The sequence below is a fragment of the Mus caroli genome, unplaced genomic scaffold (assembly GCF_978045245.1).
Source record: "Mus caroli unplaced genomic scaffold, Mus_caroli_1 scaffold_18, whole genome shotgun sequence".
NCBI classification, from domain to species: Eukaryota; Metazoa; Chordata; class Mammalia; order Rodentia; family Muridae; genus Mus; species Mus caroli.
The window spans coordinates 1,506,393-1,578,481 of record NW_028227273.1 but is presented as its reverse complement, the minus strand read 5'-3'; the positions used below and the strand labels follow the sequence as shown (position 1 = coordinate 1,578,481).

The following is a 72,089-nucleotide window of genomic DNA, read 5'->3' as shown; positions in this document are numbered from 1 at the left end:
GTCTTTATTGATCTTTGCTTATTGTGAGAGAAAAATGCCATAAACTTTCTCGGGGTATTCTGGTTGATTCTTGTGGCTTCTTTGGACTCATGCCAATTTGATAGAGCCTCATGGTTTCTTCTGGATAGAACCAGTGCTACTGATTCATGTTTGGTGTTTACAGATTGGACTGGACTGAAGATACTGATTCCTGTTTGATGTTTTGGACTGGCCTGCTGATATCCAGACAACAAAGATTGAAATTACCCCAAAGAACTACTTCTAAACAGGTCCACAACCCCCGTTTTCTATTAACTTTTCATTTCTCCCATCTCTGGTAGGTGGGCTAGAAGGGAGGTTGAAGCATTTAAGAACCCTTATTAAAGTAGTTTTTGAAAAATCTGTCTACAAACCTGTCTCAGCATCGCCACTGCTGGGATTGTAAGCATGTAAAAATACCCCCAGCTTTTTTCCCCATGGGTTTTAGGGATCAAACTCAGGCTCTCATGCTTGTACAGCAAGCACTTTACTGAACTATCTCCACAGCCTCTTTCTCTACATTTTAAATTTTTACTTATTTAGTCAACAAATGTTGCTTCACTGTGCAATGGAGTGGAAAAGTTTATTGATGTATCTTTAGGCAACACTCAGCCAATTTCCTAGTATGTGAGGGTAAGTAAACATGTAAAGAGATGATAATATAATACTTTGACCATTGATACCATAGAATTCCTTAAAAAAATCTTTTATCAAGATTGTGTGTGTACAAGCTTGAGTAGCAAATGTTGTTTGGACAGTTATAAAGCCACACCAAAAAAAGGCTCTCTAGGCTTTGGTGGGGGTTAATTTCATCATTAGTTTAATTGGGTTAGGGAAAAACCTGGGACATTACAGAGGCAGGCCTTTGATATGCACCATCCCTCTGGCTGGAGCCCTGGACTAAAATAAATGGGAAAAGGAAAAAGCCAGATGAGCTTCATAAATTCAATTTCTCTCTGATCCCTTAGGCTGAGAGCAAGCGGGATTCCTATGCCCTTCCCACAATGATGGACTGAATACCTGAATCATGAACCAAAATAAGCCTTTTCTTCTTTAAGTATTTACTTTAGGTACCTTCTTTGTCAGGTATCACCTCACTGTGATAAGAAAAGTGCTAATACAGCCTGTTTTTGCTGTTTTTCTTCTTTTAAAATATTTTTATTAGGTATTTTCCTAAATTAAATTTCCAATGCTATCCCAAAAGTCCCCCATACACTCCCCCCCACTCTCCTACCCACCCAATCCCACTTTTTGGCCCTGGCATTCCCCTGTACTGAGGCATATAAAGTTTGCACGACCAATGGGCCTCTCTTTCCAAGGATGGCCGACTAGGCCATCTTTTGATACATATGCAGCTAGAGTCAAGAGCTCCGGAGTACTGGTTAGTTCATATTGTTGTTCCACCTATAGGATTGCAGATCCCTTTAGCTACTTTGGGTATTTTCTCTAGCTCCTCCATTGGGGGCCCTGTGATCCATCCAGCAGTTGACTGTGAGCATCCACTTCTGTGTTTGCTAGGCCCCAGCATAGTCTCACAAGAGACAGCTCTATCTGGGTCCTTTCAGCAAAATTTTGCTAGTGTATGCATTGGTGTCAGCATTTGGAAGCTGATTATGGGATGGATCCACGGATATGGCAGTCTCTAGATGGTCCATCCGTTCATCACAGCTCCAAACTTTGTCTCTGTAGATCCTTCCATGGGTGTTTTGTTCCCAATTCTAAGAAGGGGCAAGGTGTCCACACTTTGGTCTTCATTCTTCTTGAGTTTCATGCGTTTAGCAAATTGTATCTTATATCTTGGGTATCCTAAGTTTCTGGGCCAATATCCAGTTATCAGTGAGTACATATTGTATGAGTTCCTTTGTGATTGGGTTACCTCACTCAGGATGATGCCCTCCAGGTCTATCCATTTGCCTAGGAATTTCATAAACTCATTCTTTTTAATAGCTGAGTAGTACTCCATTGTGTAAATGTACCTTATTTTCTGTATCCATTCTTCTGTTGTGGGGCATCTTGGTACTTTCCAGCTTCTGCTTATTATAAATAAGGCTGCTATGCACATAGTGGAGCATGTGTCCTTCTTACTGGTTGGAACATCTTCTGGATATATGCCCAGGAGAGGTATTGCTGGATCCTCTGGTCGTACTATGTCCAATTTTCTGAAGAACCGCCAGACTGAATTCCAGAGAGGTTGTACAAGCTTGCAAGCCCAACAACAATGGAGGAGTGTTCCTCTTTCTCCACATCCTAGCCAGCATCTGCTGTCACATGAGTTTTTGATCTTAGTCATTCTGACTGGTCTGAGGTGGAATCTCAGGGTTGTTTTGATGTGCATTTCCCTGATGATTAAGGATGTTGAACATATTTTTCAGGTGCTTCTCAGCCATTCAGTATTCCTCAGGTGAGAATTCTTTGTTCAGCTCTGAGCCCCCATTTCTTAATTGGGTTATTTGATTTTCTGGAGTCCACCTTCTTGAGTTCTCTATATATTGCATATTAGTCCTCTATATGATTTAGGATAGGTAAAGATCCTTTCCCAATCTGTTGTTGGTCTTTTTGTGTTATTGACAGTGTCTTTTGCCTTACAGAAGCTTTGCAATTTTATGAGGTCCCATTTGTTGATTCTCAGTCTTGCAGCACAAGCCATTGCTGTTCTATTCAGGAATTTTTCCCCTGTACAAATATCTTCGAGGCTTTTCCCTACTTTCTCCTCTATAAGTTTCAGTGTCTCTGGTTTTATGTGGAGTTCCTTGATCCATTTAGATTTGACCTTAGTACAATGAGATAGGAAGGGATCAATTCGCATTCTTCTACATGATAACTGCCAGTTGTGACAGCACAATTTGTTGAAAATGCTGTCTTTTTTCCACTGGGTAGTTTTAGCTCCCTTGTCAAAGATCAAGTGCCCATAGGTGTGTGGGTTCATCTCTGGGTCTTCAATTCTATCCATTGGTCTACTTGTCTATCCCTATACCGGTACCATGCAGTTTTTATCACAATTGCTCTGTAGTACAGCTTTAGGTCAGGAATGGTGATTCTACCAGAGGTTCTTTTATCCTTGAGAAGAGTTTTTGCTATCCTAGGTTTTTTGTTATTCCATGTGAATTTGCTGATTGCCCTTTCTAATTCGTTGAAAAATTGAGTTGGAATGTTGATGGGGATTGCATTGAATCTGTAGATTGCTTTTGGCAAGATAGCCATTTTTACTATATTGATCCTGCCAATCCATGAACATGGGAGATTTTTCATCTTCTGAGATATTTTTTAATTTCTTTCTTCAGAGACTTGAAGTGTTTATCATACAGATCTTTCACTTCCTTAGTTAGAGTCACGACAAGGTATTTTATATTATTTGTGACAATTGAGAAAGATGTTGCTTCCCTAATTTCTTTCTCAGCCTGTTTATCCTTTGTGTACAGAAAGGCCATTGACTTGTTTCAGTTAATTTTATATCCATCTACTTCACCGAAGCTGTTTATCAGGTTTAGGAGTTCTCTGGTGGAATTTTTAGGGTCACTTATATATACTATCATATCATCTGGAAAAAGTGATATTTTGACTTCTTCATTTCCAATTTGTATCCCCTTGATCTCCTTTTGTTGTTGAATTGCTCTGGCTAGGATTTCTAGTACATTTTTGAATAGGTAGGGAGAAAGTGGGCAGCCTTGTCTAGTCCCTGATTTTAGTGGAATTGCTTTCAGCTTCTCACTATTTACTTTGATGTTGGCTACTGGTTTGCTGTAGATTGCTTTTATCATTTTTAGGTACGGGCCTTGAATTCCTGATTTTTCCAAGACATTTATCATGAATGGGTATTGGATTTTGTCAAATGCTTTCTCTGCATTTAACGAGATGATCATGTGGTTTTTGTCTTTGAGTTTGTTTATATAATGGATTATGTTGATGGATTTCCGTATATTAAACCATCCCTGCATCCGTGGAGTAAAACCTACGTGGTCAGGATGGATGATTGTTTTAATGTGTTCTTGGATTCAGTTAGCGAGAATTTTATTGAATATTTTTGCATCGATATTCATAATGGAAATTGGTCTGAAGTTCTCTATCTTTGTTGGATCTTTCTGTGGTTTAGGTATCAGAGTAATTGTGGCTTCATAGAATGAGTTGGGTAGAATGCCTTCTACTTCTATTTTGTGGAATAGTTTGTGAAGAACTGGGATTCGATCTTCTTTGAAGGTCTGATAGAACTCTGCACTAAACCCATCTGGTCCTGGGCTTTTTTTTTGGTTGGGAGTCTATTAATGACTGCTTCTATTTTCTTAAGGGGATATGGGACTTTTTAGATCATTGACTTGATCCTGATTTAACTTTGGTACCTGGTATCTGTCTAGAAATTTGTTCATTTCATCCAGGTTTTCCAGTTTTGTTGAGTATAGACTTTTGTAGAAGTATCTGATGGTGTTTTAGATTTCTTCAGGATCTGTTGTTATGTCTCCCTTTTCATTTCTGATTTTGTTAATTAGGATGCTGTTCCTGTGCCCTCTAGTGAGTCTGACTATGAGTTTATCTATCTTGTTGATTTTCTCAAAGAACCAGCTCCTGGTTTGGTTGATTCTTTGAGTAGTTCTTCTTGATTCCACTTGGTTGATTTTGACCCTGAGTTTGATTATTTTCTGCCATCTACTCCTCTTGGGTGAATTTGCTTCTTTTTTTTCTAGAGCTTATAGGTGCGTTGCCACGCTGCTAGTGTGTGCTCTCTCTAGTTTCTCTTTGGAGTCACTCAGAGCTATGAGTTTCCATCTTAGAAATGCTTTCATTGTGTGCTATAGGTTTGGGAATGTTTTGGCTTCATTTTCATTGAATTCTAAAAAGTCTTTCATTTCTTTCTTTATTCCTTCCTTGACCAAGTATCATTGAAAAGAGTGTTGTTCAGTTTCCACGTGAATGTTGGCTTTCCATTATTTATATTGTTATTGAAGTTCAGCCTTAGTCCATGATGGTATGATAGGATGCATGGGGCAATTTAAATATTTTTGTATCTTTTGAGGCCTGTTTTGTGACCAATTATATGGTCAATTTTGGACAAGGTACCATGAGGTGCTGAGAAGAAGGTATGTCCTTTTGTTTTAGGATAAAATGTTCTATAAATACTTGTTAAGTCCATGTTTCATAACTTCTGTTAGTTTCACTGTGTCCCTGTTTAGTTTCTGTTTCCATGATCTGTCCATTGATGAAAGTGGGGTGTTGAAGTCTCCCACTATTATTGTGTGAGGTGCAATGTGTGCTTTGATCTTTACTAAAGTTTCTTTAATGAATGTGGCTGCCCTTGTATTTGAAGTATAGGTATTCAGAACTGAGAGTTCCTCTTGGAGGATTTTATCTTTGATGGGTATGAAGTGTCCCTCCTTGTCTTTTTTTTTGATAACTTTGGGTTGGAAGTCAATTTTATTGGATATTAGAATGGCTACTCCAGCTTGTTTCTTCAGACCATTTGCTTGGAAGGTTTTTTTTTTTTCTAGCCTTTCACTCTGAGGTAGTGTCTGTCATTTCCCCTGAGATGGGATTCCTGTAAGCAGCAAAATCTTGGGTCTTGTTTGTGTAACCAGAATCTTAGTCTATGTCTTTTTATTGGGGAATTGAGTCCATTGATATTAAGAGATATTAAGGAAAAGTAATTGTTGCTTCCTATTATCTTTGTTGTTAGAGTTGGCATTCTGTTCTTGTGGCTGTCTTCTTTTTGGTTTGTTGAAGGATTATTTCCTTGCTTTTTCTAGGAAGTGGTTTCAGTCCTTGTATTGTTTTTTGTTTTTTGTTTTTTGTTTTTTTTTCTGTTATTATCCTTTGAAGGGCTGGATTTGTGGAAAGATAATGTGTGAATTTTCTTTAGTCGTGAAATACTTTGGTTTCTCCATCTATGGTAATTGAGAGTTTGGCTGTGTATAGTACCCTGGGGTGACATTTGTGTTCTATTAGTGTCTGTATAACATCTTTCCAGGATCTTCTGGCTTTCATTGTCTCTGTTGAAAAGTCTGGTGTAGTCTTCAGGTCTGACCAGCAACAGGGTAGCTATGGCGCAGGGTTGGCTGACACCCGCCAGCTGCCCACAACACCCGCCACAGGATCTTGGGACTTCTGGTGGGTGGAACACAGCTTCTGCTCGAATCCAATCTCGCGGGACCTGAGACTGCTTTAGTTAGGGAAGCAGAAAGCCGGCCTGAGTGGGCCCACAGGCCTCTTCCTGTCTGACCAGCACCAGCGTGGCTGGAGCTCAGGGTCGGCTGACACCCACCAGCTACCCACGACACATGCCACAGGATCTTGAGACTTCTGGTGAGTGGAACACAGCTTCTGCTCCAGCCCAATCGCGCGGGACCTGAGACTGCTTTGGTTGCGGAGGCAGAAAACCGGCCTGTGTAGGGCCATGGACCTCTTCCGGTCTGACCAGCACCGAGGTAGCTAGGGTGCAGGGTCAGCTGACACCCGCCAGCTGCCCACGACACCCACCACAGGATCTTAAGACTTCTGGTGAGTGGAACACAGTGTCTGCTCCAATCTTTAAACAGTGACAACAATAACAACTAACCCCAGAGATTACCAGATGGCAAAAGATAAATGTAATAATCTTACTAACAGAAACCAAGACCACTCACCATCATCAGAACCCAGCACTCCCACTTCGCCCAGTCCAGGGCACCCCAACACACCGGAAAAGCTAGACCCGGATCTAAAAGCATATCTCATGATGATGGTAGAGGACATCAAGAAGGACTTTAATAACACACTTAAAGAAATACAGGAGAACACTGCTAAACAGGTAGAAGACATTAAAGAGGAAGCACAAAAATCCCTTAAAGAATTGCAGGAGAACACTGCTAAACAGGTAGAAGACATTAAAGAGGAAGCACAAAAATCCCTTAAAGAATTGCAGGAAAACCAGACCAAACAGGTGATGGAATTGAATAAAACCATCCAGGACCTAAAAAGGGAAGTAGAGACAATGAAGAAAACCCAAATTGAGGCAACGCTGGAGATAGAAACCCTAGGAAAGAAATCTGGAACCATAGATGCGAGCATCAGCAATAGAATACAAACATGGAAGAGAGAATCTCAGGTGCAGAAGACTCCATAGAGAACATCGGCACGACAATCAAAGAAAATACAAAATCCAAAAAGATCCTAATTCAAAACATCCAGGAAATCCAGGACAAAATGAGAAGACCAAACCTACGGATAAGAGGAGTAGATGAGAATGAAGATTTTCAACTCAAAGGACCAGCAAATATCTTCAACAAAATTATAGAAGAAAACTTCCCAAACCTAAAGAAAGAGATGCCCATGAACATACAAGAAGCTTACAGAACTCCAAATAGACTGGACCAGAAAAGAAATTCCTTCCGACACATAATAATCAGAACAACAAATGCACTAAATAAAGATAGAATACTAAAAGCAGTAAGGGAAAAAGGTCAAGTAACATATAAAGGCAAGCCTATCAGAATTACACTAGATTTTTCACCAGAGACTATGAAAGCCAGAAGGGCCTGGACAGATGTTATACAGAAACTAAGAGAACACAATTTCCAGCCCAGGCTACTATACCCAGCCAAAGTCTCAATTACCATAGATGGAGAAACCAAAGTATTCCACGACAAAACCAAATTCACACATTATCTTTCCACGAATCCAGCCCTTCAAAGGATAGTAACAGAAAAAAACCAATACAAGGATGGAAACCACCTCCTAGAAAAAGCAAGAAGGTAATCCCTCAACAAACCTAAAAGAAGACAGCCACAAGAACAGAACACCAACTCTAACAACAAAAATAAAAGGAAACAAACAATTACTTCTCCCTAATATCTCTTAATATCAATGGACTCAATTCCCCAATAAAAAGACGTAGACTAACAGACTGGCAACAGAAACAGGACCCAACATTTTGCTGCTTACAGGAAACTCATCTCAGAGAAAAAGATAAACACTACCTCAGAATGAAAGGATGGAAAACAAATTTCCAAGCAAATGGTAGGAAGAAACAAGCTGGAGTAGCCATTATAATATCTGATAATATTGACTTCCAACCCAAAGTCATCAAAAAAGACAAGGAAGGGCACTTCATTCTCATCAAAGTTAAAATCCTCCAAGAGGAACTATCAATTCTGAATATCTATGCTCCAAATACAAGGGCAGCCACATTCATTAAAGATACTTTAGTAAAGCTCAAAGCACACATTGCACCTCACACAATAATAGTGGGAGACTTCAACACACCACTTTCACCAGCTGGTTTTTGAGAAAATCAACAAGATAGATAAACCCTTAGCCAGACTCACTAGAGGGCATAGGGAAAGTATTCTAATTAACAAAATCAGAAATGAAAAGGGAGACATAACAACAGACCCTGAAGAAATCCAAAACACCATCAGATCCTTCTACAAAAGGCTATACTCAACAAAACTCTGATACCTAAACCACATAAAGACCCAACAAAAATAGAGAACTTCAGACCAATTTCCCTTATGAATATTGATGCAAAAATCCTCAATAAAGTTCTCGCTAACTGAATCCAAGAACACATCAAAACAATCATCCATCCTGACCAAGTTGGTTTCATCCCAGGGATGCAAGGATGGTTCAATATATGAAAATCCATCAATGTAATCCATTATATAAACAAACTCAAAGACAAAAACCACATGATCCTCTCGTTAGATGCTGAAAAAAGCATTTGACAAAATCCAACACCCATTCATGATAAAAGTCTTGGAAAGATCAGGAACTCAAGGCCCATACCTAACCATGATAAAAGCAATAAACAGCAAACCAGTAGCCAACATCAAAGTAAATGGTGAGAAGCTGGAAGCAATCCCACTAAAATCAGGGACTAAACAAGGCTGCCCACTCTCTCCCTACCTATTCAACATTATACTTGAAGTCCTAGCCAGAGCAATTAGACAACAAAAGGAGATCAAGGGGATACTAATTGGAAAAGAAGAAGTCAAAATATCGCTTTTTGCAGATGATATGATAGTATACATAAGTGACCCTAAAAATTCCACCAGAGAACTCCTAAACCTAATAAATAGCTTCGGTGAAGTAGCTGGGAATGGTGATTCCCCCAGAAGCTCTTTTATTTTTGAGAATAGTTTTTGTTATCCTTGGCTTTTTGCTATTCCAGATGAATTTGCAAATTGCTCTTTCTAACTCTATGAAGAATTGAGTTGGAATTTTGATGGGCATTGCAAGGAATCTGTAAATTGCTTTGGCAAGGTAGTCATTTTTACTATATTAATCCTGCCAATCCATGAGCATAGGAGATCCTTCCCTCTTCTGTGATCTTCTTTGATTTCTTTCTTCATAGACTTGAAGTTCTTGTCATATAGATATTTCACTTGCTTAGTTAGAGTTACACCAAGATATTTTATATTATTTGTGACTATTGTGAAGGGTGTTGTTTTCCTAATTTCTTTCTCTGTTTATCCTTTGAGTAGAGAAAGGCCACTGATTTGTTTGAGTTAATTTTATATCCAGCTACTTCAAAGAAGTTGTTTATCAGCTTTAGGATTTCTCTGGTGGAACTTTTTGGATCACTTAAATATACAACCATTTTATTTGCAAATAGTGATATTTTGACTTCTTCCTTTCCAATTTGTATCTCTCTGACCTCCTTGTGTCAGCTAATTGATCTGGCTAGTACTTTTAATACTATATTGAACAGGTAAGGAGAGAATGTGTAGTCCTGTCTAGTTCCTGATTTTAGTATGATTGCTTCAAGTTTCTCTCCATTTAGTTTGATGTTGGCTACTTGTGTGCTGTATATTGTTTTTACTATGATTAGGTATGAGCCTTGAATTCCTGATCTTTCCAAGACTTTTATCATGAATGGGAGTTGGATTTTATCAAATGCTTTCTCAGCATCTAATGAAATTATTATGTGGTCTTTTCTTTAAGTTTGTTTACATAGTGGATTACATTGATGGATTTATGTATATTGAAACATTCCTGCATCCCTGGGATGACACTTACTTGATCATGATAAGTGATAGTTTTGATGTGTTCTTAGATTCGATTGGCCAGAATTTTACAAGAATTTTTGCATCAATATTCATAAGAGAGATTGGTTTCAAGTTCTCTTTCTTTGTTGTGTCTTTATGTGGTTTAGGTATCAGAGTGATTATGGCTTCATAGAATCAATTGGGTAGAGTACCTTCTGTTTCTATTTTCTAGAATACTTTGAAGAATATTGTTATTATGTCTTCTCTGAAGGTCTGATACAACTTTGCACTAAATCCATCAGGTCCTGGGCTTTTTTTTTGGTTTGGAGACTACTAATGACTTCTATTTCTTCAGGGGTTATGGGGCTGTATAGATGGTTTATCTCATCCTGATTTAACTTTGGTACCTGGTATCTGTCTACAAAATTGTTCATTTCATTTGGATTTTCCAGTTTTGCTTAGTATATGCTTTTATAGTAGGATCTGATGAATTTTTTGGACTTCATCAGTTTCTGTTGTTATCTCTCACTTTCCATTTCTGATTTTGTTATTTGGATACTCTCCACTAACCTCTGGTTAGTTTGGGTAAGTGTTTATCTATCTTTATGATTTTCTCAAAGAATCAGCTCCTGGTTTGGTTGATTTTTTGTATAGTTCTTTTTGTTTCTATTGTGTTGATTTCAGCCCTGAGTTTGATTATTTCCTACCATCTACTCCTCATGGATCTATTTGCTTCTTTTTGTTCTAGAACTTCCAGTTGTGCTGTCAAGCTGCTAGTATATGCTCTCTCTAGTTTCTTTTTGGAGGCACTCAGAGGTATAAGTTAACCTCTTAGCACTGCTTTCATTGTGTCCTATAAGTTTGAGTATATTGTGTTTTCATTTTCATTAAATTCTAAAAAGTCTTTAATTTCTTTATTTCTTCCTTGACCAATTTATCATTGAGTAGAGTTTTCTTCAACTTCCTCATGTATGTGGTCTTTCTATTATTTTTGTTGTTATTGAAGACCAGCCTTAGTCCATGATGATCTAATAAAATGTATGTGATTATTTCAATCTTCTTATAACAGCTGGGGCCTGCTTTGTGACCTATTATATGGTCAATTTTGGAAAAGGTAGCATAAGGTGCTGAGAAGAAGGTATATCCTTTTGTTTTAGGAAAATGTTCTACAGATATCTGTCAAATCCATTTGTTTCATAACTTCTGTTAGATTTTCTGTGTCTCTATTTAATTTCTGTTTCCAGGATCTGTCCATTGATGAGAGTGGGGTGTTGAAGTTTCCCACTATTATTGTGTACAGTGCAATATGTGCATTGAGCTGCAGCAAAATTTCTTTAATGAATGTGGATGTCCTTTCATTTGCAGCATAGATGTTCAGAATTTTGTGTTTATCTATGTAGATTTTCTCTTTGATATGTATGAAGTGTGCTTCCTTATCTTTTTTGATAACATTAGGTTGAAAGTTGATTGTATTCGATATTATAACGGCTACCACAGCTTGTTTCTTGGAACCATTTGCTGAGAAAATTGCTTTCTCGCCTTTTACTCTAAGCTAGTGTCTGTCTTTGTCCCTGAAGTGGGTTTCCTGTATGAAGCAAAATGTTGGGTCCTGTTTATGTCTACAATCTTTAGTCTGTGTCCTTTTATCGGGGAATTGAGTCCATTGATATTAAGAGGTATTAAGGAAAAGTGATTGTTGCTTCTTGTTATTTTTGTTGTTAGATTTGAAACTGGGACAGTTTGCTTCATTTCATGGAAGCCCATTCAGTGTTTGCTCATTGATTAAAATGTTATTGATTCTGTCAAACTCCTCAAGAGGATCCCATTTGGCACAAAATCTGGCTCTTTCTGCACAGCATGGCTTATAAATTCAATATCAGTCAATCTTGTTTTGTGAATAGTGTAGCATCAAAGATGATTAGCTTTGTAGCCTATGAATAGGTATCTCACTATTGTTTGATTTTTGCAATTCATTAAGTCCTAGTAAATTTGTAATATTTGTTAAATACTTATTTCTTAACCTGGAGATAAGTGATTTCAAAAATTCCTAGGAGCTTTTCCATAAATCCTAACGTTTGAAAGCTCTTCATCATGAATATTTATGAACACTCAGAGATACTTTTTTTAAATGTGCCCCCTCCCTCCCTGCAAAGACAGCAAAAGAAATCCAGGCTGAATGAACAGAAGCAGGAGTAACTTTAAAATTATTTGTTTGGGACTGCCAAGAGTTTCTTAGTAGTGCTTTGAGCCAAGCTGATGGGTTGTATATAAATAGAAGGAAAGAAAAGAAAGAAAAAAAAAAAAACCTCAATGAAAGTTATTCAGTTGTTTTAATGAGTTTTAAATCCACCGGATTAAGAGAAAATTCATCTAACTTAATGGAGTGACACTAATTGGTGAGGAGAAGGAAATCAATAGGCTGTGTTGTGTAGTTATCAAAAGTTCATAATTTCTTCTAATTTACTTCTGACAGTTTAACCTTCCTCCTTTGTGCTCTGTGAGCAGATTCTAAAAATAGTACTGTAGTTATTGAGATACACCAGAGCATATTAGGAAACACTGTGTGTATTTAGCTTGTTTTTATGTTTTAAATTGAAGGTTAAGTTTTTGTATTTTTTGAATTGCTTCCTTGTACAGAATAATAGTCATCATGTGGTAAATCATCATGCATATTGATAAAGTTTATGAGAGGATGGGGTGGTTTGGTTTGCAGAAGTAAGAGAGGGGATAAAGAAAGATTGTGGGAAGGACAAGACTGGCTTGGAACTAACAGAAGGGAAATTCAATTGGCCTTTGGTATCTGGGTGCTCTGTACCTACTGACTCAATTAATGACAGAAAACATTAACATATGTATTTATAGTAAACATTTTTCAGAATTCATGTCATTATTTCCCTTAAAACACAGCAGAAAACATATGTACTTAATTTTCTTTTGCCTTTTACATGTTTTATTTTATTTATTTATTCATATGTATACTTATTTATAGTGTGTGTGTGTATTTGTGTGTGTGTGTGTGTGTGTGTGTTTGTGTATGCACTAGTGAAGGCTAGATAGAGGACAAACTGTTGGGTCAGTTCCCTCTTTCCACCATCTGGAACTCAGGTCATCAGTCTTGGTAACAAGTGCCTTTACCATCAAACATCTTCCTAGTCCTACCACTAATACTGCATTCAGTAATGTATGAGTCTAGAGACAAAAGTACACAAAAGGATGTGCAAATACTACTCCATTTCCCATAAGGAACTTTAGCATCCATAACTTTTGGTATCTCTAGTAGTTGCTAGAATTTGTCCCTGGTGAGATACTCAAGGACAGCTATAACAAGTTTTATTAGGCTGGAGAAAAGATTGTTCCAGGTGAGTCCTATGGTCCAGAATCCCAGCAAGTGTGGACATATGTAGATGATTATGATAGTAGATAGTAGAATATATGGAATTAAGATCCCAAAGAGAAGGGCTTCCTGGAATACAGGAGATGGTCTCTCTTCAGCTCAGGAACTGCAGCCTGATAAGTGTCTCTTCACTATAGCAGAACATAGAAACAATAAGAATCTTGTAGATCATAAAAGATTATGTAAATATTGATAGTAAGTATCTCAGGAATAATTTATGAAGACAAATGACCTCGACATGACTCTATAGAGAAGGCCATCCCTCAACCCAACTGCAGAATGGAGACTAAGATAGAAATTATGTTTATTAAAACTTGGATTATTGTGCACACCTGAGTCAGTGGACAGAGATGAATGTTCACTCTAACCACATTACCTGGGGCCAAACATCTTAGATCATTATGTGCTCATGAGGAGACATAGTTTTATTTGATTGCATTTGTTCATTTACTATAATTTGATAATGTTTCCTATGAGCACACATTTAAATAATTATTCAACTGAAATTATGTTCTTAGAGTTAGCCTGGCAAAGAGGATTTGGAATCAGAACACTCTAGTCATGTCTGATACTTCAGCACGTGATTTAGATTTAAATCTCATTATGACTTAGCACAAGTCAGAACAGACTTGTTATTTAAATGTGGGTATGGTTATATGCAGTAAATATTTCTTAAAATTATGAACATAGTATAAAGTGCTAATGATTTCTGTTACAGACATCTGGTCCCAGGTTTTAGAAGGGGTCTTTAGAGTTTCCCTTGAATTTTTGCTTAGGAGTATATGAGATTTTAGTGGTTGTTCTAATTTTTGAGGTAGCTTGCCGGGTTGGGGAGCATGTTGGCTCTGGCCTTAGGGCCAAACACTTGAATTTGGAAGGCTATAGTTCATGTCCTGTGAACATGTGCCTCCTTAATAGTTTATCACTCTGTTAGTTGGGCATGAGGTCTCAAGGACACCCTGGTTTTATCTGGGCTCCCATACTGGTGTCTGAGGTACTGTCTTTGTATAGCTGCACTTTGATTAGAATATGAGAATCTATTCCACAGACACAGATCACACAGCTGGGCAATACAAACTAATCCCTCATTTGTTTCCTATTAACAACCCATGACACTTCCAGAGTCATGATTGGAGCTAATAATGTTTGTAAATGAGCATGACTGGAATCTATTTAGATTTGGACTACCTGGAATCCTATCTTCAGCAAAGTCCCTTCTCTTCTTCTGCTGAACTACCTCTATAGGGGGCTGATGGGATAGCTGTTCCTATTAAGTAGCTTGTGGTGATGCTGAGGGGCTTGAATTCATTCATACCATATCTCATGAGTATGTTTCTTGATTGAATGGATTGGAGTTTTTTCATTTAGACTATGTACAATGACAACAAGGGTTTTATCTATTTTCTAGGCAAGATGCTTGGCAGGAGGGTTGTGGCACAAACCTTAATCTGCACATAAGGTCATCTTTCTGATATGACTTTGTGAAAATCAGTGTATCTTACCATTCTGAGCTCCATGGAAGACACTTTTATGCAAGGTATGAATCTTTCTGGTAGTTTACCTTTTCTGGGGAAAGCAATGGGAGTTCTGTTAATCACCAGCACAAATGGAAAGACTTCTCAACATCTTAATTCTCTATTAGCACGTGTTATAAGATTAAGAATTTGGAATGAACTGGGGAACTGTCCTTTAAAGCAGCCATTAGCTTCTGTTTGACCTTGAAGTTTTTTACAAAAAGCCAGGGCTGAGGAGATGGCTCAGTTTGCAATGTATTGATACTCAGGCATAAGGACCTGGCTTCAATGCCTGACACACAAAAGCTGAGTACAGTGGTTTATACCTATAATCCCAACACTGAGCAAATGGTGGATCCCTAGCTTGTTGGCTAATTAGTCTAACTGATTTGGTGAGCTACAGATTCAGTGAGAGGTCTTGCTTCAGAAACTAAGTGAAGAGTGACTGAGGGAGACACTAGATTTTGGGGTTTTTTTTCACATGCATATACACCTGTATATATCTGCACACACATGAACAGAACAAAACAACTCAAACAAATCACTCTTGCTTCAGAATTTTAGTTGAGAATTATGATAGTGAGCCTTTATAGGGACATTTCTCTTCTCCTTGTTTTTGTTCTCTCTTTTTAAAAAATATATTAAACTTCATCCTCTACTGGGAGGCAGAGCTGAGCCTCGGACCTCTGTGCACCTTCCCCGCCAGATGAGAGCTTGCCTACAGCTCCGAGAGTCAGGTGATATCTTATGTACTGGGTCTCTTGGAGGACAGTCCACACAGGAGTGTGCGTGGGTTGCAGAAGCTGCAGAGCTTCTTGGACAGGGTCTCTTTGGGCCTTTATTCTCAGCCAGGAGGCAGAGCTGACCCTCAGACCTCTGTGCATCTTCCCTGCCAGAGGAAAGCTTGCTAACAGTGAGTGCCCAGAACCCCAGGACTCAGGTGTGATCACCATTTTCTATCCCAGATCTCTCTGATACAGGTTCTCACAGGTTACAAAAGCAGCAGAGCCTCTTTGACATAGTCCCTTTGGGCATTCATCCTCAGCCAGGAGGCAGAGCTCATACTCAGATCTCTATGCACCTTCCCTACCCGAGGAGAGATTGCCTGCAGCAAGTGCTCTGACCCCTGGGACTCAGGAGAGAGCTGGCCTCCCTGGAATGCTAACAGAGGCTAACAGACTCACAGGAGGAACAACCTCTAGCCAGAGACAGCTAGAACATCTAACACCAGAGATTACCAGATGGCAAAAGGCAAAGGTAAAAATCTTACTAACAGAAACCAAGACCACTTGGCATTATTACAACTCACTACTCCCACCGTAGTGAGTCCTGGATACCCTAACACACCAGAAAAGTATGATTCAAATTTAAAATCATATCACATGATGCTGGTAGAGGACCTTAAGATAGACATTAATAACTCACTTACAGAAAAACAGAAGAACACTGCTAAACAGGCAGAAGTCCCTAAAGAGGAAACACAAAAATCCCTTAAAGAATTACAGGAAAACACTCCTAAACAGGTAGAAGTCCTTAAAGAGGATACACAAAAACCCATTAAAGAATTACAGGAAAATACAACCAAACAGGTGAAGAAATTGAACAAAACAATCCAAGATCTAAAAATGGAAGTAGAAAGAATAAAGAAAACCCAAAGTGAAACAACGGTGGAAATAGAAAACCTAGGAAAGAAATCAGGAGCCATAGATGCAAGCACTACCAACAGAATACAAGAGATAGAAGAGAGAAGGTGCAGAAGATCCCATAGAAAACATGGATGCAGCAATCAAAAAAATGCAAAATGCAAAAAGATCCTAACTCAAAACATCCAGGAAATCCAAAACACAATGTGAAGACCAAACCTAAGGATAATAGGTATAGCTGAGACTGAAGATTTTCAAATTAAAGGGCCAGTAAATATCTTCAACGAAGTTATAGAAGAAAACTTCCATAACCTAAAGAAAAAGATGTCCATTAAAATACAAGAAGCCTACAGAACTCCAAATAGACTGGACCAGAAAGTAAATTCCTCCCAACAAATAATAATCAGAACAACAAACGCACTAAAGATAGAATACTAAAAGCAGTAAGGGAAAAAGGTCAAGTAACATATAAAGGCAGACCAATTTCAATTACACCAGACTTCTCACCAGAGACTATGAAAGCCAGAAGATCCTAGACAGATGTTATATAGACCCTAAGAGAACACAAATGTCAGCACAGGTTACTATACCCCAAAAAACTATGAATTCTTATACATGGAGGAACCAAAGTATTCCATGACAAAACCAAATTCACACAATATCTTTCCATGAATCCAGCCCTTCAAAGGAAAATAAAGGGAAAACTCCAACACAAGGAAGGAAACTACACTTGGAATAAGCAATAAAGCAATCTTTCAACAAGCCTAAAAGAAGAGTGCCACAAGAACAAAATCCTAACTCTAAGAACAAAAATAACAGGAAGCAACAATTATTTTTACTTAATATCTCTTAATATCAATGAACTCAATTCTCCATAAAAAGACATAGACTAATAGACATAAACAGGACCAAACATTTTGCTGTTACAGGAAATCCACCTCAGGGACAAAGACACTACCTCAGAGTAAAAGTCTGGAAAACAATTTTCCAAGCAAATGATCCGAAGAAACAACCTGGAGTAGCCATTCTAATATTGACTAAAATCAACTTCCAACCCAAAGTTATCCAAAAAGATAAGGAGGGGCACTTTATACATATCAAAGGTAAAATCTACCAAGATGAACTCTCAATTCTGAACATCTATGCTCCAAATGCAAGGGCATCCACATTCATTAAAGTAAAATTTTAGTAAAGCTCAAAACACACATTGCACTGTGTACTGGCTATTTTTGTGTCAACTTGACACAGCTGGAGTTATCACAGAGAAAGGAGCTTCAGTTGAGGAAATGCCTCCAAGAGATCCAACTGTAAGGCATTTTCTCAATCAGTGATCAAGGGGGAAAGGCCCCTTGTGGGTGGAACCATTCCTGGGCTGGTAGTCTTGGTTCGATAAGAGAGCAGGCTGAGCAAGCCAGAAGTGGCAAGCCAGTAAAGAACATCGCTCCATGGCTTCTGCATCAGCTCCTGCTTTCTGACCTGTTTGAGTTCCAGTCCTGACTTCCTTTGGTGATGAACAGCAGCATGGAAGTGTAAGCCGAATAAACCCTTTCCTCCCCAACTTGCTTCTTGGTCATGATGTTTGTGCAGGAATAGAAACCCTGACTAAGACACACTGTATACAATAATAGTAGGAGACTTCAGCACCCCACTCTTATCAATGGACAGATTCTGGAACCTAAACTAAAAAGAGACACAGTGAAACTTACAGAAGTTATGAACCAAATGGATTTAACAGATATCTACCAAACATTTTATCCTAAAACAAAAGCATATACCTTCTTCTCAGCACCTCATGGTACCTTCTCCAAAACTGACCACATAATTTGGTCAAAAATCAGGCCTCTGAAATACAAAAATTTTGAAATAATCCAATGCACCCTATCAGATCACCACGGACTAAGGCTGATCTTCAATAACAACATAAATAACAGAAAGCCAACATTCACATGGAAGCTGAACAACACTCTACTCAATGATAACTTAGTTAAGGAAGAAATAAAGAAAGAAATGAAAGACTTTAGAGTTTCATGAAAATGAAGCCACAACACACCCAAACTTATGGGAAACAAAGCAGTGCTAAGAGGAAAACTCATAGCTCCAAGTGCCACCAAAAAGAATCTAAAGAGACCATACACTACCAGCTTGACAGCACAACTGAAAGTTCTAGAACAATAAGAAGCAAATAGACCCAAGAGGAGTAGAAGGCAGGAAATAATCAAACTCAGGGCTAAAATCAACACAGTAGAAACAAAAAGAACTATACAAAGAATCAACAAAAGCAGGAGCTGGTTTTGTTTGTTTGTTTGTTTGTTTGAGAAAATCAACTAGATAGACAAACCCATAGCCAGACTAACTAGAGGGCACAGGGACAGTATCATAATTAACAAAATCAGGAATGTAAAGGGAGACATAACAACAGAACCTGAGAAAATCCAAAACATCATCAGATCCTACTACAAAAGCCTATACTCAACAAAACTGGAAAGTCTGGATGAAATGGACAATTTTCTAGATAGATGCCAGGTACCAAAGTTAAATCAGGTTCAGATTAACGATCCAAACAGTCTTATCTCCCCTAAAGAAATAGAAGCAGTCATTAATAGTCTCCCAACCAAAAAAAAAAAAAAAAAAAAAAAAAAAAAAAAAAAAAAAAAACCCAGGTACAGATGGCTTTAGTGCACAGTTCTATCAGACCTCCAAAGAAGACCTAATTCCAACTCTCCTCCAACTGTTACACAAAATTGAAACAGAAGGTACTCTACCCATTCTATGAACTCCACATAAAACCAGAGACACTGAAAATTATAAAGGAGAAAATAGGGAAGAGTCTCGAAGATATGAACACAGGGGAAAATTCATGAATATAACAGCAATAGTTTGTGATATAAGATCAAGAATGGACACATGGGACCTCATAAAATTGCAAAGTTCCTGTACGGCAAAGGACAATGTCAATAACACAAATGGCCACCAACAGATTGGGAAAAGATCTTTACCAATCCTAAATCAGATAGGGGACTCATATCTAATATATACAAAGAACTCAAGAAGATAAGACTCCAGAAAAACCAATAACCCTATTAAAAATGGGGTACAGAGCTAAACAAAGAATTCTCAATTGAAGAATATTAAATGGCTGAGATGCACTTGAAAAAGTGTTCAACATCCTTAATCATCAGGGAAATGCAAATCAAAACAACCCTGAGATTCCACCTCACATCAGTCGGAATGGCTAAGATCAAAAACTCATGTGACATAAGTTGCTTATGAGGATGTGAAAAAAGAGGAACACTACACCATTGTTGGTGGGATTTTAAACTGGTACAATCAATCTGGAAATCAGTTTGATGACTCCTCAGAAAATTGGACATGGTACTACAGGATGATACAGCAATACTTCTCCTGGGCATATACCCAGAACATGTATACGGATTGGTAAAAATCCTTTCCCAATCTGTTGGTGTCCTTTTTGTCTTTTGCCTTTTTCTTTTATCTTTTCTTTAATTAGGTATTTTCTTCATTAACATTTCCCATTCTATCTCAAAAGTCCCCCATACCCTATCCCCCACACACACCCCTACCCACCCACTCCCACTTCTTGGCCCTGGCATTCCCCTGTACTGAGGCATATAAAGTTTGCAAGACCAATGGGACTCTCTCTTCACTGATGGCGAACTAGGCCATCTTCTAATACATATGCAGCTAGAGACACGAGCTCCGGGGGGTGGGGGGTACTAGTTAATTCATATTGTTGTTCCACCTATAGGGTTGCAGACCCCTTTAGCTCCTTGGGTACTTTCTCTAGCTCCTCCATTGGTGGCCCTGTGATCTATCCAATAGCTAACTGTGAGCATCCACTTCTGTGTTTGTTATGCCCCAGCATAGCTTCACAAGAGACAGCTATATCAGGGTCTTTTCAGCAAAATCTTGCTAATGTGTGTAATGGTGTCAGTGTTTGGAGGCTGGTTATGGGATGGATCCCCAGGTATGGCCATCTGTAGATGGTCCATCCTTTCGTCTCAGCTCCAAACTTTGTCTCTGTAACTCCTTCCATAGGTGTTTTGTTCCCAATTCTAAGAACAGGCAAAGTGTCCACACTTTGGTCTTCATTCTTCTTGAGTTTCATGTGTTTTGCAAATCTTATCTTATATCTTGGGTATTCTAAGTTTCTGGGCTAATATCCACTTATCAGTGAGTACATATCATGTTAGTTCTTTTGTGATTGGGTTACCTCACTCAGGATGATGCCCTCCAGGTCCATCCATTTGCCTAGGAATTTCATAAATTCATTCTTTTTAATAGCTGAGTAGTACTCCATTGTGTAAATGTACTACATTTTCTGTATCCATTCCTCTGTTGAGAGGCATCTGGGTTCTTTCCAGCTTCTGGCTATTATAAATAAGGCTGCTATGAACATAGTGGAGCATGTGTCCTTCTTACTGGTTATAACATTTTCTGGATATATGCCCAGGAGAGGTATTGCGGGATCCTCCAGTAGGACTATGTCCAATTTTCTGAGGAACAGCCAAGATGATTTCTAGAGTGGTTGTACAAGCTTGCAAGCCCACCAACAATGGAGGAGTGTTCCTCTTCCTTCACATCCTCGACAGCATCTGCTGTCACCTGAATTTTTGATCTTAGCCATTCTGACTGGTGTGAGATGGAATCTCAGGGTTGTTTTGATTTGCATTTCTCTGATGATTAAGAATGTTGAACATTTTTCAGGTGTTTCTCAGCCATTCGGTATTCCTCAGGTGAGAATTCTTTGTTTAGCCCTGTGCCCCATTTTTTAATGGGGTTATTTGGTTTTCTGGAGTCCATCTTCTTGAGTTTTATATAACTATTGGATATTAGACCCCTATCTGATTTAGGATTGGTAAAGATCCTTTCCCAATCTGTCGGTGTCCATTTTGTCTTATTGACAGTGTCTTTTGCCTTACATAAACTTTGCAATTTTATGAGGTCCCATTTGTCAATTCTCAATCTTACAGCACAAGCCATTGCTGTTCTATACAGGAATTTTTCCCCTGTGCCCATATCTTCAAGACTGTTTCCCACTTTCTCCTCTATAAGTTTCAGTGTCTCTGGTTTCATGTGGAGTTCCTTGATCCACTTAGATTTGACCTTAATACAAGGAGATAGGAATTGATCAATTCTCATTCTTCTACATGATAACTGTCAGTTGTGCTAGCACCATTTATTGAAAATGCTGTCTTTTTTCCACTGGATGGTTTTAGTTCCCTTGTCAAAGATCAAGTGACCACAGGTGTGTGGGTTCATTTCTGGATCTTCAATTCTATTCAATTAGTCTACTTGTCTGTTGCTATGCCAGTACCATGAACTTTTTATTACAATTACTCTGTAGTACAGCTTTAGGTCAGGCATGGTGATTCCACCAGAGGTTCTTTTATCCTTGAGAAGAGCTTTTACAATCCTAGGTTTTTTGTTATTCCAGTGAATTTGCAGATTGCCCTTTCTAATTCGTTGAAAAATTGAGTTGGAGTTTTGATGGGGATTGCACTGAATCTGTAGATTGCATTTGGCAAGATAGCCATTTTTATTATATTGATCCTGCCAATCCATGAGCATGGGAGATCTTTCCATCTTCTGAGACCTTTTTAATTTCTTTCTTCAGAGACCTGAAGTTCTTAATATACAGATCTTTCACTTCCTTAGTTAGAGTAACACCATGGTATTTTATATTATTTGTGACTATTGAGAATGGTGTTGTTTCCCTAATTTCTCTCTCAGCCTGTTTATCCTTTGTATAGAGAAAGGCCATTGACTTGTTTGAGTTAATTTTATAGCCAGCTACTCCACTGAAGCTGTTTATCAGGTTTAGGAGTTCTCTGGTGGAATTTTTATGGTCACTTATATATACTATAATATCATCTGCAAAAAGTGATATTTTGTCTTCTTCCTTTCCAATTTGTATTCCCTTGATCTCCTTTTGATGTGGAATTGTTGTGGCTAGGTCTTCAAGTACCATGTTGAATAGGTAGGGAGAAAGTGGGCAGCCTTGTCTAGTTCCTGATTTTAGTGGCATCGCTTCCACCTTCTCACCATTTAATTTGATGTTGGCTACTGGTTTGTTGTAGATTGCTTTTATCATTTTTATGTATGGCCCTTGAATTCCTGATCTTTCCAAGATTTTTATCATGAATGGGTGTTGGATTTTGTCAAATGCTTTCTCTGCATTTAACGAGATGATCATGTGGTTTTTGTCTTTGAGTTTGTTTATGTAATGGATTACGTTGATGGATTTTCGTATATTAAATCATCCCTGCATCCCTGGAATGAAACCTCCTGGGTCAGGATGGATGATCGTTTTGATGTGTTCTTGGATTCGGTTAGCGAGAATTTTATTGAGTGTTTTTGCATCTATATTCATAAGGGAAATTGGTCTGAAGTTCTCTATCTTTGTTGGGTCTTTTTGTGGTTTAGGTATCAGAGTAATTGTGGCTTCAGAGAATGAACTGCGTAGAGTACCTTCTGCTTCTATTCTGTGGAATAGTTGGAGAAGAACTGGAATTAGATCTCTTTTAACGGTCTGATAGAACTCTGCACTAAATCATCTGGTCTTGGGCTTTTTTTTGGTTGGGAGACTATTAATGACTTCTTCTATTTCTTTAGGTGATATAGGACTGTTTAGATCATTAACCTGATCCTGATTTAACTTTAGTACCTGGTATCTGTCTAGAAATTTGTCCATTTCATCCAGGTTTTCCAGTTTTGTTGAGTATAGCCTTTTGTAGAAGGATCTGATGGTGTTTTATATTTCCTCAGGATCTGTTGTTATGTCTCCCTTTTCATTTCTGATTTTGTTAATTAGGATGCTGTCCCTGTGCCCTCTAGTGAGTCTGGATAAGTGTTTATCAATCTTCTTGATTTTCTCAAAGAACCAGCTCCTAGTTTGGTTGATTCTTTGAATAGTTCTTCTTGTTTCCGCTTGGTTGATTTTGCCCCTGATTTTGATTATTTCCTGACATATACTCCTCTTGGGTGAATTTGCTTCCCTATGTTCTAGAGCTTTTAGGTGTGTTGTCAAGTTGCTAGTGTGTGCTCTCTCTAGTTTCTTTTTGGAGTCACTCAGAGCTATGAGTTTCCCTCTTAGAAATGCTTTCATTATGTCTAATAAGTTTGGGTATGTTGTGGCTTCATTTTCATTAAACTCTAAAAAGTCTTTAATTTCTTTCTTTATTCCTTCCTTGACCAAAGTATCATTGAGAAGAGTGTTGTTCAGTTTCTATGTGAATGTTGGCTTTCCATTATTTATGTTGTTATTGAAGACCAGCCTTAGTCCATGGTGATGGATGCATGGGACAATTTCAATATTTTTGTATCTGTTGAGGCATGTTTTGTGACCAATTATATGGTCAATTTTTGAGAAGGTACCATGAGGTGCTGAGAAGAAGGTATATCCTTTTTTTTTTTTTTAAGGATAAAACGTTCTGTAGATATTTGTTAAATCCATTTGTTTCATAACTTCTGTAAGTTTCACTCTGTCCCTGTTTAGTTTCTGTTTCCATGATCTATCCATTGATGTAAGTGGGGTGTTGAAGTCTCCAAATATTATTGTGTGAGGTGCAATGTGTGCTTTGAGCTTTACTAAAGTCTCTTTAATGAATGTGGATGCCCTTGCATTTGGAGCATAGATATTCAGAATTGAGAGTTCCTCTTGGAAGATTTTACCTTTGATGAGTATGAAGTGCCCCTCCTTGTCTTTTTTGATAACTTTGGGCTGGAACTTGATTTTACTCGATATTAGAATGACTACTTCAGCTTGTTTCTTCAGACCATTTGCTCGGATTTTTTTTCCAGCCTTTCACTCTGAGGTAGTTTTTGTCTTTTTCCCTGAGATGGTTTCCTGTAAGCAGCAAAATGTTGGGTCCTGTTTGTGTAGCCAGTCTGTTAGTCTATGTCTTTTTACTGTGGAATTGAGCCCATTGATATTTAGAGATATTAAGGAAAAATAACTGTTGTTTCCTGTTATTTCTGTTGTTAGAGTTAGGATTCTGTTCTTGTAGCTGCCTTCTTTTAGGTTTGTTGAAGTATTACTTTCTTGCTTTTTCTAGGGTGTAGTTTTGCTCCTTTTGTTGGAGTTTTCCTTTTACTTGTCCTTTGTAGGGCCAGATTTGGGAAAAGATATTGGGTAAATTTGGTTTTGTCATGGAATACCTTGGTTTCTCCATCCATGGTAATTGAGAGTTTATAGCAGCCTGGGCTGGCATTTGTGTTCTCTTAGGATCTTCTGTGTAAGTCATTTGTTCAGGATCTTCTGACTTTCATATTCTCTGACATGAAGTCTGTTGTAATTCTGATATGTGTTATATGTTACTTGGCCTTTTTCCTTTACTGTTTTGAATATTCTTTCTTTTTTGTGTGTGTTTGGTGTTTTGATTATTATTTGATGGGAGAAATTTCTATTGTGGTCCAAAGTATTTGGAATACTGTAGGCCTCTTGTATATTTGCACATCTCTTTCTTTATCATCTTTTTCTTCTATGATTTTGTTGAAGGTATTTATTTAAGTTGGAAATCTTCACTTTCTTCTATACCTATTATCCTTAGGTTTGGATGTCTCATTGTCTCCTGGATTTCCTGAATATTTTTGGTCTAAAATCTTTTTGTATTCTGCACTTTCTTTGATTGTTGTGTCAATGTTTTCTATGGTATCTTCTGCACCTGAGATTCTCTCTTCCATCTTTTGTATTCTGTTGGTGATGCCTGCATCTATGACTCCTGCCTTCTTTTTTAGGTTTTCTACCTCCAGAGTTCTCTCCCTTTGTGATTTCTATATTGGTTCTACTTCCATTTTTAGATCCTGGATGATTTTCTTCAATTCCTTTTCCTGTTTGGTTGTGTTTTTCTGCTGTTCTTTAAGAGAATTTTGTGTTTCCTCTTTAAGGGCTTTCACCTATTCAGCTGTGTTCTCCTGTATTTTTTTTTAAGGGAGTTATTTCTGTCCTTCTTAAAATCCTCTATCAGCATCATGAGATATGACTTTAAATCTGAATCTTTCTTTTCTGGTGTTTTGGGGTATTCAGTCCTTGCTGTGGTGGAAGTACTGGTTTCTGTTGATGCCAAGTAGTCTTGGTTTCTGTTGATAAGATTCTTGTGTTTGCCTTTGCTAGCTGGTAATCTCTTGTGTTAGATATTCTTGCTGTCTCTGGCTAGAGCTTGTTTCTCCTGTGGGTCCATAAGCCTGTGTCAGCACTCCTCAGAGACCAGCTCTTGCTGGACAAGACCAGTGCACAGAGGGTGCAGAACAGCCCCACCTCCTGGTCAGAGATGGAGGCAGGAAGGACCTTGTCCCAACTGCTCTGCCACTTCTGCTGCCTGTGAGTTTCTGGCTTGTCCTGCCTTAGCCAGTCACTGGAGAGAAAATGGTGATCTCCCATGAGTCCCAGGGTCAGAGCTCTTCCTGGAGACAAGCTCTCCCTTGACATGACCAGTGCACAGAGGGCTGCAGAACATCTCCACTGTCTGGGCTCAGATGGAGGCAGGAAGGACCCTGTCCCAGCTGCTCTGTCTCTTCTGCTGCCTGTGTGCTTGCTCATGGCTGGTCCCACCTTGTCTAAGGTGGGACAGTCACTGGAGAGAAAATAGAGATCTTACCTGAGTCTTGGATTCAGAGCACTTCATTTCAAGGGTTTTGCTCCATTTAAAGTTGAATTTTGTAAAGGGACTATGGAACTATTTTGATTCTTCTACATCCAGTTTGACTATCACCATTTGTTGAAGATTTGTTTCTCAGTATGCATTTCTGTTTTTTTTTTTTTATCAAAAAGAAATGTCTGTACATGTGTGGATTTATATCTGAGTCTTCAATTTACTCCATTGATCAGGGTGTCTATTTTTATGCCAATACCATGTGATATTTCTTAATATTTCTTTATACTACAACTAGAAATTTGAGGATGGTGAAACTTCCAGCAGTTCTTTTACTATTGAAAATTGTTTTAGCTATCCTATTTGTGTGTGTATATGTGTGTGTACATGCATGCATGTGTGTGGTGTGTGTGTATGTCTATTTCCATGTGAAACTAAAAATTGTCCTTTCAAGTTCTGTGAAGAATTGTATCAGAGTTTTGATGAGGATCATACTGAATCAGTCAATTGCTTTTGGTAAGATGGCCATTTCTGCTATGTTATTCCTACCAGTCCGTGAACATGGAAGATCTTGCCATTTTCTGACATCTACTTCAATTTCTTTATTTATTGTATTGAAGCTTTTATGATACAACTGTTTTGCTTCGTTAAAACTACCCCAAAATATTTTATATTATTTGATACAATTGTGAAAGGCTTTGCTTACATGATTTCTTTCTCAATCTGTTCCTTTTCATTTGTTTATATGAGGAACACTGATTTTTGAGAATTAGCTGTGTATCCTCCTACTTTGCTGAAAGTGTTTATCACCTGTAGGAGTTTCCAGGTGGAATTTCTAGGGACACTTATGTATATTATATTGTATCATATCATATGCAAATGATTTATTTCTGTCTTATTTGTATCCCCTTGTTCTCCTTCAGTTTTTGTTCTATTGCTCTGGCTAAGGCTTTAAACACTGTACTGAATAAGTATGGAGAGAGTGTAAAACCTTGCCTTATTCATGATTTTAGTGGAATTGGCTTGAGTTTCTCTCCATGTAGATTTATGCTGGTTATGGACTTGCTGCCTTTATTATGTTGTGATATGTTCTTTGTATCCCTAGTCTCTCCAGGACTTTATCACGAAGGGCTACTGGGTTTTTGTCAGATGATGACATAATCACATAGTTTTGTATTTCAGTTTGTTTATACGGTGGATTATACTTATTGACTAATTTATATTGAACCATCTTTATTTCTCTGGAATAAAATGATGACTGGTAGAAAGAAGTTTGGAGAGGAAAATCTGTTTGAACCACTGGAGATGGGGGCATGGAGGGAGGTCATGTCACAGCTGGTAGTCTTCTTTAGAACTGGGAATGAGACTGTGAGAATGGATCTGGAGGAGAGAAAGAAGAGGTGAAGATCTGTAGTTAGCCTAATTGCTTCCCTGGCCATAATTAAAGAATTATTTCTCCATCCTTTATAGAAACATATAGGCCCTGAGACTCTACAAAGCATCTCTGTTCCAATCAGTAATTTAGTAACCTCACCTTCTTGGGTTCCACAGTATTAGGAAAGTCAGAGGTAGAAAGTGGTATAGGATCTTTGCTTGCTTTTTTTACCCAGAAGGTGCAGGTGGTAGCACCTACTTAAATCAGCAGTTCTCAACCTGTGGGTCACAGTCACTTTGGAGGTTCTATATCAGATAACGTGGATATCAGATATTTACATTTTGATGCATAGCAGTAAGAAAATTACTGTTACGTAGTAGCAACAAAATAATTTTATGACTGTGGGGTCACCACAATACGAGGAACCATATTAAAGTGTTGCAGTATTAGAAAGGTTGAGAACCACAGATTTAGATAGAGTTCATTGGTAGAATCAGCTACCTGGCCTTACCTAATTTCAAAGAGGATGGAATGAGGAATCTCTTCTTCAGAGTGAAAGTGTGAGGCCTGATCAGAAATAATGTCCATACAGTGCACTCTGAATGGGACTAGGACTAAACGTTTTGCCATGAGGGAGCACCATGTCTTGCATATTTCTATAGTTTTCTTTCAATCTCAGAACATGTTTAGAATCATTGGATGCCTACTCTACATCTCTTCCTGAGTGTTTGCCATTAGGCAATTTTTGAGAATTTGGTTAGTTCTAGGGGGTAGGGGGAGAGCAGTTGGTTCTATTTTTTATTTGTCTCCTGCCCAGTAAGGTCATTTCTTAGCTCTAAGACTTCTTAAAATACTCATATTGCCAAGACCATGTGGATATGGAAGTAGAATTTTGAAAAGTCACCACAGATCCCTCTGGCTTATTTAGGAGCCATCTGGAAGAGGCCTTAGGGCCAAGGAAGACATGCTGTTTCACCAGTCTCTGGGAGCCATCCCTGGGGAACAAATACATACATATTTAGGCTATAAATCACTTTGCTCACTGATGCTAAATTAACTTTTAAACCTTCTAAACTCCTTAGCCAGCTGATGTCAGGATCATGGCTTGTAGTATGCAGAGCCTTGAATTTGGTATTGATTACATATAAATTGCATTTTTGTGGGATTTAAGGCATACATCAGTACAAATGTAGCACTGGTTAGTAAAAGGCAGACTGTAACTCAGAATTAACTGGTGTATGGGTAAAGAACAACTTTCTAGATCCCATTTCAGACTCTTTTATCTTGATTTAATAACTTGCATTATGAGGGTGCCAAATTCAGTTGTTTAGAAGGAAACATAATAAAACAAAAAGTACTCTTTGAAGTCCAAATACATTAGCAGATAAAATCAAGGCAGCTTTGTGGAATCAGCAGCCTTTTGTTCCTAAAATGATCCATAAGGGCTGCCAAAGAAGTCTAAGGACTTCTGAGATATGGGTTGAAATCTTTTAGGGGAGTGAGACTAAAGGGTTTCCTTTTGAAAGCCTTTGATTTGTGGTTCTAAGCAAATAAGTGGCAGGGTTGTGGGGTGTGTCTATTTTCTTTTTGTTGGTTCTTTGTTTCTACCTGACAGCTGCCTTTGTCTCTCAGTTGTTTTCTCTGCCCGTGTCTCTATTTTACACTCTATGTCTCTGTCCTTTGTCCTTTTTTCTCTTTCCTAGAACTGGTGGAAGCCCAGGATCATATTTCTTCACCTAGTTCTCAGGTGAATCAGTAAAGATTTGAGCAGAATATCATAATCCCATTTGAAGATGCAAAAGCTGCTTTGCTTGAAGATTTCCTTAAAGTTTTAATGGGATTTTCAGATTCATTTTGTGAATTTTGAGGTTGGATTTATAAACTTACAGGATATAATATTTCCTAACATCTACCACCCAAGCCCTGGCAGGCAGATGAGGGGCTTATTTAATAAAGTGGTGTGGTATGTGGTATAGATTGTGCATGTAGTCTTCTGTTATATTTTTATTGCATTTAACCATGCAAACACCCACTTGACTAATGATTATTTTGCTTTGGGGATGTAGGGTGTTTATTATGTTAGAATGACATGAGATCAGACATGACAGACTCCTTAGGATCAAGAAGACTTAATTAGTTTCAAAATTATCCTGGTTTATACCAAGGCTGGTTTCTACAACATCTGAATTTAGCACATTTGACTGTTTTATTTTTTGAAAATCATTATTTTTAGCTTCAATAGTAATGACAACTATTTTGTGTCTCCTCTAGTTCTTCATAGTCTTACTCCTAAATAATGCAGCCTATTGTTTCTAAGAACAAAGATGTTTGGAAAATATAACTACATAATGTCCTAATACAAAACAGCAATAAAATTTAGCCAATTTAACTAAAACTAAGATAAAACAAAGATCAAATATTCAGCTTAGATTCATATGTGACTTTTTTCATAGTGACACCAATAAAAAATTTGAAAATTATTAATTTTAAATGTATTAGTTGAATAAAATAATGGGCCTTGTAACTTTCGATGTGAATTTTTAAGCTTTGAAGTAGTCTGAATATAGTATTATGTGGTATATTCATTCATTCATTCAATATTGATATATTATTAAATAAGTGTTTATAGATATAGAAAAGTAACTTCCAGAGGTACAAATAAAACATTGTTTATCTTAAAGATCATACAATTCAGGGTGCCTTTGGAGGTAGGCAGAAAAAAATGATAGCGAAAACCATATGGTAATATAAACGAGTGGTCACTGTTATAAGAAATGGGTTTTCATAATGTTCAAAATAGGTGGAGCTGTCCTGTTGTCCATGGGTCTATAGCTCTGGAGAGTAATTAAGGCACCAGCTATAGTTTCAGACATGTCTTAGAGTGAATCTTGAAGGGAATACTTTTAAAAGAAAAGAATAGGTGACATTTTTTTTTGCATATATGAGTGAGTTGTCATGTGTGTGCAGGTGTCCTCGGAGGCTAGAATTGGGCACTGGATTTTCTGGAACTGGAGTTATAAACTGTTGTAAGCTGCTATGTGGGTGCTTGGACCCAAACTCAAGACTTGTGCAAGAGCATCAGGTTTTTACTTGTTGAGTTAAATCTCCATCCCAGAGAGACCATTTTTGTCCTTTTGAAATAAGTGAATATAAGAAATCAAGAATAGAAAATTAGAAACAAACCCAAAACAAACCAGAAAACAAAACAAAACAAAACAGAAAGCCACAACATACCCTCTCAAACAAGGACTACTTTTCTCATATAGAGCTGGAGATCACTGAGTTAAATAATATAAGCCAGGCTCAGAAGAACAAATATTGCCTGTCTCATATGTCTGCCCCTGCCTCCCCCTGTAAGGGAAGGGCTGCTGAGTAACACCCCTTTCTTTCAGGATGGCCTTGTTTGCTTTCTCTAGCAGTCATACATGCTCCATGTAAAACTTAATATCTCAAATTGCAGAGTAAAGAGAAAATTGAAAGAAAGCTTGTAAAAACAAAATGAGAGCAGCAGAAGTGATGAAAATTGATGGACAGAAACCTATTCAGTTCTTTGGTATTTTTATAGTGCCAACTGTATGGCTTCAGAAGGGGAACTGTTTGATTGAAAGGAAATGATATAAGGGAAACAAAATAAAAAAGAGCATGTTAGAAACAAAAAGAAAAACAATTTTTTTTTGCCTATTTCCTCTCACATTGAGCCTGCACTTGTGTGTGTGTGGGGGGGGGGGGGGAGGTTGATATGAGAGCAGAAAGAGGATGGAGAACAAGAGAGTGAAAAGGTGGGAATATAAACAAAATACAAGTTGTATATATGAAAGTGCGAAAAACTTATTAAAAATCAATAAGAAAATGAAGAAAGCTGCTTTTCTCATCAATTTTATTATGGTATTTATTAACTAGAATATTGAGTCATTGTAATTCATAGTCTGCTCTGCATAAAAACTCTATAAATTCATCTGCTGCTTTGAACTAAAGAATGTGAAGAAAACGGTCTGCATAGAAACTTAAATAGAAGACTAAAAATTCACAATGAACTTGTTCCAGTGACTATTATTTGGGATATTTTCTTTACTAAAATAATAGGCAACGTCCTGTGAATTTGCCTTTTACTAGTTAATGGTTTGAACTGCTGGCATGTTTGTATTTTGAAACCTAGTCTCATGATTCGATCCACCACATGAAAAACATAAAGACCAGTTCAACCTAGGAGATAATCAATTTTTCATGCTCATTATCATTTAGATGAGTCTCTTGTAAGGGAAGGGCTGCAGCATGACCCATTTTAATGCTGAGTAACACCCCTTCCTCTCAGGGTGGCCTTATATGCTTCCTGTAGCTGGTGTAAATGCTCCTGTAAAACTGTTTGTATCTCTAATTGCAGAGTAGGGAGAAAGCCAAAAGGAAACTTTAAAAAACAAAATGAAATACAGAGAAATGATGAAAATTAATGGATGGGAAACTGTTTAGTTTCTTCAGTGTTTCTAACTATATGGCTTCTCCTATCCAGGAGGAAAACGAAGAACATTCAGCACTTAGGTATTTTATTAAAACTTTTATATCTCAACACTATTTAGATACATTTTAATTCTTCCTTTAATTTCTGAAAACAGAAAGGCATTGATATTTCAGGAAAGTGCAATGAAAACAGACTCAGCTACAGTGGTTGCAGCAGTTATGGCCCAAGGCTGAACACCCAAAGGACTCAGGACAAGACTTTATCTGGGTAACTCAGAGATTCTCCGATTGGAGGGTAGATAGTCCTATTACAAATTGGGGGGGTTGTGTGTGAATTGATTAGTTAACAAGGTTATAGGACTATTCTGAGTAATTTCCCCTTTATTCTGACAGTTGGGAAAGGTGCTAATGGATGCGTTGCTTAAGGAATAGATTCGAAAAGCACAGTGAGTGGTTGTGCTCTACTCTGATTAAAAATAGCTTTGACTTTTGGCTCTTGCTATGAGGCCCACAAGCTTAGATTCATATTGTCTCTCTTACTGTGAACTCATATTGTACTTCTCCCTGGGGATTACCCAGCAGAATGTGTGCATGTAGTAGTAGCATATGCCCTGATGTCATAAGGATATGCCCATCCAATGGATGATGAAGCAGAAGAAATGACTTTTTATATCTGTGAGGTCTGAACTTGGGGACTTAGAAATACCATAGCTTTCCCCAATATCAGATCAGATTATTTTTAGCATAGAAAGTATTCTTTTCACCATAGAAGCCTCTGACAGTGATAAGATGATTTCCAAGTTTGTACACAGCAGAGGAAGAGCTCGGTTAATGTGCCCAGCTTCTATCTCAGTGCCGCTCATTAGAAAGACAATGCTAACCAGCTGTCCCCTGGAGTTCAGAAAAAGAAAGATCCAATTAACTGGCCATCTTCCACCTGGTTCCAGATTTAGCCAGCTCCTTAGGAGCCTGTAAGAGCAGCCAGCATGCATGAATTTTCATTATTAAATGTGAGCTAGGGGGTGAGGGGAGGTGGGCTGGGCCAACATTTTCTGAAATATCTTGGAGAGTGTTAAGTACTGCCCTCTGAACTTGATTATCAAGAAAGGCAGCGATTTCACCAGATACTGACTTAAAACTGTTCCTTATTGTGAATATCATGGGCATGTGAAGTCAGAAATACAATACGTTTCTATGAATGCAGGCACAGAATGACCGTGAAATGTGGTATATTTAGCTGAGCTTTTTTTTCCTCTTTGGTAAGAGTGAGATTTAGAATGTGAAGCTTCTCTCAACTCTCTTGTAACTAACCATTCACCTGTATTTGGAACATTTAAATTTCACAGGAACTCATTACCCAATCTTTCCTTTGTGAATCTGTCAAAAATACCATGATTAACTCAAAATAAAAGGCAATGCCTAGAGCCCTACAGTCGTCAGTCTTCCATCTTTTAAAAGTCAAGCACATAATTGTTTCTTGACCATTTAGGCTCAGGAATAGAGCATCTTGTGATGTGACTCCTGAAAATGCTTCAGGCCCTACGCGTTCCTGGAGCAACACCCCATTCTCAATAGAGCCATCAATAAAGCAATCATTCCTCAGCAGCAAAGACTGAAAAATCTGCTGTATTACACTTTCCAATCTCTTCAAAATCACATTTAAAAAATCCATTTTGTTGCAAGATGACCAATCTCATCTGATTTATGTGCTGTGGCCTCAGAGGAAATAGGGAAAGCTTGGAGTTGAAACCAGGGACCAGGGAACAAATGTGCCAGCAGGAAACAGACACTTCCTGCATTTCGAGTTTGCAGCTTCCAGGGCCTGCTTTAAAACACGTCAGTTTGCAATTTGTTAAGTTGTGTAGCATTGAACCATTTATTTGTCAGTGAGTATGGTATGTATTTCATCCTGGGCATCTGTGCGGGACTTATATATACCTATTCTTTTGGTCTGCTCAAGAAACCCCAGAATTCTCATTTCTTATCATTCCTAATTGTGAAAGATTATTTTTAAAAATTGATTTTAAGTGTCAGGTGCTAGTAAAGATATCCCTTCCCTGGTAGGTTTTTAGCTGCCATCACTCTCTCTGAGTAATGCTGCAATACATTCAGTAAAGAAAAAAAATTCTCTGGTGAAAAGTTTATTATATCTCTGTGTCTTGGAAAAAAGGCATCTCATGTAATAAACCCAATGACATTTCTTTAAATCACTTGAGAGTCATACATCTTAATTTACATATATTTTCTACACTAGTTATATCCTATCCATGATCAGAAACCAAATATCTTATTTAAATTGAATTTCTAGGGCTTTAAAAATGAAAAACTTAATAAGGAAACAATGCTTTCTATATTATAATCATAGTATTGATGCTTAAAAATTGTTTTAGGAGAAGTTATTTGTCATTGTGAATTGACTGGCTAACACTCAATTTGCTTACATTTGGTTAATAACTTAATTTTTTTTCTTTTGTAATTCTCAAGTCCTTCCTACTTCCATCCTTAACACTTTATTCTCCTGATTGTGAATATTATGACTGTCACATAACTTAATGACTTCAGTATTGACCCTTTCCTTAGTCCTCTTCTGTGGCTCTGATATCTTCCCTTTTTGTACACATAAAATTAAAATTATTGTTAGGAATAATTGCAAATAACTATAAGCTTAGCACTTGGAAGATGGAGACAAGAGGGTCAAGAGTTCAAGGTTGAGCTTGAGGTCAGCCTGGACTACTACATGATAGGCTGTCTTAACCCTGCCTCCCCTTCAGTTTCTGGTTCCTTCCTTCATGTCTCAACTAATATCTTAAATGATGATGTGCTGAATCCTGAAGAATACTTCTAGCTAGAGAGAAGAACACTGAATTAGGAACCATATAGTCTTCTATATGTTAGAACTATGGTCTGTAGACAGGAGTGAGAAGCACTAGTTACTCATAAGAGGGAGAAGTGGCAAGTGCTTAAAGTGATCAAAAGTGCACAGTTAGATAAGATCCTGAACAAATAATTTAAAAAAGAATGATTATAAGAATGCTCAATGAATTCAAAGAAGGCACAAATAAAATCTTGAATGAATTCAAAGAGACTACAAATAAAGGGTTGAGTGATGTAAGGATGTTCAATTCAGATATGAAAGAATTATAAAAAGAGAGAAATACTAACATTGTGGTCTGGAAATATGGCTCAGTAATAGAGGGCTTGCCTAGTAAATGTAAGACCTCAGTTTCAATAATTGACACTAAATACACACACAAACACACACACACACACACATGCACACTTGAAATTCTAGAAATGAAAACACTTAACAAGTCAAAGAAAAAACTTTATTACTAGAATGGATCAAAGAGAAGACCTAGTAGTATCAGGGCTCAAACACAAGTCAGACAAATTTGAACACTAAATTAACACATATTAATATAAGATATTAAGAGATACTTGCCCACCTCCATAGGTACCATGATACACGAGAAAAACTCAATCCAGAAGTTTACAGACATTTAACAATCACAGGGCTTCCCTGCAATTATGAATCTACACACTGCTCTCTACTTCACAGTTCTGCTTTCCTCTCCTCAGTCCTATTCCAAACCCAGACACCCAGATGTGCTAACCCTTGTGCTAACCTCCCCCCATTTCCCCTATCACATGGTGGGATCCCAGCAATTCCAGGAGCAGTGAGCTCTGCCCTGCCGTATTGGGGCTCCATCTTCCTTCTGGTCCACATCTCTACCTGCAATTGTGGATTTGAACCCCACATTCCAGACCACAGGTTTGTCTGTCTTTTGGGAGGCCTGCAGCTATGTGGGACATAGTCCCAGAGGCTTACTGCTCCTAGGGACTACCAGGCCAGCCAACATCAGAGGCAGCCAGATTGGTAGGATTAACATAAGGAAAATGGCCATCTTGCCAAAAGCAACATACAGATTAAATGCAATCCTCATCAAAATTCCAATACAATTTTTTACAGAAAGAGCAAATCTCAACTTCATATGGAAAAACAAAGAACTCAGAATAGCTAAAACAATTTTGTACAATAAAAGAACTTCTGGAGGAATCACCATTCCTGAGCTCAAGCTATACTACAGAGCAATAGTGATAAAAATTGCATAGTACTGGTACAGAAACAGATAGGTTGATCAATGGAATCAAACTGAAGACCCATAGATAAACCCATACAGCTATTGATATTTGAGTTTTGACAAGGAAGCCAAAATAATACAATGGAAAAAAATAAAACATCTTTAACAAATGGTAGAAGAATGCAAATACATCTATATTTATCACATTGCACAAAACTCAAGTCCAAGTGGATCAAGGACCTCAATATAGAATCGAATATAGAAGGGAAAGTGGGAAATAGCCTTAAATACATTGATATAGAAGACAATAAATGTCTGTGTCTCCAGAGAGCCAAACAGATAGATAGTATAACAAGATGGCTGCTCTAGGCAGTGGGCTTAACACATAAAAGCTATCTGCTTCCTATAGGCAGATATTAGTGAACATTTGAATTAATTGCTTTAAATATGGTATAAAATCACATTACTTGCCTTGCAGGGTACTCATATCCTGTCTAGCATGGTCTCCATGGGAATACTGGGTTTCATATCCTCTTAGCAACATAGGCAAGGACTAAGTATAGGCACATACAGTATTTTAGTTTACTTCATTTGTTTTAATTTGAACTAGGATAGGGAACATTAGTCACTGACTCCAGAATAGAAAGTTCAGTGATAATCATTGCCCGCCTCATACAGGTATTAATTATCTATGTCTGTAGCTCCAGGTAGAAAGTTAATCAGACAGATATTATAAAAGTACTAATAGAATATGTCTGTGGCTCTGGGCAGATTGCCAGATTACCAGACAGTATCCATTGTATAACCAGCCACAGGAAGCTCATATTCTGTGAATATGGGTTCCATGGGAATCTTGAGTGTCTTTTCCTGCTTGGCAATAAAGGAAAGGCCTACTATAGGTACATACAGTATCTTAGTTTACTTCATTTGTTTTAGATTGTTTTGATTTTCAAAATGGGTGTGATTTTGTATTTTGTGGGTTTTTTTTTTTATTCCTCTGGGAGAGAGGTCTAAATAAAGGGTTTTCTGATTACTGGCTCAAGGATATACTGATTTGGAAAAAAAGGTTTTGTCTTTGTGTTGTTGGAAAAGCAATTAAGGTATTTACACCTTCCAGAGTTATATGGCTCAGATTTGATAGAAGGAGACCCCCCCTAGAGAACTGAATTCCAGAGAATCAAACAAAAAGGTTATCTTGATGACACTAAAAAATTATTTGAGATATGTATATTACAGAATATACAGCCTTGGTGAGTCTCCACTTGAACTCTGGATGTCTTGAACTTTTAGCCGGATCCAGTCAAGATACAAACATCAGAGACTAAGTCAACCACTGGTGTGGCCTTCTTAAGACCAACCAACTCTATTCCCTCCCCCCCCCCTTAAAAATATCTCAATACCCACCTTCAGCTTGAAGAAGTTATGAAGAGTCGTTGTCCCAGTTTCCTGGGCTTTGGTTGGGCAGAGTGTTATTATAGATTGTCTTTCTAGGGAATGTAGAAATGGTCATAATTGGAATAGGGAGGAATAGCTAGAATTGATTGTATACCCATAATTTCACTTTGTAGAAATCTTTTTAAATGTTATTAAGTTGAAGTTATAATTTCTTATTTTGGTTCATAATTTATTTTGATACAAAAATTAAGGTTTTCATTGGTATAAATTTATTCTATTGATACAAAAAATTTAAAAGTACAGGGCTTAGGCACAGTCCTTCTGCAACTGTTATTATAAACTGATCTGAGATGCTTAAGCCTGTGAGTTAAGGGCCAAATAGCAGATTCATGGCTCTGAGTTTATTGTTAGGGTGTTTTCAGAGATTTTAATTAGAAATAGATGAGAGTAGTTAACAGAGAACAGTTCAGATTACTTTATATAGATACTTGGTTTTCAGAAATCCACAGATGTGACAGTTAATGTTATTTATTCACTTGCTGTTGAGACAAATCTGCTCCTAACAGATTCCCATTCATGGATTCAAAGAGGAAACTGAGCATCTTACCACCAGGTAGGCTGTACATTTGCGGCTATGTCACCACTGGGCAAAAAAAGTGCCAATCTTTCCTGCAAACCTGTACTGTTCTAGAAAGGATACAATTAATAGGTTAGAACAGCTTAGTTCTGCCAAGACAGAATAGGCTAGTCCTTAATATTCTTTTATCTCTAGGGTCTGTCAGATGATCCTGGGTCAGAACTGAAGATATGTTCCATCTTCCTGACTTACTGGAAGGCATCTGTCTCTACAATTTGACTCAGTTCTGAAAGCTGTGTTAGTTTCCTATATATTTTCATTTAATGTTGCTCATTCTCAGATTTCTTACAGGGTTGAAAAACTAATTTTTTTAAATTTTTAATATTTTTTATTATGTATTTTCCTCAATTACATTTCCAATGTTATCCCAAAAGTCCCCCATAACCCCCCCACTTCCCTACCCACCCATTCCCATTCTATTGGCCCTGGCATTCCCCTGTATTGGGGCATATAAAGTTTGCAAGTCCAATGGGCCTCTCTTTCCAGTGATGGCCGACTAGGCCATCTTTCGATACATATGCAGCTAGAGACAAGAGCTCCGGGGAACTGGTTAGTTCATCATGTTGTTCCCCTTATAGGGTTGCAGATCCCTTTAACTCCTTGGGTACTTTCTTTCTCTAGCTTCTCCATTGGGAGCCCTGTGATTGGATGACCAATAGCTGACTGTGCTCATCCACTTCTGTGTTTGCTAGGCCCCGGCATAGTCTCACAAGAGACCGCTATATCTGGGTCCTTTCAGCAAAATCTTGCTAGTATATGCAATGGTGTCAGCGTTTGGAAGCTGATTATGGGATGGATCCCTGGATATGGCAGTCTCTAGATGGTCCACCCTTTCATCACAGCTCCAAACTTTGTCTCTGTAACTCCTTCCATGGGTGTTTTGTTCCCAATTCTAAGAAGGGGCATAGTGTCCACACTTTGGTCTTCATTCTTCTTGAGTTTCATGCGTTTAGCAAATTGTATCTTATATCTTGGGTATCCTAAGTTTTGGGCTAATATCCACTTATCAGTGAATACATATTGTGTGAGTTCCTTTGTGATTGTGTTACCTCATTCAAGATGATGCCCTCCAGGTCCATCCATTTGGCTAGGAATTTCATAAATACATTCTTTTTAATAGCTGAGTAGTACTCCATTGTGTAAATGTACCATAATTTCTGTATCCATTCCTCTGTTGAGAGGCATCTGGGTTCTTTCCAGCTTCTGGCTATTATAAATAAGGCTGCTATGAACATAGTGGAGCATGTGTCCTTCTTACCGGTTGGGACATCTTCTGGATATATGCCCAGGAGACGTTTTGCTGGATCCTCCGGTAGTACTATGTCCAATTTTCTGAGGAACCGCCAGACTGATTTCCAGAGTGGTTGTACAAGCTTGCAATCCCACCAACAATGGAGGAGTGTTCCTCTTTCTCCACATCCTTGCCAGCATCTGCTGTCACCTGAATTTTTGATCTTAGCCATTCTGACTGGTGTGAGGTGGAATTTCAGGGTTGTTTTGATTTGCATTTCCCTGATGATTAAGGATGTTGAACATTTTTTCAGGTGCTTCTCTGCCATTCGGTATTCCTCAGGTCAGAATTCTTTGTTCAGTTCTGAGCCCCATTTTTTAATGGGGTTATTTGATTTTCTGGAGTCCACCTTCTTGAGTTCTTTATATATATTAGATATTAGTCCCTTATCTGATTTAGGATTGGTAAAGATCCTTTCCCACTCTGTTGGTGGTTTTTTTGTCTTATTGATGGTGTCTTTTGCCTTGCAGAAGCTTTGCAGTTTCATGAGGTCCCACTTGTCAATTCTTGATCTTACAGCACAAGCCATTGCTGTTCTATTCAAGAATTTTTCCCCTGTGCCCATATCTTCAAGGCTTTTACCCACTTTGTCTTCTATAAGTTTCAGTGTCTCTGGTTTTATGTGAAGTTCCTTGATCCACTTAGACTTGACCTTAGTACAAGGAGATAGGAATGGATCGATTCCCATTCTTCTACATGATAACAACCAGTTGTGCCAGCACCATTTGTTGAAAATGCTATCTTTCTTCCACTGACTGGTTTTAGCTCCCTTGTGAAAGATCAAGTGACCATAGGTGTGTGGGTTCATTTCTGGGTCTTCAATTCTATTCCATTGGTCTACTTGTCTGTCACTATACCAGTACCATGCAGTTTTTATCACAATTGCTCTGTAGTAGAGCTTTAGGTCCAGCATGGTGATTCCACCAGAGATTCTTTTATCCTTGAGAAGAGTTTTTGCTATCCTAGGTTTTTTGTTATTCCAGATGAATTTGCAGATTACACTTTCTAATTCGTTGAAGAATTGAGTTGGAATTTTGATGGGGATTGCATTGAATCTGTAGATTGCTTTTGGCAAGATAGCCATTTTTACAATGTGGATCCTGCCAATCCATGAGCATGGGAGATCTTTCCATCTTCTGAGATCTTCTATAATTTCTTTCTTCAGAGACTTTAAGTTTTTATTATACAGATCTTTCACTTCCTTAGTTAGAGTCACGCCAAGATATTTTATATTATTTGTGACTATTGAGAAGGGTGTTGTTTCCCTAATTTCTTTCTCAGACTGTTTATTCTTTGTGTAGAGAAAGGCCATTGATTTGTTTGAGTTAATTTTATATCCAGCTACTTCACCGAAGCTGTTTATCAGGTTTAGGAGTTCTCTGGTGGAATTTTTAGGGTCACTTATATATACTATCATATCATCTGCAAAAAGTGATATTTTGACTTCATCTTTTCCAATTTGTATCCCTTTGATCTCCTTTTGTTGTCGAATTGCTCTGGCTAGGACTTCAAGTACAATGTTGAATATGTATGGAGAAAGTGGACAGCCTTGTCTAGTCCCTGATTTTAGAGGGATTACTTCAAGCTTCTCACCATTTACTTTTATGTTGGCTACTGGTTTGCTGTAGATTGCTTTTATCATGTTTAGATATGGGCCTTGAATTCCTGATCTTTCCAAGACTTTTATCATGAGTGGGTGTTGGATCTTGTCAAATGCTTTTTCTGCATCTAACGAGATGACCATGTGGTTTTTGTCTTTGAGTTTGTTTATATACTGGATTACGTTGATGGATTTCCGTATATTGAACCATACCTGCATCGCTGGGATGAAACCTACTTGGTCAGGATGGATGATTGTTTTGATGTGTTCTTGGATTCGGTTAGCAAGAACTTTATTGAGGATTTTTGCACCAATATTCATAAGGGATATTGGTCTGAAGTTTTCTATCTTTGTTGGGTCTTTTTGTGGTTTAGGTATCAGAGTAATTGTGGCTTCATAGAATGAGTTGGGTAGAGTACCATCTGTTTCTATTTTGTGGAATAGTTTGTGAAGAACTGGGATTAGATGAAAATCTACTTAAAGTCTCATTCGTTTTGAGAGAATAGATTTGAGAGGATAGTTTTCAGATGGCATACAATCTAAAACCAAGTGTAGAATGATAAGACTTTTAATTTAGAATAGATAACACTGTTCTATCTTAATGACAAAATTGATGGACTGGGTATTAGGTTTATCTATATCTTATAGATTATAAAATGATAATAGCTGTGCTCTATTTATATTTTTTTCTATACAACCAAAACTCTAAATCAATAGTCTTTGTTTTTTATTAGAGCAGAAAGGGGGAAGTGTTGTGCATGGCCCTGGTTCTGTTTGTATGCTAATTCTGCTCTCCTGGGAAAGGCTATGGACAAGGAGTGAGTCATATTCAGATAACTTCTTGAAAACCAATACCCTAATGAATAAAGGAGCCAGTCACTGGGTGAGTAGGTGGGACTTCCAGTCTGGAGGGAGGAAGATCGGAAGCAGAGAGCAGTGAGGTCCTTTTTGGAATGGGGACAGCAAAGGGATAAGATGTAGCTGCTAGACTTTCCCAGTATCAATGTGGGTCCACTGGAGGAATCAGGCTTACAAGATTAGGTTTTCATTGTTGTACCCAGAGATTGAGTTGCCATTGTTTCTGAACTAAGTTTGTATTGCATTTTCCTTCACGCAGTGGCTCATCTGGGTTCAAGAGAGAAAGGTAGGTGGTAAAGCATGGGTTTGCCAGAGGTGTACCACAAAGGCCGTGGGAGATTTGAAACATGGGGCTGGTGTGGTAGTAACTCGCCAGTGGGAACCTAGTGTGCTGGGTGGAGATATTGTGGACTTCTGAGTCAGTCTCCACAAGATAAAAACAGGTTGGCCACTGCCTGTCAGTACACGGCCAGCAAGGCTCCCAGGGCAGAGGCACAACCGCAGGAACGAGACAGTTCCATTTTTAATACTTCCCGCAACAATGTGAGGAAGAAACCAAAGGACATATACCTTTTGTCTGACTCAGCAATTAGTGCTTTTCAATTCCAGTGCTCTTCCTACCACTCTTGCCATTATTTGGGTTCTTCTGTTTTGCAGGAACATTTGTTAGGGGCTGCCTTTGGCAGAAAAATGACCCCCCTGTCTGTACTTATTATCTGATCTTAGACTGGTGCTCTTCCACCATAGAAAATGGAGCAGAATGGAGTTGACATTTTCTGTCTTATATTCTTGCTCAGATTATTGCCATATGTGACTAATGGCTTGCTTGTAACTTTTATTTGAACTTGCCATCTTAATCAGCTGCCCTGACATCTGACAACTCAGCCCTTTCCAGCTCAGGTTGGTGCCTAGCAACTACACCAATCATCTTGGAATTTTAAAGAAATATTTCAGGCAGACAATCTTAGCTAATGCCCTGCCAGCTGAAAAGAAGAGGCTGAATATAGCATCACTTGGTAGAGATTGACCACATTCATCTTGCTCCTGTGGTGCAAATATCAAATTTACCTCCAGAGGATGTTTCCCTTTCAAATAAAAACATCTTCAAAGCCAGTTTGAATACAGGCAAAGAATTAAGAATTTTCATTAACTTTTCTCTTCCTCTGAGGACTGAGGAAAAAAAAATTAAACTATGCCTACTGATTTAGAGTTTTGATTATATGGGAAAAAATTCAGTTTTTTAAACCAAAAGGTAGATGAAAGAAATTTGGGGTCAAAGAGTACTGTGCTTGTTACATTTCTGTTGCTGTGATTAAATACCTTCACAAAAAGGTGACTAAAGAAAAACGGTTTATTTTCAGTTCCAGAGGGAAAGAGTCCAAGACAAAAGCTGGAGCAGGAAGTTGACTTATCACATTTTTATCCAACGGAAGTGTGGGTAGGAGAGAGAGAGAGAGGGAAACAGAAAGAGAGAGAGAAACAGAAAGAGAGAGAGAGAGAGAGAGAGGAGAATTAACAATGTATTACCAGTGGCATGCTTCCTCCAATGTAGATCTATCTCCTAAATGATCAATAACCTCCCAAACAGCAACATCAACAAGGGACTAAATGTTCAAATATAAGATCTTGTGAGGGAACGTCCTCATTCAAATTAAGCAAGGCACCAATATCAAGGAGAGTCATACTGATTTATAACTAATGGCATTGATATCTTTTTCTAGTATTATGGTACTTATACAGGGCTTAATGATCTTTGCTTTTTAAGATACATATGTTTACTATAGTTGCGTTTGAAATGTCCACCAAATGCTAATCCTAATTAATGCTAATGTATTTCTTGCTTGGTCCTAAGCCCATGGAACTGTTGGGAGGTTGGCACTGTGGGTGCATAAATGGAAAGCCAGCCCCTTCCTTTTTCTCCGCTGTACCTGGTCATGAAGTGAACATCCTTATTGTGCTATGTGCTTTTGTCATGAGTTATTTGTCATTGTAGACCATAGAGCACTGGGACCATAGGGTAATACATTGAAACTTCTCAAACTTTGAGCTTAGAGGGTAGAGATGGTGGTTGATAGCTTTGGCTGCTCTTCCAGAGGATCTGGGTTGACTTCCCACCACCTGCCTGGTATACCCATTTGTAACTCTAGCCTCAGAAGTCTTCTGACCTCTGGAGGCAACGGACATGTATGTGCACAGACATGTATACAGGCAAAACAGTCACATACATAAAATAAAAGGAATAGTGAGTGAAAATTAACTATTACTTTTAAACATGTTTAAAATAACATTACTTTTACTTAGTGACAAAAAAAATCTAAGCAAGTTGAAAAATTAAACATTTGTCTGACATAAATATCAAACAATTCAGATTAATAGATACTTGAGCATAACTTTATAATTCTTTGGCTTGTATTTTCAGTTGCATATTTTTTGGGTATCTTACAGGAGAGTGATTTTTGTAGTATTTTCTGGTTGAATATAAAAAGCCAGCTCAGAGTCTCCTTTTTTGCAGAACTGAAGCTTCTTTGCAAACCTTTTGTTTTTGTAAGTTGTTATCTCAGGTTTTCCTTATAGTAATGGAAAACTGACTAATATAAGTTCTTAGTAACATATTCTCTCTCTCTCTTTTTTTTTCTTTTGCTGCCTTTATTTTGTTTCTCTCTTGTTTTGCTGTCAGTACAGAAACTCAGAATGCTAACTCAGTGGCTATATTATTTAGAATTTTATATTATTTAGAATTTTACATCATAGGATTTTCATATATATGTGTGTGTGTGTGTGTGTGTGTGTGTGTGTATAAAGAGAGAAAGAGAGAGAGAGACAGAGAGAGAGAGAGAGAGCAAGTACATGGGATTCCTTTCTGCCACTCACTCCGAAAGTTTAACCTCAGTCTTTGGATCCTTTTCTTGTTGAACTAAAGTGTTCTGATCCTTCCTATTTATGCAACCTCACTGGGAAGGAGCTAGGGAAGCATTAAGGTAACAGATTGGGGAAAATAACAACACTGACTCCTCGGTGCAAAGGCTAAATGTATGAAGAGCAGCAGAGTAGAACGAAGACCGTAGGTGGGATTTGTAATGTGGCCAACACTGTATCATTTCTTTCTCCTCCCCGTTCTGCATTTAGACTCTCACCTTTAACTTTGGAGTTATCTTTATAGAATTTTTCTATCAAATTTTTTTTTTAAAAATTCCTTGTCAGTTCAGACATGGGCAATCAACCAAGGAAATGAGATGGGAATTTAGAGCATATAGGACTTGTGGCTGTTACTGGCTATATATGTGCTTAGTGTATTCCTTGGTCCATAGAATACCACAGGCAGTTACTTAAAAGTGCACTGATAGAATTCAACATACGTGCATGGCTGCTTTTCTTTGATAAGTTATCAAAAGTTTTCTTTAAAATTGAAATATAGCATACTGTGATAAATGACAGCCATTTTTTAAAGAAAGAGTCACATATTGTATATTTGGTTCTACCTTCCAAGTCCTGGAATTACAGATGTGTACCACTATGTTTGCTTCCAGACATAGATTTTTAAGAGAATGTGCAAGTCAATCCAGCTAAAACAAACAACAGAATCTAGTTGAAACCAACAACAGAATCCAGCCGAAACAAAGGGATGGGTCCTTCAGTTTTCCCATATATATTCAGTGCGGTACATTAAAATATGAGCCTTGATTAGAGAACTTTATCTTGGCTCATTATTTTTCTTGCCATCCTTCCCATCCATCCCCAGCTTTGCTTTCAGGAACCTAGTAATCCCTGGCCGCTGGTGGCTACAGGTGGCACCCGAACGAGTGGCCTGAACATGGAAAGACCAACTGAGGGTCACTGTCTTGGTGGGGCTCCACAGAAATCAGTAGAAGATGATATCCTATACGGTAAACAACATACAGCATTAATGTTAGCACTATAAATTTCATCTTTTGAAGGCTATTGATTGCAAGGATGCAAAAAGGATACAGGCTAGACTGAGTCAGCGTCAGCCCAATGCTGCTATCAGCTAGGGTTTGACAGTGGAAAATGGGACTGGAAAATTCTAAACAGGCTTTTGTCCGAAGACAAGAACTACATCAGGCAAGAGGAGTAGGGCTTAAAATAAAATAAAAATAGTTAAAAAACAACAACAACAAAACCAAAAAGAGATGCTAGGTACATGAGAGAGAGATCAAGAGAGAAGGAAAATGGATTTCAGAGTGCTCCCAGGGACAGAAGAAAATCAGGAGACATCCTGCTTCCTCTCTGGCCCCTTCAGAAGACATTCTTAGTTCTGGTTAAATCAAGTCCTCCACCCTCTCTATTATCTGTGTTTGGTGCACCAATCTGTCCTTGTGTTAATTTGTGTATGTTTTTGTTTCGTTGTCTGAATAACTATTGTTCTGTTTTATGTTGAAAAGGAAAAATGGTTAAAATTTTATCTGCTGGCTATCCACCTCTTGATTCAGTCTCAGTTTGCACAAGGGAGGCTGATTTAAGTTGTCCCACACCCTTAGCCAGGAGTCAAGCACAGCAGGTGAGACCCTGCTGAAAAGCTGCTTTTAAGAGGGGCCAGCTGAGCTGCTATAGAACCTACTTTGCAACTCAATACAGCTGAAACAAACAACAGTACCCAGCTGAAACAAAGGGATGGGTCCTTGGGTTTTCCCACATATATTCAGTGCTGTACATTAAAATTTGAGCATTGATCAGAGAACTTTGTCTTGGCTTGTTATTTCTCTCACCACCCTTCCCATCCATCCCTAGCTTTCCTTTCAGGAACCCAGTAACCCGTGGCCACTGGTGGCTACAAGAGAATATTTCAATTTTTATGTTATATCTATCTACCTATTTATCATCTATCTATCATCTATCCTTCCATCTATATATCTATCATTTATTTATCCATCTATCATTTTTCAGTTGTATATCTTGAATATCATATATACACATATCTGTGTATTTATTTCTGTCTATCTACCTATCTATCTATCATTAGGTATCTACATTATCATCTCTGTGTATTGTAGAACTAAGTGTTCTAAACAAAACAGCACCCATCTTCATCAAGCTTAATTACAAGCTTCAGGCTTGTGGAGTTTTTACATTCTCTCACAGAAGCAGTGGGCAGGAGGGTCGATGGACCTGAGATTCCACTCACTCCTTCCAGCAATTTGCCTGCAACATCTATTTTTTTATATAATTGTACTTGGTCTCTGGAAGAGCTAATTAGTTTGGGGAAAGTTAATTTGTAGGGAATTCCACTCATTTATGTGAGTATTGGGCAATTGTTATTTATACTGGGTTAAGACTTTCTAGTGAGGCTGTTTTGGGGTTACCCAAACTTCTGACAATACTCCCCAACTCATGCTCTGTAAGTAAGTCCAAAGTTCTCCATCTAGTTTTTATGGATTCTAAAATAAGTTGTATGCATTCATGCCCTTCATATTAGTATTCTTTAATGTTTCTTATAGTATAGTTTTGATTTCTGAAAAGTGACTGACTGTATTAGAAAAATCTGTGGTGTTTTCCTGAACCACAAAATGAAAAAAATCCAAACCAAACCAAACCAAACCAAACCAAATCAAACCAAAAGCAACAATAAAAACAAAACCTCAAAGAAACATTATTGATTGAGTTAGGATTCCTGGTTCTAACATTTCAGTTTGGACTTCAATATTTTGTCCATTGAAATAGAAGATGAGGAGGAAATGGGCTTGTTTTGTAGCTTGTTTTTCTCTCTGTCTGTTGAAGTTGTTGTAGAACCCACAAGGAGACAGTAGGAGAGCTTCAAAATTCCTACCTTAAGAGGATGAGATTTAACCATATGGGGACAGGGAAATGAGGTCTGAGTTGTAAAGTCTGATTTCTAGCCAGGAAGCTGTTGCTTTCATTTTGCCCTCAAGCATTCTCTGACTACTTGCTTTTTGTTTGTAGCAAACTGCTGAACATTTGGATTGTCTAGTCCAGGGATGGGCTTATAGACTAAGAATGGAATTGTTTTTCATAAATTTGTAAACTGTGTAGACAAGCTTGGGAAATCCAGTCTCAAGAGAGGAGGAAGTACAGTGTATTTCTGAGTTGAAAAAAGGGAGTGAAGAGGACACTGAGTTCAGCTAGTCTCAATTTATCGTAATACCCTTTGGGAAACTCTTAAAAGACTTCCTGGAGACTTCCTGCCTAGCTTGGGTGGGCTGGAACACTAGCATTTGGTAAAATTCTCCATGGGATTGTAACCTGTGGCCTATCCAAGAAGAGTCTATTTACAGTATTGGAATCTACCAGTTTTGAGACAGTTAGAGACAGTTTTGATTTAAGATGTAATGCTGGATGCACAATTCTCTGCTCAACTGTGTATAAGTAAGCACAAAGGGGGAAAACCATGAGTCTCATATTACTTTCCAAAGAGGAAACTCTTTCTATTAATGAGTTGCTTTTTTGATTGATGTCACCAAACAACTGATTTGAAATTTTTGAGGGGGTGGGTTTCAAGATATTGTGTGTGTGTGTGTGTGTGTGTGTGTGTGTGTATGCATGCGTGTGTAGTCCTGGTTGTCCAGGAACTTGCTCTAGAACAGGCTGATCTTGAACTCATTGAGATCTGCCTGCCCATGACTCCCCAGGCATGCACCACCAGTGTTCAGCCTGAAATTTCTTTATTTTGTGAATTGCCATGATTTTATATAAACTCCTTGTGGACAGGTTTTACAGAACCCTGTAACAGAGGAAAAACCTGTGTTCTTGTGCTTAGGCAAACTGCTGTTTGTGATAATGCTATATGAGATAGAAATGCTGTATAGAAAAGAGTTGATAGGTATCCACTGCCTCTTTTGAGAGCTTTTAGCTTAGGAAAACTGCCATCATCTATATTGGTCACTTGAGGGTCCTTTGAAATAAACTCTATCTAGCAAGGTGACAGATATTTTTTACATTTGCATGTAAATTCCAAGATTGATTGCAAGTCTGTATTATAAACCATGTTAACTCGAGTTGTACTTATATATCAAAGATATGAGATTTTACAGCTCATAGAAGGAAGTTATCTAGTGATCTTGCTGTTCTATACCTTACCACATAGGAATGTGGGGGAGCAAGGAATAACACCATATGAGGATTGGCAACAAAGTTGGCATGACAATAGAAAGTTTCACTACCATATAGGAATTATCCTGTGTTTTCCTTGAAATCCAAATGAAGATGAGACCAGTAAGTACCAGAAAGAGTGAAACTAACTTTGACTTTTTGCAATAATTATTGCTAATATTTATTTATGTTTTATATGTGTCCTTATTTAGGCTATTTTCCTAAATTCTCACTGTAAGTCCATGAGAATGTGCACTTTATTTTATAGATGGGGGAAGAGTGAGGCTTTGAGCAAAATCTGCTAATATACCACAATGTTAGAGCTGAGACTACCATGTGACATTTTATTCCACTTAAGATTCTCACTACTGCATTGCAGTCAAAACTTCTGCCATAAGCTATTAACTGCCTGAATATAAACAGTTATATTATTCTTTACCTGGTCTTGGACAAGCAGGTGGAGCTCACGGTACTAGAATGCTGAGAACTATCTCAATTGAAAGGTCATAGCTGCACAGGAATCAGATGCTGGCAGGTAAAGTTGAAAGCACCATCATGTCGAGAAGATTATAGAATAAGATGTGGCTTCAATTTCCAGCTCCAGTGCCTCCTAGTGGCACATCTTAGTGACTTCGACTTAGTGACTTTAGAGGTTCCTCCTTCATCTCCTATGGACTAGACATAAAAATACCCACCTTTTATCATTATTGTAGATATTAAAGATGACAGTTACAAAGTGCTTGCCATTTCATACATCACCATTATCATCACCCACCTATCTATATTAATTTGGCATAGTCCTTGTAAGGTGTCCAGGGTGAGAATTAGAGGTCTGGTTGTAATAATTTTGGACATTAGTGATGGAAAAATAAATTGACTTTTAATTTAGTTTTGGCTAAACTGAGCCATATGTGAAATTGAACCTATGTACATAGATAAATATGAATGTTTGTACTATGTTGGGAAAAATCAACAGAACAATCAGGCTCTTTTTTAAAAAAAAAATCTTTGTTTTACCAAGGGAAGAATATACTACTTGCCATTATCTGTAGCTAGAAGTCTTATCATTTGTCTGAGAGTTCATGCTTCAAAATTGTTATGTGAGTTAGGAACCTTAATTATAAGAACCCATTATTTTTATCATGACAGGAAAAACAACAGCAACAAAAATCTCTTGTGTTTCTTAGTTTAGATTCTAGATACTTGACAACTTGCTTAAAAAATTGACAAATGTTATGTGTTTCACTTATTTAAGAGGATACCAAGTACAGAATAGAATTGTGATCCCCAAAACCTGGGAAGAGTGTGTGTGTGTGTTGGGGGTGGGGTAAGATCATTGTGACAGGTTGCAGGGGAGCAGTTGAATAAGAGGGATTCTTTTAAATATTCTATTGCACAGAAAAACCATGGTTGACAATTGTGTATTTAAAAACTAGCCAGTTGAAAGCATTTTTATTGTTCCCAACACCAAGACTTGATATTTATCAGGTTTGAGGTGACAGGACAGTTACTCTGATAAGGTTAGTAAGCATTGAATACATGTATAAAAATGTCACAGTATATTCCATAAATAGGTTAAATTTCTATGTACCCATTAAGATAAAAATATGTTAACGAGCAATAAGGCAAAATCTTCTGCACATAGACAGGAGCTAGCCTCTTAGTAGTTGAAAATGAAGAGTTGCCCAATTATCCCAGGGATAATTAGGATAATTAGTATATTTTATATCAGTGTATTTTAGAATTTTAATGTGATTTTAAATAATTAGGTTAGTGAAAGTTATATTTTTTCATACTTTATGCATACAAAATTCTGAACTTGCTGCTCATCCTTTGACCTAAGGTGATATATTTCTTTAAAAGAAAAAAAAATCTGTTGAGTATTTACAATTCTGGAGAAATAAAAATCATTCAAGAAGCTTTTAAGTAAAATAAAGTATTTTACTGGGTTTTCCAAATGAGATCAAAAGCTCAACTTGCCTGTTTTAGAAGATATTAGTTAATGCTTACTTAACAAAAACAAAGCTTTCTTGTGAAATAGAGAGAAATAGAAGTGGGTATTAGGGTAGAGAGCCAGAATCAGAAAGTTGAATAACAATGGAAGACAGACATAAGGAAGAGGGTGTTTTCAAGAAAAAGAGACCAGGCATAGAAGAAGGAAAAGATACAAGTAGCTGGTGGGAACATGATGAGGTGGATATGTGTGTGTCTGTGAGTATGCTTGTATGTGATGCTTGATAACTGTTGGATTCCACCATAAAGAACATTTCAGACATTGCTACTGTGCTCACAGCTGAGAAAACCAATGCTAAAGTCTCCAGACCTGTAATTTAGGGCCTTGCCACCCATGTTTACAATGATAAATTCATAAACCACTATAAAGATAAACAGGAAATCATATCAAAAAATTGCTTTGTGTCAGGTGTTTGGTCAAAGCAATAAGAAAGGTAATGAATATGTCTCATCACCTTTTCTCTCCTGTGTTATCTTGGTCTCACTGCCTCCACTATCCAAAAGACACAGCTAGGCTTTCTATTCTGTTTAGCTCCTTGGGCTTGGTAGTGGGTTTGGGAGTGTAGTGGTTTGAGTGAAAACGGTCTCTTATAGGCTCACATATTTGCATACTTAGTGTCCAGTTGTAGAGGTGTTTGGAAATAATGAGGAGGTAAGTCCTTTTTGGTGAGGATGTGTCAGTGGGAATGTACTTTGAGGTTTCAAAAGCCCAACTGGGCCATTCCCTCTCTCCCCCTCCCTCTCCCTCTCCCCCCTCCCCCTCTCCCCCCTCCCCCTCTCCCCATTTCCCTTCCCCCTCTCTCCCTCCCCCTCCCCCTCTCCCTCCCTGCTGTGGATAGCTTGCTGAAATTGTAAGCAAGCCTCCAATTAAATGCTTTCTTTTATAAGAGTTACCTTGGTCATAGTGACTCTTCACTGTTGCGGCCTGCCCGCAGTCCACAACACGAACGGTTCAACTGAGAATGGCAGTTCGATCTGAAAAGAGAGGAATCTAGACGGGGCGGAAGAAAGAATGGAGCTAAGACAACAAACATTCTGATCAAAGCTCAATTTTACTATTTCCAGACACTCAGTTATAAAGGAAGGGGGAGGGAACCCAGCTTCCCGCCAAGTAACTCAGGGTCCAGTAGCAGGACGAACACGTGTGTGCCTCCAGGCAGCAAAAGCAGGTTCCAGCAGTAGGCGTGGCAGGACGAATGAGCAGGTAGCTCCACCCTTGAGCAAGCAGGTTCCAGGCTGGGGGAAGGGAGGCCACACTTCACAGCTTAGAGGCAGGCAGTGTAACCAGAGGAAGGAAAAAACAAAACAAAAAAAACCAAAACAAAGCATAACGATCTTCACTCCTTTGGGCAGTTAGCTTTAGAGCCTGATTAGTTCATTTTATTAGAGAGTTGATTTTTCTACACTTAAATTAAGCATTGATATTTAAATAATACTTTCCAGTGTTTAAACAATAATTAAGATCTTTAAAATTTTCCCTTTGGATATATGTGGAAGAGTAGGTGGAAAGATTATAAGAGCCAGAGGTGATATATAAATCCAGAAAATAGTGTCTTTCAGACACAGCAGGATGGATGGAGATATGAAATCACAGGTACTGAGGCAGCATGCCCAGGGCCTACACAGGTGCAAGTCAGATAGGGTCTGTATTAATCAGGGTTTTCTAAAGCTGTGGTTCTTAACCTGCCTAATGCTGCAATCCTGTCTGGCCTCAAAAGGGCTATGCAGTCCTTTCCAATCTTACAGTTCCTAGTGCTGTGGTGATGCCCAACCATAAAATTATTTTGTTGTTAGTTCATAACTGTAATTTGCTACTGCTATGAATCATAATGTAAATATCTTATCTGTGAACCCTAAAGGGTTTATGACCCACAGGTTGAGAACTACTGCTCTAGAGGCACAAAAATCTATCTATCTATCTATCTATCTATCTATCTATCTATCTATCTATCTATCATCTATCTATCTATCTATCTATCCCTCCCACACACATATAGGGAGAATTATTAGAATAGAAGAATGGATTACAGGTTGAGGTCCAGATATATCAAAAATGACTATCTACCAATGGAAGGTCTAAATCCATTAGTTGTTCAGTCCATGAGTCTCGATGTCTAAGTTTTCAGTATATGCCAGAATCCAAAATAAGTAGACTCTTATTCCAGTGAAGGGAAGGACTTACCAGTGAGAATGAGAGCAATTCTGCAAAGAGCAAAAGATTCTTCCTTCCAAATTCTTTGTTTAGGCTGACACCAGAAGGTGTTGCCAGATTAAAAGTGGAATTCCCACCTCAAAAGATTCAGATTAAAAGTGAGTCTTCTCACTTCAAATGACTTAATTAAGAAAAATCCTTAATAAGTGTATCCAAATGCTTTGGTTTTAGCTAATTCCAGATGTAGTGAAGTTGGTATCTAAGAATGGCTGTCACGAGAGTCCCAGTGCTTGGAGGGAGAAGTGGACAGAGGCCTCCATTCCTAAACTAGAAGCTGTCTGCAATTACCACTTACCAGTAAGTAGTAGATAAAATTAGTTTTCTCCAGAGGAGTTTCTCTGGGTATATTTACCACACTTCTGGATAGTTGGCTAACACAAAACAAACTTAGTGACATTTTTGTAGACTTTTTTTTTGTTTCATTTTGCTTTGTTTTGATGATCTTTTTTGTCTTATTGTTATTTTTATTTTATTTTTTATTTTTTTGGTTTTGCTCTTTGTGTTTTGTTTTTGAAAGAGAAAGAGAACCCAAAATTATAAAGTTTTGTGTGTAGGGAGGATATCTGGGAGGAGTTGGGGGAGAGGAAACATGATCAAAATACACTGCATAAAAATATTTTGCTGGTGCTGTTTCCCTTCGCAGAGCTCAGTATAGTCTTTACCAGCAACCAGGTCCCCAGCTTGCACTGAGTTCAAACCAAAGGTCATGAATTCCAGCTGCCAAGTGACCTGTGTGGCCTGGGTCCACTGCAGTGTGGCCAAAGAGACACCAGACAAGGTAGAGTTAAGTAAAGAGGAAGTGAAATGTTTCATTGCTGAAGCAAAAGAAAGATTACAAGAAGGCGGTGGTAGTGAGGAAGAGGAGGCAGGCAGTCCTTCAGAAGATGGCATGCAGAGTGCCCAGACCCAGGCATGGCATAGGGAGCCCCTGGAGGATGGGGATTGACAAGATGATTATATGCTAGATGATGATGAGCTGGCAGAGTATAACTTAGATAATTTTGTCGAAGGGGACAAGCCAGATACTGAGACCATTGGTGAATCTCTGTTGGGTCTTATGGCCTATGGTAGTAATGATCAGGATCCATATGTCACCCTGGAAGGTATGGAACAATATGAGCATGAAGATTTCTAGATTAAGCCGACTAACAACCTTATTGTTTGTGGCCATGCTGAACAAAAGCAGTGCAATTTAGAGGTACACATTTACAATGAAGAAGAGTTTTTCTATGTCCACCTGACATACTCCTGTGTGCATACCCTCTGAGTGTGGAATAACTGAATATTGATCCTAGCCAGATATGTCTACTAGAAATTACATTGCTGTGGGAAACATGACCCCTGTTGCTGAGGTGTGGGACCTGGATATTGTGGACTCTACAGAGCCAGTCTTCACAATGGGAAGCAAGCTTTCTTTAAAAAGGAAGAAAGGGAAGAATAGTTCCTCAGCAGAAGAACTTACTGATGCTGTCCTTGATCTTTCCTGGAATAAGACAGTCAGAAATGTGCTAGCAAGTGCATCAGCAGATAGCATTGTAATTCTCTGGGATCTGTCTGTGGGGAAGTCAGCAACCAGGCTTACTGAACATACAGACAAGGTTCAGACTCTGCACTTTCATCCATTTGAAGCACAGACACTGATTTCTGGATCCTATGACAAATCGGTGGCTCTGTATGACTGCAGAGATCCTAGCCAGAATAACCGCCTATGGAGGTTCAGTGGGCAGATTGAGAGAGTGACCTGGAATCACTTCTTACCATGTCATTTCTTGGCTGGTACAGATGATAGCTTTGTATATAATCTGGATGCATGTTCAGATAACCCATTTTTTACACTTAATGCACACAATGATGAAATCTCTGGTCTTGATCTGAGCAGTCAGATCAAAGGCTGCCTTGTAACTGCTTCAGCAGACAAATTTGTGAAGATCTGAGGCATCTTAGGAGATAGGACAAGTCTCATTCATTCTAGAGACATGAAAATGAGAGTTCTCTTTTGTTATTCATGCTGTCCTGACTTGCCATTTGTTTATGACTTTGGAGGACAGAAAGAAGGGCTTCAGGTTTGGGACATAAGCACTGTCTCTTCAGTAAGCAAGCACTTGGAAGTCGGGAGAGACTGGTTATTGACAGCAGGAAAGGTTTATCTGTTAGTGGTCCCTGTGGGAGCAGGAGCCCACAGACACCAATGGAGTCCTGACAAAGGTCACAGCCTAAAATTGCTCATGTGTACCTACAACCATAGATGGAAGCAAAATCCAGTTCCTGTTGCCATTCCTCTCTGCAGCTTTGGTGGCAGTCCACAACCTTTTGACTGCCTTCAACCGGATACTGTACAGAGTTCTTGCATTTCTTGAAAATATTTTTTTTAAATAAAAAAAAAGAAAGAAGAACATTTTGCTAAAAAGATAATTTAAAATTCTTTAGTTTTTTTTCTCTTCAGGACTGAGTTTGTTTCTTTATATTAATGTAGCTTTTAGGTGTCTTTCTTCTTTGTCTTATAAGGTCCCACTCTTGCACAGGCTTTTAATAAGTGACAATTCACCCAGAAGGTTTCTTTCCAATTCCTAGACCTAATGCATGACCAAGGAGAAGGATTGGAGTGGGAGCTAGAAAGAGTTATTTGGTGTGTCTAGGAAGAGGTGTTATTGGGACTGGGCTTTACAGTTTGAGATATGTGGTTAGCAAGAATAGAGTGTGAGGATGGGGAACTGTGAGGTTGAGGCATTAGTGTGAGGGCTGGGAATGTGTATTAGTTAGTCATATTCTTTCTTAGATTACATGAATCCCTGAGCTTGATCCTAACATCTGCATACCTGTAATCCCAGTGCTTGGGGGGTAGAGGTAGAAGGATCAGAAATTCCAAGTCATTCTCAGCTACCTGGCCCTTTTGAGGCCAAACAGTCTAAAAAAGACCCTGTTATAAAAATAGAGGCAAAACAAACAAAACAAAAACAAAAGAAGTGAAAATAAACCATAGGCATAATTTTTTTCTCACCTACTTAATAAGGTTTCAACTTCCCCTCTAGACCACCACCTACCAGAGGTAGTGGAAAGGAAAGGTTATTAGGATAAGGTGGAAATGGACCTTTTTAGAAATAGTTGTTTGGGGAAGATTCCAATCTTCCTTGTTCTCAGTCTAATCCACCAGCAAACATCAAACGTGAATCAGCAACAGCCGACAAATCCACTCAGCAGACACTATACAAGAATCAGCAACTGCAGTTGAAGAAGAGAAAGAAATGCAAGACTTGCCAACCTGCAACCTGTGTCTCAGGAAGTGGCAAGAAGCCACAGGAACCTCGTGGGAAATTTTTTTGGTGAGTTTTCTCTACAATGTCACCACAAGTGAACCTCAACAATGCAATGTAAGGCAAACCAATAGATGCATGCTGTCAGCAAAGAATAGCTAGGTGGAGCAACGTGAACCAATGCTCAAGCTCCCACTGTGAGGTCATAGTTATACTCCTTCTAAATATCACTTATCATTCCATGTGTCTTGCTATAGCAAAGCATCTTTTTACCTGTGTGCCCAGCAAAACATCATTTACCATAACTGATTTTCCAAAGAAACCAGAAGTTTCTACTGCAACACACAAGGAAGAGAAAACATGGAGGCATAAAAGTATATATCTTATACAGGAAAATTCTTGCTTAAAAAGACTGAAAATATATTTTGATAATTTGTGTGTAGCCTGAAATTTTATACTAAAATACTTCTTTGTTAAAATAATACATTTAAAGTGTGTCTAGTAGAACAAGGATCCCTTAATCACAACTTTAGTTTTGACTTATATATGAGTGGTAAATGAATTTAAAGACATTAATTGTTTCAGTTTAAAAATAAGTGGGAGTGAGGATATCACCTTGTGAATCAATGCCTCAGAGTATAAATAAGGAATGGTGGGTGATGGCACAAAATAATTTTTACTAAGAATTATGGCTAATGAAAAATATTTTATTTTAGCCATTTCTTAATTCTTCATGTATCAAGTAAAAGGTCGAGGCTAAGAAATTAATTTTAGATCCTAATGATTTCTTCAAAGTATCAACTTAACACAAGGATTCTCTTACAATATAGCATTAGCAAGCCAAAGTCATCCAAATTCTACATTCAGCATTTCTTTGCTGTCTTCTATAGCATCATATATTTCTCTCTTTGCCTCTAATGTTCTCCTGTTAGTGAAATGAAATGTATGAGTAGACACACTTCCCTTATAGATTACAGACATACCAATCAGAATACTTATGGATAACTTGTTACATCCCTTTGCTAAGTTTGAGAAGAGATGACAATATCTTCCTCTGACCTGCTGTTTGATAATAGTATATCCTAAAGAAATACATGGAAAATACAAGCCATCACATTCATTGATTCTGTCTTGTCTTTGCAGATTCCAGTTGAGGAAATGGATATCAAAGGTGTTGACAAATGCTGGTCAATTGGCTTGATGTTCTGAGATTCTCAAGGGAGGTTCTATCACATGATAATAAGGGGTATTTCCTAGCCCCTCAATCTCACAACTGATAATATGTACTGTCTCACACTATATTAAAGTCTCAATTTGTCAAATATTTGGAAGTAGTCTTAGACACCATTGGGTCCCAACATGGGACATATTTAGTGAGAAGGAAAGAAGTTTAGAGTGTAGACTGGGGAATAAATTTAGGATAAGGAACAATGACTAGAAATCAAAAATTTTATTTTTTTATATTTTCATTTTTTGGTGGTATAAGTCACTCTTAGCATGAAGCACAGCTGTCCTCAGAAGGGTTAAATTTGAAAAGTAAAAAAGAGCAAGGAGCCGGGCGTGGTGGTGCACGCCTTTAATCCCAGCACTCGGGAGGCAGAGGCAGGCGGATTTCTGAGTTCGAGGCCAGCCTGGTCTACAAAGTGAGTTCCAGGACAGCCAGGGCTATACAGAGAAACCCTGTCTCGAAAAACCAAAAAAAAAAAAAAAAAAAAAAAAAAAAAAGAGCAAGGAGATCTAAAGGTGGGGGAAGCCTAAGGAAACATATCACAGATAGCAAACGAAAATTTTTAATTTAGAGTATAGCCTTTAAAGTGTCAGGATGAGCTAAGGTCATATTCTAATACGAACTGCTCCAAGGATGGCTCAGGGCAAAGGGAATCACTGGAATGTACAAAGTCTTCAGCAATATTTATCTTTACTATTAATTTACTTACTACTTAAACACATGAATTCTTAGCCCTTTATTTCCAAAGAGATGATTTTGTTTAGTGGGGTTTGCTCAATATATATTTCTCTCCCAATGCTGTCACTGGCTATAAACCCAATCTATTATTTCATCAAAATTGTTAGCATCAGAGCACAGTACTTTTTCAGGAATAATTTTTGACTTAACATTAAATACAAAACAAAATCAATAGTTCAGGTGGTATATACAGGAACTTGTTGGCAAGCAGATTCAATTCTGGAATCCACATAGTGGAACAAGAGAACTGTTCCCACATGGGTATCTCTTTTCTTTCAATAGATGTGTACTTTAAAGAATTTACACTTGAAGAAAATTGAATCTGGGAGTTCTCCCAGGAGATCTGTTGTAACTAGGAACACAGGTGAGACCCCCTCCCCAAATAATCACCCAGCTGAACCCACACAGAGCACAGTAGATGCAGGACCTCTCCCCTTTGTGCTACTCCATCTCCCTTCCTGTCTGCACCTCCAAGGGAGCTGTTGTTGTTGGGGCAGATCCATGTGCCTACTCTTTCTCCACTTCCCATAGCCTGTCCTTCTCCCAGAAGATCTGCCATAACCAGGGACACAGGAGGCCCCCTCTAACCCATGTCACAGAGCTCTATTTGGCTGCAAGGATGCAGGCTCCAGATAGAGACACCCAGGCCAGTTAACACTAGAGATAACCAGATGGCAAGAGGCAAGTGCTAGAATATAAGCAACAGAAGTTAATGAATTTTGGCACCATCAGAACCCAGTTCTCCTACCACAGCAAGCCCTGGATATCCTAACACACCTGAAAAACATGATGCTGACCTAAGATCCTATATCATGAAGATAATAGAGGCTTTTAAGGATGATATGAATAACCATTAAAGAAATACAGGAAAACACAATCAAATAGCTGAAGGAATTGAACAAAGTAGTCCAAGACCTAAAAATGAAAGTAGAAACAATAATGAAATCACAAATGGAGGCAACCCTGGAGATGGAAAACCTAGGAAAGAAGTCCGGAGCCATAGATGAAAGCATCACCAACAGAATACAAGAGATAGAAGAGAGAATCACAGGCATAGAAGATACTATAGAAGATATTGACATGTAGATCAAAGAAAATACAAAGTGTAAAAAGCTCCTAATCTATAACATCCAGGAACTTAAGGGCACAATGAAAAAATGAAACCTAAGAATAATAAGAATAGAATAGAGAAAAGATTCCCAGCTCAAAGAACCAGAAAACATCTTCAACAAAATCATAGAAGAAAACTTCCCTAACCTAACCAAAGAGAAGGCCATAAATATACAAGAAGCCTATATAACACAGAATAGATTGGGCCAGAAAACAAAACCTTCCCATCACATAATAATAATAATAAGGACTGAAGGAGCTGGAGGGGATTGCAACCATTTCGGAAGAATAACAATGGCAAGTAAACTGGACCTCTCAGAGCTCCCAGAATCTAAGCCAAAAACCAAGGAACATACATGGGCCTGTTGGTGGCTGTAGGAACATGTGTAGCAGAGGACTGCCTTGTATGGCCTCAGTGGTATGCACTTAATCCTGTGGAAACTTGATGCGCTAAGGAAGAGGGATGCTGATGGGGATAAATGGGTGGGTGGGGAACACCCTCTTAGAGGCAGGGAATATGAGATATGGAGTATTGGGTATGGGGTGAAGAACTTGGGCTATACACCTTCATTCAATTTGCTGCCCCTCTGTACTTCTCCCCCATCTCCTCCTGAAAGGAAATAAAACTTGAGACCTGTGATTCATGTAATGTATGTCAAATAGCCCAAAGAGTTGTTTGTGAGCTTTGAAACCTGGGGCTGAGAACATAGCAGAACAGACCAGGACATGCCCGGGCAGGCCCATCGCTTCCCTATCTCCCACCCCTCTGACCTCAGGCTGCTGATGTTTAAATGGACCAATCATGTAAAACCACGCCAATTCCTCCCCCAGCCCCACTCCTTTTCTATAAAAACCCCTAGCTTCCAAGCCTCGTGGTCGAATCCACTGTCTCCTGTGTGAGATACGTTTCGACCCGGAGCTCCGCCATTAAAATACCTCGTGTTGTTACATAAAGGTGTTGTGTTCTATTCGTGATTCTTGGGTGCACGCTGAATCGGGAGTTGGGTGGGGGTTTCCCCACTAGGTTCTTTCATTCCCACACCTGATCCTATGCCCCCTTTTCCCTCTCCTCCCTCTTCCTTCCATGTCCCTCCCTCTCTCTACCTCCCATGATTATTTTGTTCCCCCTTCTAAATAGGACTGAAGCATCCACACTTAGGTCTTCTTTCTTCTTGAGGTTGGGATCACCCACCCATGTCAAAAAGATTAACACAGAATTGTTCCTATATAAAGGAAATGCAGGGCAAAGAGTGGAGCAGAAACTGAAGGAAAGGCCATCCAGAGACTGTAGCACCTAGGGATCCATCCCATCTGCAGACACCAAACTCAGACACTCTTGTTGATGCCAAGAAGCACTTGCTGACAGGAGCCTGGTATGGCTGTCCTCTGAGAGGCTCTGCCAGAGCCTGACAAATACAGATGTCGATTCTCACAGCCAACCATCAGACTGAGCACTGGGACCCCAATGGAGGTGTTAGAGGAAGAACTGAAGGAGCTGAAGGGCTTTGCAACCCCATAGGTAGAACAATATCGACCAACCAGACCTCCTGGCCAGAGCTTCCACGAACTAAACCACCAGATGCTTATGTAGCAAAGGACTGCCTTACCTGGCATCAGTGGGAGGAAAGGCCCTTAGTCCTGTGAAGACTTGATGCCCCAACATAGGGAAATGCTAGGGTGATGAGATAGGAGCGGGTGAGGTGGGAGTGGGTGAGTGGGTAGGTGGGTAGGGGAGCTCCCTCATAAAAGAAAGGAATGGGGGGATGGGATAGGGGGTTTGCAGAGGGAAAACTAAGAAGGGGGATAACTTTTGAAATGTAAATAAATAAAATAACCAATAAAAAAGTTTGTTTTGACTGACAGCTTGAAGGTAAGAGGAATCATGGGGAAGTTAGGGTGGCTGGATCTTGAGGTAGGTGGTCACATTGCATCTGCAGTTGAGAATAACAAAGAGATGAATAAGTATGCTCAGCTAGCTTTGTCTTTTATTACAGTCCAAGCCCCAAGCCAGGAGAATGGAACTGCTTCTTCTTTGGATGAGTCTTCCCACCTTAATTAATCCAATCAAGATAATCTCTCCCAGGCATGCCTAGAGATTTCTCTTCTGGATAATTATAGAGCTTGTGAAATTGATAGTATTAAGCCTCACAGCAATGAATTTTCCTTAAGATGAAAGCTCTTTGTGTTGAAAACTATAAGGCATTAGTGATAACTGAAGTGATACTAATAAAAAGAGATGTCCCATATTAACAGATTGGAAGAATTCATTCTGAGATACTCAAAGATCCCTAAGCAATCTAATATTTGAAGCAATTCCTATCATAATTACAGTGGTACTGTCTACAAAATATAAGATGTGTTTTTTTATGCCTTGTTTCTTCAGGACTCTTTATTATGAAGGTTTGCTGGACTTTGTAAAATGTTTTTCCATTATCTGCTAAGTTAATCACATGTTTTCTGTCATTTAGTCTCTTTATAGTGCTGTTATGGTTTAAATGAGAAATGTTCTCATAGGATCATATATTTGAACACTTGGTCTTCTGGCTTTATTTGGAAAGGTTGGGGAAGTTTTAGGAAGTGGGCTTTGAGAGTTTTTTACAGCCTTGCTTCACTTTCTGTTCTCTCTCTACTTCTGGACTGCCAAGACAGTGTGATAAGATAGTTTCATGTTACTGATCCCATGCTTTCCCAGACATGATAGAATATATCTCAAACTCTAATAAAAAACAAGATATTTCTCTTTTAAGTTGGTTTTATCAGGGTATTTTATCACAGTAACAGAAAAGAAACTAAAACATTGTTTGTATTAAACCTACTAACTTGCATATATTAAACCATTCATCCTTGGAGTGAAATTAACTTAGTCATGGTGTATGACCTTTTTAAAGTCTTAATTTGATTCAAAAGTAATTTACTGAGAATTTTAATAACATGTTTATCAAGAAAATAGTTCTTAAGTTTTGTTTTTTGTTTCTTTTTTGTTTGTTTGTTTGTTTTGCTAAGCAGCTATTGATGGCCATTTTCCTTTTTTATGTATGTGTTCTTGCATACGTGTACAGATGTCCATGCACATGTGTATGTATGCACATGAAAACCAGAAGTCAGTGTTACATGTCTTAATTGCTTCTTCATCTTATTTTTGAGACAATTTTTTTAATTTGAACCTGGAGTCACTGGTTCGGTTAGACTGGCTAGTCAGCAAGTCCTAAGCATCCTCCTGTCTCTCTAGCCCTGGGGTTATAGGTACTCAATTGCAATGCTTAGCCTTTTGTATGGGTATTAGGGATCCAAACTCAGGTCCTTATGTTTGCACATAAGTATTTTACTGACTGATCCATTTCATTAGCTCACTAGGGCCCCTTCTATTGCTGAGATTAAGGTCTATAGATGTGTTAAGGAAAGTGCATGCGAGCTTTCCTCCTGGGCCAGATAGTTCTAGATGTGAAACCAAGTCAAAGAGACTACAGCCTGATTTATAGACATTGTTGTTTATGCTGCAGCTAGAAATACTGACCCTTAAGAGTGGGCTTAGCTTTTCAAAGCTCTTGTAGGTCTTGGGCTCTATGGAGCTTTCTAACCCTTACCCAAAGTTCTTTAAATGACATACTAGCTTTAGGTACTTGTTAAACTTTTGTTGCTATTCTGCTATCTTGCTGATGTCCCTCCTAATCCATTAAATTTATGCTCTTTTAATCTAGAGCAATACCAATTTTTTATAAAATGGAAGATATCACCTATAGTTGTTAGTGTTCTACTGCTCCGAGGAGATGCCATGACCATTTAATTGGGACTTGGTTATGGTTTCACAGGTTAGTCTATTATTGCCATGGCTGAGAATATGGTTGTACGCAAACAGACAGGGTTCTGAATAAGTATGAGTGTTCTACTTCTAGATCGGCAAACAACAAAAAGAAAAAAACCACTGGACCTGGTTTAGCATTTTTTTTTATAATTTATTTTTTTTATTAGGTATTTTCCTCGTTTACATTTTCAATGCTATCCCAAAAGTCCCCCATACCCACCCTCCCAATCCCCTACCCATCCACTCCCCCATTTTGGCCCTGGGGTTCCCCTGTACTGGGGCATATAAAGTTTGCAAGTCCAATGGGCCTCTCTTTGCAGTGATGGCCGACTAGGCCATCTTTTGATACATATGCAGCTAGAGACAAGAGCTCCGGGTACATTTACACAATGGAGTACTACTCAGCTATTAAAAAAATGAATTTATGAAATTCCTAGGCAAATGGATGGACCTGGAGGGCATCATCCTGAGTGAGGTAACCCAATCACAAAGGAACTCACACAATATGTACTCACTGATAAGTGGATATTAGCCCAGAAACTAAGGATACCCAAAATATAAGATACAATTTGCTAAACGCATGAAATTCAAGAAGAACGAAGACCAAAGTGTGGACACTTTGCCCCTTCTTAGAAATGGGAACAAAACACCCATGGAAGGAGTTACAGAGACAAAATTTGGAACTGTGACGAAAGGATGGACCATCTAGTGATTGCCATATGCAGGGATCCATCCCATAATCAGCTTCCAAACGCTGACACCATTGCATACACTAGCAAGATTTTGCTGAAAGGACCCAGATATAGCTGTCTCTTGTGATACTATACCGGGGCCTAGCAAACACAGAAGTGGATGATCACAGTCAGCTATTGGATGGATCACATGACCCCCAATGGAGGAGCTAGAAAAATTACCCAAGGAGCTAAAGGGAACTGGTTTAGCATTTTAAAAACCACAACCACCAAACCCCCAGTGACATTCCTTCTTCAAGACCACACCTAATCCAACAAGTCCATGGCTCCTAATCCTTCTCAAATAGTGCTGCTTCCTGATGGTCAAGCATTCAAATTTATGAACCATTTTTAGTCATACCTCCATATTGACTATTTTTTAAAAAATATGTTTGCTAGAATTATGACTCCCTTAATAGTGAGTTTTTGCTGGGAGTGTCTAACTATCATGATCCAAACAGAGGGGAATTTTCTAAGTGAAGAATTAAAATTTGTTGAGGCTTTTTGTGTTCTGCTTTGGAATATTATGTCTAAAAATTTAATCACTTTTTGATCCGATCTCAAATGAGACAGATCCATCCAGTTACGACACTCTGTACTTCTGCTACAAATAGAAATGATATAAAGTGTCTCCAGGAACAAAATTAATGGTCTGCATCAAGTTGCCTTGCTATTTAAAGCCATTTTATCTCTACACTATGATTGTATTCCCAATTAAAAATTTGAGGCATACTTCATCTTATTATTGTGGAGTTTCTACTGCTGTTTGTTGAATTTAAATTTTATAGTGCACTTCTTGCCCATGCAGGTGTGTGTATGTAAAAAAAAAAGACTCAATATGCTTTAATTATTATTTTTTAACCATAGACCTCTTACTTTCTGCATATTATAATATGCATAAAGATATGACTAATGCTACTGATTGTTTTGGAAAATCATTGCATGGTATTGTGGCAAATTTGGTGCTTTAAACACAATGATATAGTTGCTTCACAAAATTTTTGTGGAATCATAATTCTAATTGGACCATTGAATTCCACTTCAGCTCCCACTTGCTCTGATCTTAAGCAAATTATACCAGTCAATTAAGAGAACATAAGCACAGTCCCAGCTCACAGTGGCTGCACTTCAAAGCACAGATTTTCAGTTAAAAAGGATGAATGCTATGTTTCTTGCATTTGTATCTCCTCCAATCCTCTGAAGAGATTCTATTTTGTTCACATGGCTGTTATGAGTCAAGCATGTTTTGCTTGGAGAACATCTTGAAGTATTTACAGATGATGAATCCTCAGCTAATACTCAGTAAATAGCACCTGCAGAATATAGACTTTTTTAAAAATTGTTTTCAGTAAATTTGAAAGTTAGAACTTAGGTTTGCTGTTTGGATAGACTAGGGAATGTGACTTTGTGAAGAATTTTAGGATATGAAGTAAACGCTTGAATCTTATTTAATTATTAATAACGAAATTATGGGAACTCTTTTAATTTAGCATAATCTATCAGTTATTATCATCAAGTTTTGTTTAAACATAGAGGGTTACCAGGTTTCTTAGCAATAGAGATTTTATAAAGTTTGCAAGTTTATAGAACTGTATTTTTTGTTATACAGTTAAGTTCCATCACACCTGAGAAGGTCAATCTTTTTCTCTGCTAGTCCCATCCCCTATCCAGTGGTTTGCTGTCACATTTTTAACAAGTACCTCACCAAAATGAATAAATGAAATATAAACCTCATTTTATAGTATTTACTGATTTTCATATGAATAAATCTTTAGTAGCCCATTTTAAGGTCTCAAAAACTTAGTTTGTTTTTTGTTTTGATTTGTTTTGTTTTTTTTCAGCACTTTGCAACATTTGGTATAGTTGCTGTGAGTTAGTGGTATGGTTTCAATGATGGCATCTCTCATGTTGACATTTAATAATACATCTCCTTTGGGAGATGATTAAATTATGAGAGCTCTCCTTCCATGAACATGGTAAACAGTTCCATAAAAGGGCTTAGGGTCTAAGAAAGTGCTCACTTGTCCTTCAGCACCTTTAATTTGTGAAGCACAGTATTCCTCTCCTCTGGTGAATGCAGAAATAATGACTATTCTGGAAGTAGAGCTGGGCTTCTTACTGGACAGAGGTGGTAGCATTCAGAGTTTAGACTGCACAGCCTCCAGAATTTGAGAAACATGTTTGTATTACTTTAGAATTAACCAGGCTGTGACATTTTGTTACAGCAGCTCAGACAAGGCTGATGGTTATGAATCTACTCCAGCATCCTACTGCCCACATCTGTACCAGCTCCCTGACTCATCCATTTTATGGACTGAAAATTAATACACTTCGATCTTCACTTGTATGTGTATTGATACTTCCCTACCATTGTTGTTACATTACATTCACAGAGGAATTGGAACTCCGAGAAGGCCTCTCTTATTCTTCTAATTTTCATAGGACATAGTTGCCAATAAAAATTGCATGAGAAGAGTTTGATGAGTTCTTTGCTCAAAGAGCAAGGAATACCATTTATGGAGAGAAATAAAGTTCATTATCCATCCTATCCCTTACCTACCAAAGAAGCAAATGAACACAACATTTGTGTGTGAGTGAGAAAAGAGTCTTCCTATGTGATATAATCTATCTTATTACTGTATAATTTATTTTCATTTCTTTTAATAGAATTTATGCTTGCTTGTTAGATAAAGACATTTTGTATCCCAGTAGAGTAGGTATGCAAAAAGGATTCAAAGAGTGGCTAGGTACTGGGATAGGTCAATTAGCCAGAGAAAATATAGATAACTAAAGATTCTAGGGCTCTTCTGGTCTGGGCTGATGCCCTAGCAGACTTTGGGCTCAAACTCTGAGGCCAGTCCCACAACACCCAGAGGAAGTTCCACTCTCAAGTGCTCTAACACACCCAGGACCATAGGATCAGAGGTGCCCTGAGCAGACCTTGGGTGCTAACTATGCAGCCAGTCCCACAACACATAGAAGAAGCTCCACTCCCAGGCACTCTAACATGCCTAGGACCACAGGATCCCAGGAGCTTGGTCACACCCAGGATCTCAGGATCCCATAATCACAGGATCACAGAGACTGCTGAATTCTGAGGAGTTCTGACATAACCAGGATCACAGTAAGGACAGGATCCAGTGAGATATATCAAGAGCAGGTAGCACTAGAGAAAATCAGATGGTGGGAGGCAAGCATAAGAAAATAAGCATCAGAAACCAAGGTTACTTGGCATCATCAGAACCCAATTCTCCACCATAGCAAGTCCTGGATACACCCTCACACTGGAAAAGCAAGAATCAGATCTAAAGTCACTTCTCATGATGGTGATAGGGAACTTTAAGAAGGACATAAATAACTCCCTTAAAGAAATTCAGGAGAACACAAGTAAATAGCTAGAAGTCCTTAAAGAGGAAACACAAAAATCCCTTAAAGAATTATAGGAAAACACAATCAAACAGGCAAAGGAATTGAACAAAACCATCCAGAAGCTAAAAATGGAAATAAAAACAATGAAGAAATCACAAAGGGAGACAACCCTGGAGTCAGAAAACCTAGGAAAGAGATCAGGAGTCATAGATACAAGTATCACCAACAGAATACAAGATAAAGAAGAGAGAATCTTGGGTGCAGAAGTTACCATAGAAATCATTGACACAACAGTCAAAAACAAAATGCAAAATGCAAAAAGCTCAGAGCCCCAAACATCCAGGAAATCGAGGACACATTGAGAAGACCAAACCTAAGGATAATAAGTATAGAAAAGAGTGAAGATTCCTAACTTAAAGGGCCAGTAAATATCTTCAAAAAAATTATAGAAGAAAACTTCCCTAACATAAAAAAGAGATGCCCATGAATATACAAGAAGCATACAGAACTCCAAAGAGACTGGATCAGAAAAGAAATTCCTCCTGTCAGATAATAATCAAAACACCAAATGCACTAAACAAACAAAGAATATTGAAAGCAGTAAGAGAAAAAGGTCAAGTGACATATAAAGGCAGACCTATCAGAATTACACCAGACTTCTCACCAGAAATTATGAAGGTTAGAAGATCCTGGGCAGATGTCATACAGACCCTAAGAGAACACATATGCCAACCTAGGCTACTACACCCAGCAAAACTCGCAATTATCATAGACAGAGAAGCCAAGGTATTCCACGAAAAAAATAAAAAACAAATTTTCACAATGTCTTTCTATAAATCCAGCCCTTCAAAGGATAATAGATGGAAAACACCAACAGAAGGAGGGAAACTGCAACCTAGAAAAAGGAAGAAAGTCATCTTTCAATAAACCCAAAAGAAGATTGCCAAACAAACATAATTCTACCTCTAACAACAAAAATAACAGGGAGTAACAATCATTACTCCTTAATATCTCTTAATATCAATGGACTCAATTCCCCCCAAAAGACATAGACTAACAGACTGGTTACATAAACAGAACCCAACATTTAGGTGCATACAAGAAACCTACCTCAGTAACAAAGACAGACAAAGGCTGGAAAACAATTTTCCAAGCACATTGTCCCAAGAAACAAGCTGAAGTAGCATTCTAATATCAAATAAAATTAACTTTCAACCTAAAGTTTTCAAAAAAGATAAGGGACACTTCATACTCATCAAAAGTAAAATTTACCAAGATGAACTCTCAATTCTGAATATCTATGCTCCAAATGCACGGGCATCCACATTCATTAAGAAACTATAGTAAAGCTCAAAACACACATTGCACTGCACACAATTATAGTGGGAGACTTCAACACCCCACTTTCAGCAATGGACAGATCATGGAAACAGAGCCTAAGCAGTGATACAGTAAAATTAAGTTTTACTGTTATGAACCAAATGGATTTAATAGATATCTATAGAACAGTTTATCCTAAATAAAAAGAATATACCTTCTTCTCAGCACCTCATGGTACCTTCTCCAAAATTAACCATGTAATCAGTCACAAAACAGGCCTCAACAGATACAAGAAGATTGAAATAATCCCATAAATCCTATCAGATCACTATGGATTAAGGCTGATCTTAAATAGCAACAAAAACAACAAAAATCTCACATATACATGGAAGCTGAGCAACACACTACTCAATGATAACTTGATCCAGGAAGAAATAAAGAAATTAAAGGCTTTTTAGAATTCAATGAAAATGACGACACATCTTACCAAAACTTATGGTACATAAAGCAGTGGTAAGAGGAAAACTCATAGCTCTAAGTGCCTATAAAAAGAACCTGGAGAGAGCTTACACTAGCAGCTTGACAGCACACCTGAAAGCTCTAGGGAAAAAAAAAAAAGAAGCAAATACACCCAAGAAGAGTAGACAGCAGGACATAATCAAACTCAAGGCAGAAATAAACCAAATAGAAACAAAAGAACCACACGAACAATCAACAAAATCAGGAGCTGGTTCTTTGAGAAAATCAAAAAGATTGATAAACTCTTAGGTAGACTAACCAGAGGGCACATAAACAATATCCAAATTAATAAATCCAGAAATGAAAAGGGAAACATAGCAATGAAATATATCTTTAAATAATTATTGTTTGTTGAATATTAAGAATTGAAAATATTAAAATCATGTTCTACAAACAAACAAAAATAAAGAGTGATAACAGATTGTGTTACAGTAATATATTATTGGGATTTAAAAGTGCAATATCTGTAAAAAAAAGATATAAATGTGATTAGCTTCTGTTGCATTCTTAAATGCATTCAGTGATTATGAACTTCTCATCAATATGGCCTGCAGTGTTAACCTGACCAGTTCTAACAGGGTTGAGTATTCTATTGGCTGTTATTTCAAAATAATCTTTAAGACAAAATTACAGGAATTGCTTTGACTTCTGTTTGAATATAATTAAATACTTAATTTATCAAACATATTTTTAGTGTTTAGTCAAGAAGATTGAATATCTTTTTCACTTTGCCAAATGTGTTGAATTATTTTAATATATATTTGGTATTAAACCACTCTTGAATTCCTAAAACAAACCATTCAGTGACTAAAAACAAAAAACAAATAATAAAAAACACCAACAAAAAACCTTAAGATTCTAGGATCAAAGTAACCCTTCTGTTTGCTTTAACAGTCTGTCATTTCCTTATTTGGTTTTTGGGTAATTGTGACTTAACTTACCTGGGTAGATGATTGTAATGCACTCATAGCTCCAACAATGTAAGGAATCGCAGGACATTAGAAACTGTGGAGAATCGCTGTAGCAATGTGAAAATGAACACTTTAAATGATTTTTTTCTTAGGAAGACTTAACAAATATTCTTGGGTTGAAGGAATTCGGCTATTTGCTTAGGTTGCATTTTTGCTATGATTATTTTGGCAAATAACTGAGGAAATAAAGTGGACTTTTGGGGCACACTTTGTTTAATTTAGGTAACTTGAAGTATTATTGGCATGAAAAACTTGAAAGCTTTTTTGCTTATTCCTACAAATAGTAGTGTATATCATGAGAATTAAATTTGTCTTTTTTATTGCTGAAATAGCAACATAGTCTCTGTTAATTTCTTTATTATTTGGACATAATTATAGTCAGCTCCTCTAGTCAAGGGAATGGGTATTCTAATTAAATCTGAAAGAATAATCAGGTATTATGACCCGTGCCCTGGTTGATAAAAGTTGGAAATAGTTAGATCTTGAACAGAATCCAAAGTTAACTATGGGGAAATTCAAGTTATTAATAGGTGTAAAATATTTTAAAATTTAGATACGTTTTATATCTTTAAAATAAATGTTCATAGTCCTATGACACATGACATCCAATCAGATATACCCTTTTAAAAAAACAAAGCAATTTTCCCCTTTTTGTGTTTTCATATATATATATACATATATTTATGTGTGTGTGTGTGTGTGTATGTATATATATAGTGCATGTATGCCCTTTTGTGTACACATATAGAAATTACATGCATGGCATAGTTAGTACTAGAGAAGAATATTTAAAAATTTTCAAAAAGCTAGGAAAATATCAATTATTTACAATAGAGCCATGAAGAATATTGCCAAGATCCCAATCACTCTTAAGAAAGGAAAATAAAAGTGTTTGAGATGACAAACATATTCTTGGCGTTCTTAATGTAGAAGAGTAACTGCACAAGAAAGTATTAGTGAGCTTGAAGACAAATTGCAGGTGGCCTCATAGGCCTTCCCAGTCCTTGGATTCTAGGATCCAAACCTCCAATCACATGAAACTTTGAATCACTATGATGTATTACATACAAATGATAGCACTGGCACTTTTATTGGATTTCCTGAAAGGAATTACATAGAAAGTGTATGTTTGAAGGGATAATGACTAAAATATTTTCAAATGGATCAATATCATAAGCAAACAAATGATCATATCTTCAAAGGAGTATGGAAGACTGGGAGGATCTAGCTACTTTGTTTATAGCCACCCTCTTATGTTTATTGGTGTGCGTGTGTGGGTGGGGGATTGTTGCTCTTGTTGTTGCTGCTGCTGCTGCTGTTGTTGCTGTCTTCATGTCTTAATTGGCTTGGAATTCTCTATGTAGCCCAAGCTGCCCTTAAACTCAGAAATCCACTTGCCTCAGCTTCCTAAATGCTGGTATTACAACAGTATATAATGATCCTCTTGGGGAAACTCAAAGAAGCAGGAAAGACCTGTTTTTTGAAAGTTTTCCTAGAGCTAACTCAGGACCAACAACTGGATTCCACCTCTTACAGATTTAATTACTTCCCAGTCCTTGGATTCTAGGATCCAAACCTCCAATCACATGAAACTTTGAGTCACTATGACGTATTACATAAAAATGATAGCACTGGCACTTTGAAATCATGAATACTCATTCATGGGTGAGAGAAACTTAACATCTTGAAAAACTAAAACAAACAAACAAACAAACAAACAAAACCAAGATACAGAAAGATATACTTAACAAAATAATATGAGGGAAGTTAAATGTCTGCAGAAGTGGGAAGTGGTTATTTTGTATACTCTCATATGATCTGATAAAAAGCATCTATGGTTATCTTTTTAAAGCATATGACAGAATGAAAAGAAAACATATACAAAACTCACTTGAGAGCATATCTTAAAAAATACTTGATCAATAACCTCTGAAAGCATT

At 38.0% G+C, this 72,089-nt stretch overlaps 1 pseudogene; it reads left to right on the top strand.

Moving 5' to 3' along the window:
• The first annotated feature begins 53,816 nt into the window (after positions 1-53,816).
• Positions 53,817-55,310, top strand: LOC110284143 (periodic tryptophan protein 1 homolog pseudogene; annotated as a pseudogene).
• Positions 55,311-72,089: the final 16,779 nt, after the last annotated feature.